Source organism: Melanotaenia boesemani, chromosome 23 (assembly GCF_017639745.1).
Source record: "Melanotaenia boesemani isolate fMelBoe1 chromosome 23, fMelBoe1.pri, whole genome shotgun sequence".
In the NCBI taxonomy this organism is placed as follows: Eukaryota; Metazoa; Chordata; class Actinopteri; order Atheriniformes; family Melanotaeniidae; genus Melanotaenia; species Melanotaenia boesemani.
The window spans coordinates 18,929,484-19,001,360 of record NC_055704.1 but is presented as its reverse complement, the minus strand read 5'-3'; the positions used below and the strand labels follow the sequence as shown (position 1 = coordinate 19,001,360).

The window sequence follows — 71,877 nt, the reverse complement described above, 5'->3', positions numbered from 1 at the left end:
AGGACAATTATGCACAATTAAAGATGGTAAATTCATAAAAAAGACCTGATCAGACATTCTGGAATAAAAGCTCATCTTGTAAACCAGAAGAAAAAAGGAACTTATTAGCAGAACAATGGGCAAACATGAGAAATTATAGTGTGCCTGTACATGTCTGCTTAGAAACCACTTCAAAGAGAACACCAGGTTTACTGAAAGAAGTCAGAACCCATTTCTTTTTGCATTCTTTTGAATTCATAATCTGTACCCACCCTTTACAATCAGAGGGTACAGAAATCCAAACCTCAGGCATTCTTTATAAACTGAGGAGAACAGGTTTACAAAGCTTTTCACTTTTTGTCTCCAGACTAACTGAAACAACGACTTTTCTCGAGCTAGAACTGACCCCCCACAGTCTTCACGCTCTGACATGAATTCACAAAATCCCCCACCCAAACCAGACATGATGACACGTTTATTCTGTGAGGGAGTCAACAAGTTAGCACATGTGTGCTCAGTGAAGGCTTATGAGGGGCAGACGCTGAGATCATGGTAAAGCTATGCAGCTCCAGGGTCAGCTTTTGGCTCTGTTTGAGACCTTTGAACCCTAACTTAGCTGGGGGATGTGCCCGAGAATGCAGCGGCTAAGCAATTCACCAAGCATGCATGCACATAAAAACACATGCAAACATATGTGGATATGCTTTTATTGTAGAGTAACAAATAATTATTAAAATATGCTGTGAAGCAGATTAGGAACGTCAGAGAAATTTACAAAGTTTTACTTAAAAAAAAAAAAAAAAGAAAAAAGAAAAAAGCTTTTATTGTCCCTTTGCTTTGTCCTGCATACTTCCTCATGTTGATGAAGTAGCTTTAATGCTTATATCTTAGTAAGCGCTGTTATGCTGCTGTTTCTGTGTCTGTGTCGGTCTGTGGGGGGCATGGATCTGCTCTTATGCCTGTAATTTGAGTCTGGACACAGTCACCAACAATTTTCTTGTTTCATTACTAATAAATATTCTCTGCAACCATGAATTCCACAAGCTGTAAAGTTTAACTGTGTGCATGTGTGCACAGGCATTTTTCTGTGTGCACAAACTCAATTTAAGATGATAGGACTGAACATTGAACATTGCGTTTTGCATTTGGAAAGGGAAACTTAAAAGAGAAATCATCTCTGAAAACATGCAAACCCTTTGGAAAGTACAACTTGCCACTAAGATGATTTTACTGAGTTTAGTCAATCTTTGCTTTCTTGTACTCATTTCAGGTCCAGTTATGTTTTCTTTTATTTAAAAGTTTTCAGTCTTGTAAACATATCATTAAGGATTGTACTCTGTTTCTCTGCACACTGCTTTTCATCATGGAAGCTGGGCATTGGCATTCTGTTGACAAGCCTATCATGTTTTTACTCACCCTGCTGAAAAACTTGGCCAGGAGCCCTTGAAGTTAGTTTTAACACAATGGCTGCCCTTTAGCGTTATTTTAGACATATAGGGGACTGATCTTCAACCACATCTAATTGTTTGATGTAAGCACAGTGCCTAACCAAGCATTAGTACAAACTCTAAAACTAGACAGAGGTAAATAATAAAGTCTAATTCAAATTAATTTGGTTGAGTTGGAGTACACAAATAGCAGAAAATTGCATGTTTGTATGTAATAGAAGGTTTATTGCCATGTTGCAGTAATGGTAATGCATTTTTACATATATGACCATAAAGCTTACACTGTTTGTAGATCAAGGTGGGAACTTGTCCCACAAATGAAGAGATTAGAGCTCTTTTGTTGGCCTGTAACACCTTAAAGTGATTACTTTAACCTAAATTGTGAGTATGGCAAGATTATGTAGAGGCTGAAAGTTTGTTAAGACTTATGGTAAATTGTAAAAACATTATTAAGTCATACAATGAATATAATTCCAATGCAAATGGACCTGAGAATTGAGAAAATACATACCAGTTGTTTCTTGTGGCTACTCCAAACAGTATCTCATTTGCAGATGTGGAATGTATCATCAATAAGAAGACAGAAAATATATTTCTGACATGCAATAGATTTGAGTGGTGTTTATTCTATTATGAAGAAAGAAAAAAAAAACTTTCATGCTTAATGGGACATATTTGAAATGACAACAAACTTGAAAGCTATGAAATAAAACACCATGATGTCAAAAGAAATACGCATTTTCAGTTCTCTACCATTTAGTTGTCTGTTAACATTGAGGAGAAGACATCAGTAATAATCTTTGAGAAGAAAATGTTGCCCAGAATGGCTCACAAGGGCATTTCCAAACAATTCAGATTGTTATTTTACAGTGACAAACATTGACAAGTGAAAAACAAGACGGAACAGATGTGACTCTTCCCAGGTATACACATCCCAACACAGGAAAAATCTGCAAGTGTCAACAATTACATCTCAACCTCACAGCCCTCAGTCAAAATGTTAAATTTCAAAGTCCATGACAGTACGATTTGAAAAAGACTGATCAAGAATAGCTTGTTTGACAAGATTGTCAGGAAAAAGTTTTCTTTTGAAAAAGAACATGATAGCATGACTTATGTTTGCAAAGTTGCATCTGAATAAACCACAAAATGTCTTAAAACAATGTGTTTTAGGCCAAACAAGTCAAAGTTGGAAATGTCTGTACATAATAAACAGCTTAAGGATTGGCAAAAACCAAACACAACATATCAACCCAAATGCCTCATGCCAACTATCAAGCACAATGTGAAGAGGTGATTATTTGGGCTGGTTTTGATGCCAAGCGCTACCTTGCAGTTATTGAGCTGACCATGAACCCCCTTTCAAAGTCAAATGTGAGGTCATCTGTCTGACAGCTAGCTGTAAATACACATTCAGTAATTCAGATAACTTGTATGCTTTGCTGCATGTAGGTAACTTATGTATATTAGTGTGCATGCTGTGGCTAATAAAAATAGTCAGTCATGTATTTTTGTCAGGAGGCACAACCCATGGTTGATACTCCAAACATCGCAGAGCGCTGTGGCACTTTAACCCTGCAACTTTTTGTCAAATGAATGCTGCACATATTTTATTAAAACCTCAGGAAATAGTGTCGACTTGTCTTTGTCTTTGTATTAGTCCCTTTCCAGGATGTGTCCGGCTTCTTGCACAATAGTAGCTAATATAGGCTCCAGCCTCCCCCACCACGACCCCATTAAAATGACATGGGTATAACAAATGGGTGCAGGGGTGTTCTTTTCAACAACTATGTCTGTCTCACTCTACAACCAGACACATAAGGTAAACCACAATGTTTTTCTCATTCCATCCAATTTTTGTCTGTATCTAATGCCTTCAATATTTAGGCTGAAATGAAATAGTATAGCACGTATTGGTTTTTTTTCATTTTTGTGCCCACACATGCAAAAATTAGGAAAGACCAAAACAGGAAGGGCTGTGTTAGACAAATGTCAAGTTTATATTTTTATATCAACATCATTTTGATGTGTTTGCATTTCAAATGCAGAATCCAGCAAGACAAGTGTAGCACATACAGACATGCAAACATACAATTCTTATAAAGACCTGACGTTTGCAAAGCTGAAAAGCAGATGTTCCAGTGAGTACCTACCCTTAATGATAAGCAATTTTTTGACATGATGAACATATTTTACTCCAACAACACACAGCCAGGCACATGCTATAACCAAGCTTTGTATAAATTACAAGGAGGCATAAAGGAAGCACAAAGACTGTGCTTTTAAAAATTTAAATAAAAAAGGCCCATTTGTTTACTTCACAGTGGAATTATAATTGTATCCAAACTTGTGAACTCTAATTCAGACAATATCTTATTACAGATAGAAATATGATGCCTTTTATTTCAAACTCTTGGATACAAAAGCAATTTAGGAGACTTACTGGCAGGTTATTGGAATTTCTGCACAGAGGAAAATAAAAACACAGTTGGGTATCTATGGCTTTGACAATCTTGCTTACTCAAACTCCTCAGTTCTCTGTGATGAGTTTAGCAATCAGTGGATGTTTGTGCAAGAAAAACAGGTGTCTTAAATCTAGAGTCACACACACTCAAAAACATCTATGTCGACATTCTTTTACAGGATATAAACTATGACCCAGAAGTTAAACTGCAACCCTGGGAGGGTGTAAAAGTACGGATTAGGAGCAAAACAGCAGGACCGTTTGGATATCGAGAGATGGGAGGAAAATAAGGGTTAATGCTGAAAAATTATGTTCAGTATTCAGATTATTGTTTCATAATTTGGATCATTTGTTTCATGAAAATATCAGAAGCAGAAATTTATATTAATTTAACTCAAAATAGTCTGACAACAGTTTACTTATTATTTAATTACTTACTCATTATCATCTATTGAACTGTAAACTTGGACATAATTTTCTTTTATATTTACATAAATAACAATATACTTTCATACCATTTTGCAAAACTCTCATTAAAGAACAGGTAGAAGTTTTTATGTGGATCCAATCCTTCTTACATTTTGTTATGGGAAACTTACGACTTCACTTCCTGTTTGGTTAGGTTAAGGCCATGTAATTAGCATGTGTGGTTCAACTTTACTTTGTGAAAATATGTAAATACTGGAAGAAAAAAATTTGATGTTATAAATAAAAGCTAAAAAAAAAGACAGAAAATTAATCCATGTGCAATGATGGAAATGTTGGATGGAAGTAAAGTGTGAAAGCAGCAATGAAAAGGATGAGCTAAATGAAAGGGCTGGTGATGTATAAAACAAAATGCTTTATGTTTTAAATTAAACGAATGAAGCATCCAGTTTGCATTGGTAGAAACATTTAATACTTCAGTCCTGATCGATTATAAAACTAAAGTTGGTCCCCACTTGCTCTTACTACAGCGATGAATGATTTGTAGATTGTAAAATCCCATAAATAGCCTCCTTTTATGGCTCCTGCTGAGCTTTATTTTTCTCCCCTCAGAAGTACCCACTACGTCCAATGGAAACTATGTCCAATGATCACAATTAATATTTCAAATCTTAACTATCCCAGCTGAGGTGTAGTTAAAGCTAGGCATCTACAACAGTGTGGAAAATGGAAAGATAACTGGGACAGCTGCTGTACACAATGGACAATGTTAATAAATGGCCCACCAAACACATGCAAAAGTCTAGTCAAAGAAAATTGATGCTCAAACAAACATAAACAGTTTACTGGGAAATTAGTGCCAGTGAAGGCAATAAGAATTGTGTCCAATCTTAGATCATTTTAAAAACACCTTATACTTTCATGTAAATAATCTTACATGGATGCTTTGCAATAAAAATCTGTATACTATTGAATAAAAACAGGTACTGAGACTTGCACTGAGGTAGAAATCCCTGAATATTGATTCTAATAACCTTCTATGTCATGCTTTAGGAGATAAAAAAAGAACTGACTCAGTTATCATATATTTTATTATTAAATACATTTAAATATATTTATTCTTTTGAAATCGAAGAAGAAATACAAAATCTTCAAATAAATGTGTGTTACATTTTCAGAGGGTTTTGACTTCTTATATGACATTGGCTTTAAAAAATTGTTTTTGCAGGGCACAGATTTTATTTATTTTTTTTCTAAATGTTTCTGGCTCATAGATGTTAGCAGATTTTAATTAAAACCTGATTAGTAGCTATTCCAGACATAAGTTTTGAGCTACCAGCCTGAACACGAGTGGAAATTTTAAACTGGGTTTCTGCTGCAGCAGCACAGATCTTTCCCAGGTTTCCCCAACAGGAAAAAGTGCCATTTGTGCTTTAGTGGTACATAACATTAATGGCCTCTTCATATCTGGTTGTCATTCATTTGTGATTAGAAGAAAGGGACATTTCTCTTTTTCTGCTGGTCACTCTGAACTTTAAACTACGTGCACTCCAAGGGGTCAAGTTGAAACTTTCTATTATGTGCCTGATCCTAATACAAACTCATTTTATCAGTCCAATGGCAAAAAATCCACTGAAAAGTAAAAAAAATGGCCGAAAGTTTACAAAAAGTTTGGTAAATTGAGCATCACGAAGGTCAGAAGAAAAATCAAGCGATTTTTAATCAAGCGCATGGGGTAAAAATTACAGAAGGCAATGATAGAAACGTCTCTTTCAGCATGTTGATTAAGTTGGGGATTGGTCCTAATTTTTCCAAGGCAAATTTATTTTGCTATAGCTGTTCCTCTCGTTTTATTTAAAGCCCAAAGTTTCCATTAAATGTTGTATTAAAACATGACACAACGCCACAACAAGCAGTTTTGTCTACTTTTTTATACACAAATATGTAGGAGGAAATTAAAGGGAATAATGAAGAGATTATAAGCAATTGCAGTTAATTGTAACTGTAATTATATATAATTTGCGTTTTAATTGTTTTTGGCTTTATCTCTGATGCGGAGAGCCTGTTATAAACAATAGATGATTATACTTTTTATATAACTCCTGGCAAATATGTAGAAGTCACTTTTTTTTTACATGTTCAAATGGTTTATTTCCCACTTTATCTGGACTGCTCTTGTTGCAGGGAGCTCCTATATACTCACAGCTCAACACTCTAAGAAAGAAGCCAACTTTTCCCTGCATACGTTTTTTACATCAATAGTTTTCTGTTTTCTTCTAGACACTGAAAACATTAAGCTTCCTTAAACTAATGTTTGCTTGGCAAAGGAAATTTCCTGTGCTGAAGGATTTTGTCCTGGTGACCTCACTGTGCACTCCCCACAGGAAAAGCATGCATGCATGCTCTGGGCTAATGTGACCCTAAAAGTTTTTTTCTGCTTTATTAAGCATGTCAAGTTTTACTTAAAATACCTGATGGTCAGGTGAGCACAGCTGGAGAAATGTAAGAAAATACTATTGTAGTATTGATGAGTACATTCCCAATGACACTGAGCTTGTTTTTGTTCCTTATAATTTGATCATTTTTAGATACCAAGGGGGAACAGAAATAAGACAGATGAAAGTGTGTTTCTTTGGCTTGTTACTTTGTTATATTTGTGAGAATACATATGAGCACTGTACATCAAAATATGTATTATTTATTTCCATAATAAGGAAAAATTAAGCTTGTGGGAAAACACATTGGATCTTGAGTGCAGTATTTGCTGATATTTAAGTCTCTTGGAGGTATGGGGTACAGAAAACAATGAGGAAAGTGAAAAACAAGGCAAAATTAGCTGACTGATTCCTTGTGAGGAACAAAACCGATGTGTGGAAGACAGAAATTTTCCTAACAGCAACAACAACATAGGAACTCTGACTCTGTAACACACAGCTATAGGAAGAAAGCCAAATATTCTTGAGCATAAACCAATGTAATGTTATACACTCAGCTAGAACAAACTTAACAACTAAAAGACTAAAAAACTCAACTATCCTGTAAATATTGTGTTTATTGCAAGAGATGTAAGGAAATTTGTGTTATGGCTAAAATTTTCTTTGTTGTGACAACATTTCTTAGCAATAAATTGTGTGCCTTTAGAAAGCCTGGTTGTTTCTTTTATAAATGGTGCCACTTTTGTAGGGAAAATGCTAATGCAGAACTAGCAGCAGAGTGGAGTACGTAGGCTGAACCCATGAAAAATTTGCCAAATTTTTCTGCCAATGCCAACAACTTACTCTGCTATTGACTCTTGTTTGGTCTATTCTTTGCTTGGATTAGATTATTAAAGTCTGTGAAAACAAGATATATTGGCAACTTAACAATGTCTTCATACAGCCTCAGCATGTGGTCCAAATTGCAGGCACTAAGTTGGATCTGTTTCTGTTGTCACAGATTCACAATTTTTACAAACCAAATTTCCATGTGCAGCCAAGGTGTTAACGGAGTCCAGTTTAGTGAACTCAGGACCAGGTCTCTGCTTTTAGCAGTAGTCCTGTTTGCTTCAGGCCATGATCTTCAGCTCTCACTGGAACTGTTGGCAGATGAGCTGAGGGTCAGCTTCTCCAAGCCTGAGATCATGGTCCTCAGACTGAAAAAGGGTGGTGTGCTCTCTTTGGGTCCTGAAATTCTGCCCCAAGTGGAGGTGTTCAAGTATCTTGGGGTCTTGTTCACAGGGAAAATGGAGCGGGATGTTTGATGAGCGGGATTTTTCTCAGTAATGTAGCTTTTAGGAAGCGTAAAGTTAAGAACATTTACCAGCAGAAGTAATATTAAATGCGTGTCGATATTTTTCTTTAGTTTTAACTTGCCTATTTTTACATTTAGTAAAAATTAGTATTCATGTTCTATGTTGTATATTGACGTTGAGTGCCATTAAAGAGAGAAAAGGCTGCATAGTATATATATATTTACATTTTTATATATATAACTTTGATAAATGAATATGACAAAAATGCCATTTACTTTTCTTGATTTTCAAAAGCAAACTGCACAAAAAAAATCTTTCATTTACAAGAAACACAGTCATATTTGTGTTATATAACACTAGAGTTATAATATTTCCAAAGGATTTTTTTTATATTAAGCCAGTAATTTAACAATGTTTTGACTCAAAAACATTTTTGCATAATGGACAAGTTATTACATTTTTTGCTTTTTTACTTTAAAAATGCCTAAATTGTTACGTTACTTGCAGGTATTACGTTATTGGCCACTATTACATCATCAGTTGCTACAAGGGATAACCAATTTTCAGTTTGCTGTTCTAGTAAAACTGTGGAAAAACATACTGGGTGAGTAAGGGAATGACAGTTATAGGCCATGAGATAGAGCAGTCCTTGCAGCTTTTTACTCTTAAAGGTGGTCTCTAGTGTGCTTCAAACAGCGACCATCCTGCTGTCATTAAAGACAAGCATTTCCACCAGTAATCATAGATATATAATATATAAGGTTAAAAAAACAGCATGAAACAGGATGTTGTCTATGAACAGATGCATCTTTGGCTCATCTGGTCTACACAACACATTTTTTTTGGAAGAGGCATGCAAAACAAAACTTCCCAAAACAAGTTAACCACACTTCCTGCAAAAACAATGCCTGGTTTGTGTTCAGAAAAGAGGAAGTTCAACATATGTGTGTATTTGATTGCAGTTTGTTGGATGCAACAAATTAATTAAACCCTATACTATCCCTAAATCCTAAAACCTTTTCACAGTTGTGGTAAACTACCACGATGGGACGTTCCCTATATTGTAGGATTAAAGAGAATCCTAATCATCACATATAGTTGATTTATTGTTGATGCACAAAATGACTAAAGCTGCTGAAGGTTTCATTTGCAGACAGTTTCTGACAGCAGTCATCAGTCACCCTTTAAGGATGAAACCACCAGAAAGCTCACTCAGGATTCCTGTAGGGTTAAACCACAGTATGTGTTGGACTGGTTCCAAATCCTTCAACACACTGCCTTGAAGCTATGGTTCAGGGATATATTTGTTTCAAAGGCTTGAAACTAGTACTGTTCTTTCTGTGTAATTGACTTGCAAACAGATAAATTCCAGTGTGTTGCACAATAAAAACATTATGTTTCTAATGATTTGTTTCACTTATCAGTTGTTACTCACAGGATGATGGATTGTGACAGCAGCTGCAGAGACAAATGCCTTCAAATAGTTTGATTTCTACTTCGGTGTTAGCCTTAATGAACACTCTTAGTTACTTCAAACAGTTTCTGCAAAGAGATGTTTGAGTCATTGCAGCACACAAGCAGCAGGCACATATTTAATGTCTATTTTGACACCTATTTAGATGTCTTAATGTTTCTGTCTAATAATTTTTCTCTTTCTAGCTTCCATTAGTCTTTGAAGTTCTTTGTTGTGACATATTAAGACTTTTATTTCTACTGTGGTATCTCAAGGGACTGACAGCCATTTTATTTTGAAACACAACTGAGCCCACATACAAACATGGAATGCATCTTTTTTTAAATATACAAAAAATGTAGATTGCAACACAATCTTCCAGTGTCTTCCATTGCTTCTGGCACTGGAAAGCAGTGAATAAAATTAATGAGTGAGAGGAAAGAAAGAAGTGTGAGAAACAGAAATTATTCAAAACTTCTGCAGTGTGATAGAACGAAATATAACAGTTACAAGATGATTTTAAGAAGAAAAGCTGAGAAAAGAATGATGCGATTCTCAAAGTTCAAGAGAGATTAATGCTTGTTGTCTTTGAACTGACTTATTACCTGCACACTGTGGACTGAGTCAGTGCTTTGCAGTGATAGAGTCTATTGGAAGGGATTCAGCATACAGTCCTTTCACTAAATAGGATTTAAGTTTATAGTTTTACCAGATGAAGATGTGGGGTCATCTGGTTTGTCTAAATAGTTGCATCCATGCTGTGTTTTATGTTCATATGTTTTTTCCAGTCTGTTATGGATTGCGGCTAGGTTGAGAGGCATAGTTTGCAAAGGTATAAAAAGATGCAAAGACCTTAAGGAAGACAAGCAAAGACAAAGACAGACAATTAAAAAGACACAAAGTAAAGTTACTGTGTATCCTACAGCTGACAAGAGAAGCTGTCATTAATTCCCCGAGATGTTTTTCCAGCTCTGAGAACTTTGCAACCATTTGTGGCTTTTTAGTATCTCTATAAGCTAAGTTTTGGTCTCCATCAACTCCAAAGAAAAATTCCCATTCACCAAAATTAATTTAAAATTGAAAATTCAAGTTAAAACAACTTTATTTGCCCCCATGAAGACAATTAAAGACACATACAGCCTTTCTAGATCTCTAGATTGCATCTCTACGGACAGCCATACACTTTTTATTTTGTTGTGGCCATGCCTGAGTGTGTTAACTGCATACACAGATACTTCTCTCTGTACAGTAGATGCCAATATTCTGCAAATAAGGAATACTTTGAAGACAAAATAAAATAAGCGCCTACAGGTTCCTGGTCGAGTTGTCTGTATGTTTATCCCCACCCGAGCATAATCAGGCCCTCGGTCTGTATGCTGCTTGTTGCTGGTCCTGGTAGTGTGCACATATAAAGTTTTAAGCTTCATTTTTAAGTTTCAGCATAAACACTAATTGTTGCTGATTGCAAGTGTGAGAAGAGTTGTGCTGTGGAACAAAAATAATCAGTTAAAAGATGCTCTACATGTCTGTGTTGGGTAATAAGTTGGAATAGCTTTGTCACTGTCAGCAGCTTCTTTAATGTAGCTGTCGGCAGTTGGTTAATTGTTCCTATTAGAATATGAGAAACAGCTGTGTTAGGTGAAACATGGGCATTTTTGATGCAACAACATTACTTAGGTAATTAGCACACACATTTTGGGTTCTGCACTGTGCCTTTAACCACACTTTAATAGTAACAGATAAAGGAGTAAGGAGGAAATAGTTTTATAAAGAGTAAATAGATTTACCCTAATCAGAAAGCTCCTTTTGTGTTTACGTGACTAAAATGTAAACTATCTCAAAAGCAAACAATTTGAATAAATTACAATGGAATTTAAATGGACTTTCTACCTCCCAGAAAGCAACAGCAACGTGCCCTCCAGCCAAACATCAATAGAAGATTTCTAAAGCTATAACATACATAATACATTGTCCACCAACCTGACCATGCTTTTTAAAGATTATATTTGAGAAATTTTAACAACACACCCATCCTTTGTATCCCCTGTGGCAGCACACTTGGCCTGGCACACATACAGGCCCTCTCATCTTTGGCAATGAACCAGCACACTCTTGGGCACAGGTTTCTGCATGCTTTTGCAGACTTCTGTGTACAGTATGTGCATGTGTGTTTACTGCATTTCCACTAACCACGACTAAACATAATGATTAACTGTTGTACTGCCTTTTCAGTAAAATACTCCACAATCTTCTCTCTGGGCTTGACTTGCCTACTGAAAGCAGTTGTTCGGGTATAAGTATTTGGCAGTAAACAATCCCTTAAAGACCCCGCATAGTGGTGGTCCTAATATGGAGCTGTTTAACTCACTGTTGATGTAGTGATGAGAGGAGAAGAAGAGAGACATGTTAATAATCAGGAGAAAACTAAAAAACACAGTGCTCCTTAGTGACTGATTATACTACACTTTCCTTAATGCTTTCATCAAACAGGATAGAGGATTCACTCTTTCACTCTTCAGTTTTTAAACTGCATCATATGTAAACACAAATTTAAGGAAATGTAAAGTGTTCAAACATTACAAAAAAAGCTTTTCAAACATAGTTCAAGCATCTCTTTCAAGTGATTGAATCAGACTAGTGAACAACATGAAATTTTGTTGGCTTTTTTGGAAACACTTTCAGCTAGTAGCTTCATGCTAAACATCTTCCAGCTGCTAGCTTGCTGACATGCATGCTTATATGCTAGCTAATTTGATCTCACTGGATATTGCTAAACAAATAAATAATATGTGAGACTGTATTCTGTTAAAAATCTAATTTACAAGGACTTTATATACCAACACTGAATGTAGCTCACTTAAGAAATTATTATATTTTTACTGTGAAAATCTTCATCTATCAAAACAAATGGGTGTATTGTTTTAGCAGTTGCGGCTCAAATGGGAGGACATTTCTAAATTGTAGATTTAAATCACATACTGTAGGCATCAGCAAACAATAAATTAGCAAACAACTTGAGAGAGCCAATTAAGCTAGCTTCCACATCTCCATTCTCAGCTAACAATTACATGTTAGCTAAGAATGGAGGTTAGTTAAGGTTAATTGGACAGTAAGTTTTATTCACCACATGGCAAAAATGGCTCTTTATTAATGACCTTTGTGGCAACACCAAAAGGAGATTTGTATTGTAAAAGTGTTTATTAATTGTATTGACTCTATCATTTTATAGCGAATCCGTGTTCAGACAACGTCACTGATAATTAAGCTGCATTTTTCTAGAATATTGGTTTCTTACATGTGAATTTCTTTTCAACAAGGAAAATGACATGTTTTTATAATCACTTTGTAGTTTGTGGAACTATTGGTTAAAAGAAATGAAAACAAAGAGAGACAAAATAAATATTTAGTAGCTGTTTGGCAGAACTAGAGTGAGGAAAAAATAGTCATTTTTGACCACGTAAAGTATCATTTACATGGTCTTCCAATCAAAATGTTTAAACAACTTGTTTGTTTATACATGTAAAAATAGCATGTAGTCCAGAAACCATACTTGATTTTATGCTTTCAAAAGTGAGATTTTCATCATAAACAATGTATTCTGGCTGAGTCCTGTCCTTCACTAAATCCAAATTTAAGTTAACAACATATAGCCTTACTTTTTCTTCTTAAAACAGGACCAATGTGTGGTTACTAATGACAATGGCTCTACAAGTTCAAAGCCTGGACCCCAGGTTGGGAACCACTGCTCTAGACTGTTGTGGTTTTATCTTTTGCCTATTTTAAATTGATGCAGTTCTGTTGATTAAAGCTCATGAAACCACAGGTGTTTCCTTTAACCTACATAGTAAGAGCTTCCAAGGCCTAATAACAACACAGATATTCCACTGGAACAGCAATCAGATCAAAGGCAGATGTTGTCAGTAGACCGGGTCTTATTTTGGAACAAGCCTGTGAAGATTCACAGCACACTTCCAGGGTTCTTTTTCAGTCTTTTCTGCTTAATTTGCCTGAAAACCAAACAGACAAGCGGGCACTCGGGTATTTGCAGTGGAGGGTGAGTGATTTGCTTCTGTGGGACCCAGGGGCTCAAGCTCTTTGTGTTTCTTTTAGTCTGTCAGGCTGGCTAGCAACACATCCAGTAATAGGTCCACTGGTAAAACAGAGGCGACCAATGCATGGTTGCAGCCCTCCCACACATATGTGTGTAATGTTAAACCAGATGCAGCCTTGCGGCTCCTATGAGGATCAGTTTTACTCTCGCTCTGTCTCTCTCTCCCCGTCTCTGTCTTCACACTCTCAGTGTGATCCAGCTGAGTGGGTGAAAAGGAAGGGAGGGAGAGAGTGCGAGGGAAGAAGCAGCCACTCTTCATCCCTCACTCGAGGCTCTCAGGCAGCCAGGCAGATATTCTTGGCTTGGATGCAGTGCTCATGACAGGATTAAGAGTCAGGGACACAGGACTAACCGGAGATCAGCAGGTTCTAGCGGACGAACCCGAGCCAGATTCTCACCCTGCACGGGTAGGACTAAACTTTAATATGATATATAAGGGTTGTAGTTGTAAATACATGCTATTATGCAGCTGAAACTACATCTAATTATAAATTCTGGCTCAGGTATTATTCAATATGCATAAAAAATCTGGCTGCTTGCACATTACAGTTTTTATGGGAGTACAACAAACAAATCAACATATGTTCATAAAACAAACTTGAAGTGAAATGAATTGCAGAATGCATGTTATGATTCAATTAAACCACATTTTAAAGTTTTTTTTTCAGACATGACACTATTTTTGTTTCCTTTCATTCTAAGATATTTTAAGCATAGACTGAGTCTTTGTATATACAAAGATGTCGTACATCTGGGTCATGTTTAGTCATGTTTAAACATTTTATGAGGAAAGCATCAAAAGTTTCAGTTGCAGACTGAAACTGCTTCACCTTCGATGTCTTCTGCACAAACACAATGATAGCAGCCTACAAATGTGAATATATGTATGGGCAGAGCAGATTACTTCACCATGTCATTAATTCACTTCATTTTTTTCCTTTTACACCTGACAGAAGGTTGCAAAAATGTGAATAATTAGATCGCAAGCTCTCTTTATCGGGTAGATTTCACAACTTTAAACTTAACACTGTATTGTTAGAGTTGCTTAATGTTACAAGGGATCAAACATACAGTACTTAAATTCATCCTAATATCCTTGCAAAAGCAGACAATTTCTGTTAGTAAATGAAAAAAGATGCTTCCATAAAATCTTTGTTATGTAACTGACTGCTGGTCCCAATCCCACTCCGACAGATAGGGTAAAGCACCACTTTTGTCAGAGTGAGGGGTTAATTTCTGCATTTGGAACCTCTTTGTACTGTAAGGAAGGAATTCTGAGTAGAAACCCCCACCAGATGATTCATTCAATGCACAGCCAGTTCACAGGATCTTGTTTAGAAGCTGTTTGTTAATTTTATGTTTTTACTGCACACTGTATGTCTTTGCAGCAAACTTGCAGCAGGATATATGTAGACTAACTACATAAAGTGACATGCTTCTACGTAGTAACATGTAGTGCAGAGCTGGAGCAACATGTGGTCACTCTGGAATTCTGCACTGAAAGAAAGGGGGTGGGTGGGGAAAGAAAATTGCCTGACTTGCAAGTTTACTCTGATTTCAAACTGCACAAGCCCCTTTCATTGAATATTCTGCTGGTTCAGCTCGCTGCAGTTACATTTGAGTAATGTGCTTTGCTGTGTTTGTGTGCGTTTACCATGCAGATGTGAATGGCACTGATCCAAAGCAGTCGATGCAGCTGGGTAGTGGGGGAAGACGTGTGTGTGTGAGAGAGTTTGAGCTCGGTTTAACATCACTTGGCAAACTTTTCAACTCCCTGATTCTAATAAGGCAGCTTGCAGACTCTCTGGCTTGTTGATAAAAATAATAAACTGAAGTAGATAAGTAGGATTTATTGGTTTCGGAAAGGAATGAATGAAACGAGAGCTGCAGCTCTTTTTTTTTTTTTTTGCATGTTTAGACTTTAGGCAGTAACAGAAATCATAATCTTATAAGGATGCTTACTGCATTACCTTTATGTATGCACCTACAAAAAAAAAAAAAAAAAGTTGTGTCATTTTCTGTCTCTAAACTTCCTTTTAGAGCCCATTTTGCCTGTGCAGCAGAGGTGAACTTGTCTGGTTTCAATTAGGCTCTCAGGCTACATGAAGGTCCTCGCCTTCATACTTTTACATAAAGAAAATCCTCTGGTTTACAATTAGAGATTAGAAAGTTCTCCTTCTCTTTTCTTTTTTAAAGAAATCTTTACTGCTACTTTTCCTTTGTTTCCCTCTGTGTTTCTTTCTTGCTGACAAGACAGACTTTCAGGCACACACAGGGAACTTATCCCAAAGGAAACAAAGTAAGGTGAGCCGCTGGCAAATTAAATTTACCTTCACCCTCACACATTGCTCCTGCTCTCCAGATTTCTGTCTGTTTTTCTGTAATTAACTGCCTGACTGACCGATTCACGGCTTAACTTTTCATGCAGCTTGGATGAAACCTTTTCATTTTTTTCATTAGGTAGAAAAAGCTAATTTTTGTTTTCATAGCCTCCCCCACTTGTCCTCACTCTCTCTTTGTAACACAGTGACCCTTGTATTTTTGAACTGTTTCCTCTGGATGCCTGAACTCTTTCCATCCCTGGAGGCTTGTCCAGTGTTACTGAAGCATGAACATCTTCAGTTGGCAGCCAAAGCAGGTAGAAACTGCACAGACTCACTGCTTTCAGGGTGTGGGACTGTACTAAACATAGATGCCACTTTTATAGTTGATACCTCCTTAGCTTGAAAGTTGTATTTGAAACATTTTCTTCATTTTGATTTGAGCATGGTACGCTGAAAATACTTACATTTTTCACTTATTGTGTAATGGCCCACCAGTAATGGGGAAAAGTTAGAGGAGGTCATTACCAACACTATTATGTTCTTGATCATTATGTAGCATTTATACAGCATCACCTGGCCAACTTCAGAGACCAGAGCTAAAACAGAGATGTTCAGACAAAAGGTGTAAGAGCTGTTGCTGTAATGTAGACAATGAGAAAAATAATATATTATACAAACAGCTACTAGAACCCCATCAAATTATAAACTTGTTAATGAAATATGAGCGCTTTAATCATGGTCTCGTTTCCTCTCTCACTCCCTGTTGCCGATGTAGGTGGTACTGTATGTGATGGTGTTAGAGACCAACCTGTCTGTCCTCTGGTCTGGTGAAGCCAAATGACGCATTTGAGCCCACACAGACGACTCAGGAATTGCACAGACACCCAAAGAAAGACCACCTTTTAGTCTTTGCTTCTTTTTTCATCCTTTTGCTATCTTTGTTTTGATTTCCTGCAGTATGATTTTCTTCACAATCACACATAAATACTGTAATATACCCTACAGAATCTGTGTGGGTTTCCAGGGCAACATTCACAAATGTGCATATTTTTTTATTTTTAGTGTACAGTATAACTATCTCATGTCCTGGGTAATGTAACCTCACCTCCTGTCAAACTATCTGGTAGAATTACTAAACTTTCCACTTAATTATCCAATCCTCACAAGTAGGCATTACGGTTGTGTGATGTAAGAAGTGTGAGGATAAATGACTTTCTCTCTTCTCTTTGGCTCTTCTTAAAAAGAAGGGCCAAAAGAATGAGCCAAAATATACAGATTTAAAGAATGCACTTAGTGTGTACTGTTCCCAGAAATGAGTTTCTTAGACTGAAACAGAGCAACCTCAAAAATGTATTCAGTGGCTTTTTGTGATTGAGAGTTTATTTGTGCTATTTACTGCCCTTCATGTCTTTAGACTGACTTGGTAAAACAAGGAGTTATGCAAATCATTACAATCTTTCCATTCGCTCAACTCTTTTATACGCAACAAAGAAATTGGCATCAGTGCACTCTGGTATCAGTAATGAAATGATGCTTACTTTTACAAAATCCATTTCTTTAAGTAGGTTTATTGGCAGTGCTATGTGACTGTGGTCTCTTCATCCAGCTGAACGGGAACTGTTGGCAGTAAAATGTCTGAAACAATTCATCACAACAGTGTGAGCTCATGCTATTTAAACTAAAGAATAAAATGAGTTCTTTTTTGATGCACGAGTTAAACTTTTTTTTGTTCAGTTTATGGGTCTGTTTCACAAAGACCTCGTATTCTTCCCGCAAGTTTATTTTTACACGTTTCCAACTGAGAAACGTCTGTCACATTTTATGTCCAGACCAAACTTGAGTCTTAATGGCAGCAACACAGTCTACATGTTGGTTTCTGAGGGAATATAGGACTGTAACCATGAGGGCTTTTTGCAAAATGTTTACAGAAGAGAGGAGACAGTTTTTATTTTGACACTGCTTTTGGTTGGCAGAAGCTGACCAGTGGGTTCGTAATACTGGACTGAGAGGGCTAATTTGGGCTTGGTATGGCCACTGGGTGAACCTCAGGGATGGGTTTGGCCTGAGTGGATTTGTTACGGTCACAGCTGGAATATGTGTTTGGATACTTCAGGCTGATTGTGGTATAATTCTCAAGAGGGACTGTACATTTCAGGATGAGCAGCTGTGATGTGAAAAAGGGCTGAGCAGGCTCAGCAGTGGTCCAAATGATTTAGTGATGCTTCACTGGTTATAGAAGCATGTGAATAATTTTTTTCCCCTTTTCTTTTGGTAAATGGTCACATTTGTCAGTTTAAAACTTGACACCTGAAGATCAAAGTAACAATGATGACATGTGCTGCATCTTTCCCATGCTTTAATGGAAAGAGATGGATGAGAAATCAATACAACCATACATGATCATCGTAAGGCTACAGACAACAGCCAGTTAGCTTAGCATAGCACAAAAAAGTCTGGTTTGGAAATCTAATCATAGAAGCATGTTACTTAATGAGTAAAGAAGCTAATAAAATATAGGTGCACAAAGATCTTATTAATTTGCAACCACTATTTCACCTGTAATGGCATTATAAACTATACTGTGAATGTTAAGTGGTGCTGTAGTCATGTTTACATGATGGACTACAACAATGTAAAGATTAATGGAAGGAGCAAACATTAAACAAAAATAAACCCTACTGAGGTCATAAGATCATAAGTACATGGGTGTTTGTGCATGTATCTGACCTGTAATGACAGCAAAACCAGTATACTGTGAAGATTTAGCAGGACTTTATGTTAAAAGTACAGTCTGACTGAACGCACTTCTTCTGATTACAGCATCAGTCACAGACATTAGGCTGCTGCTGGTGGACACTAATACAACTACACGAACCTCAACCAAAATCCGGTCAGTCTACTATAATAGAAAACAAATTAAACTCAATTATGAAAACAACCCTGACTCCTGAAATGTCTCTGCTGCCATCATAAAAATCTCATAACTCCTTTTACAGATTCGTCCAAGTGGGCTCTGGTTGGGATTTTGGGTTAGATTTTTATAGGGCTAAATTTTATTTATGGTAAGACTTGTTTTTTGTCCTTCTTTCGACCAGATAAAACTACATCAAAGTGCCACAAAACACAAGTTTGCTTAATTATTTTCTTCAGTTGATGGTTAAAAGAAACCATGCTTTCCACATTAGTAGTGCAATAAAGTGCCATGTGACTTGAACAAGTACACAGTTTTTAAGCTTTTGTGCCTCATTTCCACATGCCTGTAAGCGAGTCAAAAGGAGCTTATTCACTCCTATAAGAATCCTCTAATTGCTGTCAATTGGAAAACTAAGTATTTGTTTCCCCTGTAATTTTTTTCATTGTATTTCGTAAATAGACTCTACTCTGTGGCAGGAAGTTGGACATACAAAGTGCTGAACAGGCAAACAAAACTATTAGCTAGACATTTATACTGATTTGAACACAAATTCAAAGGGTCAACTGCATTGAGTTAACATTGGTATTAAAAGCTGTGGTATTAACTAGTGTATATGCATAGCTGTAACATCTTCCACCAAATTTTTTCATTCCTTTAATGAAGTTTTCCTCCATCCAATAAGAAGTGCATTTGTTAACCTTAAAATCTAAGAGGCATAGACCATATATCAGACAAGAACTGAGATGTTAGAGCAGCCATGCAGTTTATGGGTACTTTTTTCCTTTCTTAAGAATGTTGGCACACACACTGGTTTGTTGTGTGCCTTGGCATTTAGTCATGCCTTGGCACACCACAAACAAAAAGATCAAACCCCTTTTTTCACTATTTCTGATCATTCAGCTGATCAGTCAGAGCAAGCTGGATGTTTTGGAAGGGTGGCCTTGATGAGACAGGTACTAAAATGCTGCGTTTTAGACACAATATGAGAAAAGTGTTTTATGAGCATCAAAGTAAATTAACCATCATGAATAGCCCCTATAATAGAAAAGAAATTAGATGAAAAATACTTTATTAATCCCAGAGGGAAAATTCCAATCCTTATTTAATAATAATAAGCCAATCAGTAATGACCATTATATGACTCTTTAATGTTGCATAAATGTTTAAATTAGCAATATGGGACCAACGAGCCGCCTACAGGACATCATCCTGGTGGAAATATAATGGAACTTTTACCTGTAACACACTGATTTGACAGCCTTGATGGCAGAACGTATCCTTTACCCTTTCAATATCAGTGGTATAGGACTGAGTACACAGAAGAAATAGATCAATAGCAATATTATTGTAGAAAGTGTGCAACTGTGAAAACAACAGTCTAATATTTTTTCTTATTGTACATGTAAATGTTTGGAGAAAATAAACTCACTTCTCTCTCTATTTAATCTCTTATGAACATCTCACTATAGAGTATTTTTTTAAGATGCTTTCTTGACAGTTAAATGCTCACTGGTTTGACTGTACTGTACTACTGTTACTAGGCAACCAGTGGATATTGGCACAGCCGTAATACCACAACTTCTCATGTTACAGTTCAGCTTTTAAATGGTGACCCACAGCTGGCTACATGCACAAGCATGTGCCTCATAAATCAGTAAACAAGTCTACAATTTCAGGTTGGGGCAATGTAAGTAGTACAATATGATGTGCCTGTCTCCAAGTGATCCAGGTTAGACTCCAAAGTGAGACCAGAGTTTTTTCACTTAGTTTTGGCTCAGTAGCTTTGGCTAGTTTGTTGTATTATTTATTTATTTATTTATTTATGTATTACTCTGGCAACCATAATCAATCCATCCATCCAACTATTAACAAAAAAAGGAAATTCTCTCTCTCTCTCTTTTTTTTTTTCTTTTAAGAAATGATTGCATTGCCCTTATTAAAACGATGATGTAGCCTACAAACTTAGCTGGATTTACAGCAATTAATATCTCTTACATAAACCACCTGATTTTAAACTAAAATAAATTCAAATTAAACACTTAAAAAGAGATGGGATGTATTTGGATCTACTCTAGACCTCTGCACAAGCTCTCTTGTTAAGTCTGGTCTGAGTTTGTACTGGCATAACTCTCACCTTATGCCAAAACACATCCATCGTCATCTTCTTGATCATGCAGCAGATGCAAGAACATGTGTTCTGATGTTGAGGTACATTATCCAGGCATATGATGAGACACTTTCACATAAATACAGAGAAAGATGAAAGAAGTGGACTGGTAGCAAAAAAGATCAATTCATGAAGTTCCTGTCGGGTTTGGAGAAACGGCTCACTAGAAGTTCATTGTTGCATGTAATGGTTTCAGCAAAAGAAACTGAACTTTGTAGCTTGCTTCATTTGAGGTGATTGATCTAGTTGGGCAGAGAAAGAATTCTCTGTGAAATGGAAAGTGCATCCAGAAACATTCTCAGCTGTTTCTGTCTCTAGCAAGCTAACATTCCCAGTCTATTATTTACAATGGAACCACATTGTCAGCATTGACAGGCTTCTTCCACTGTGAGACTGGCAGACAGAGGACTGCGGTTTGGTACAAATGGACTGAGTCATAGTGCAAATGTGTTTCTGTGTCTGTCTAGTGATAGAATTGATCCTTGATAGAATTGTGGGTCTCAATATTTTGTTTCTGGTCACACAGGAATCCTGTGACTCACTTAATTTGCCAGACACTCTAACCTGCCCATCATATTCACATATTCACATTGTCAGCAGGGCAACTGCCATTATTAACAGGGAGCACATCAGCAATGACCACCCAGAGTACAGAACAGAGTAGAATTAATGATGAAAGGCATTACAATTATTAAGTCAGACACAGTTCATAAAATAAGAGCTGGATTAGAGGGTTGGTACAAACTGGCTTGGAGAGTGGTGACAAAGGAAAGCCAGGATGAGCAATTAATAGAGATAACATCATTTTACTCCCTTATATGTACTGTTTTCAGTCTGTATTAGTAGCTGCAACTGGCCATCTTGCCAAATGGATCCATATACACTCCTAAGTTCACCAGTTAAAGAACCATAACTCATTTGTTTAATCCATAAAAGACATGTAAAAATGTCAACTGGTGGTTTTACGGGGGTTGTAATATGCAGGACTGTTTCATGGTCAGTTGCTGGAACTTCTCCATTTGTTCTCTGGCAACCTAACACTGATTATTCTTTCAGTGTACTGTTGAACTATTAATATAGGACATCATTTCCAACTGCTTACAGCAACTGTGCTGGAAAGGAAAGGTCTTGTCTGACTTTAGATAGAAGCATAAGCTAATTCTGAAACATTTTATGTGTCAAGTGCAATATACTGCATGACAACAAGCAATCTGTGGGAAGTTAATTAGTCCAAAACACCCTGTATGTATAAGTTTAGAGTTGTTTTGCAAACTCCATTCAAGAACAGTCTCCTTTTCTCCTCTTTTTTTTTCTTCATACATACAGCTGTGACCGGCCTCCTGTGTCCCTCCACAGTCATCCAAAATCCTTCCAAGCTTGACCCGAATACCTAGAGCCCTTACTTCCTCTCCTCTCTTCTCCAGTCACCATGCGTCTCCTCACCATCCTCCTCCTCTTGCTCGTCATCCGGTCAGCTGAACCCTGGCGAGGCCCTCGGTCAAAGGCCGCACAGAGGGGCACCAGGGGCCGTGTGCGGGGCAAAGGTAGGCCCGGAGTTATGAGGCGTCAAACTCAGCAGTGTAAGGAATACACAGAAGCGGGTGAGAAGTACCTGGACTGTCAGGACAGGCAGCTGACCACAGTGATGCAGGACTGGAGCAAAGACATTCATCATCTGCTGCTGGCAAGAAATAAGATTCAGGTATTTGCAGCCAGATCTCAAGTCGCTACTTTACATCTGGGCCAAGTTTAGCTTATTGGAGGAATATAGGCAAGGCAAGGCAGTTTATTTGTATAGCACATTTCATGTACAGGACAATTCAAAGTGCTTTACATAAAACAAAGACATTACAAATATTTAGAATAGTAAAAGGCATCAACACATAATCAACACATAATCACAATAAAATAATAAATTACATTAAAATGATTAAAAGCAAGATAAGTTAAAAAAGTTAGCGTGCAGATTTCATGCATAGGCGCATGAGAAAAGAAATGTTTTTAACCTGGATTTAAAAATGTCTACATTTGAGGAAGGTTTAATCTCCACTGGCAGTTTGTTCCATTTGTTTGCAGCATAACAGCTAAATGCTGCTTCTCCATGTTTAGTCTGGACTCTGGTCTGGACTAGTTGACCAGAGTCTTGGGACCTAAGAGCTCTGCTAGGTTTATATTCTCTGAACATATCACAGATGTATTCTGGGCCTAAACCATTCTGGGATTTGTAAACAATCAGAAGGGTTTTAAAATCTATTCTGTGACTGACTGGAAGCCAGTGTAAAGATTTCAAAACTGGTGTGATGTGTTCAGATCTCTTAGTCCTGGTTAAAACTCTAGCAGCAGCGTTCTGGATGAGCTGCAGATGTTTAATGCTCTTTTTAGGAAGTCCTGTTAAAAGACCATTACAGTAATCCAGTCTACTGGAGATGAATGCATGGATGAGTTTCTCCTGGTCTTTCTGGGAAACTAAACTTTTAATTCTGTTGATGTTTCTGAGCTGGTAAAAAGCTGTCTTAGTGACAGCTTTGATGTGGCTGCTGAAAGTCAGATCTGAGTCTATCAACACTCCAAGGTTACGAACTTGGTTGGTGATTTTAAGAGCCCGAGTCTCCAGTTGTTTACCAATGCTGACCCTCTCAAACAGAATAATCTCAGTTTTGTCTTCATTTAATTGTAGGAAATTCTCCCTCATCCAGGTGTTTATTTGCTCCAGACACTGACACATTAAGTCTATTGGACTGCAGTCATCTGGTGACAGAGACACATAAAGTTGTGTATCATCTGCATAACTTTGATAACTAATGCTATAGTTCTGTAATATAGAGTGAGGATTGGCCTGACGCACATACACATACAACCCTCTTCAGGTACATTAACACAGTAGGAGTGCTGTGGATGTTTACTACAAAATTATGTGTAACAAATGAGGCTCAGTTTTCTCAGGGTTAAGTACTTTACTCTGAATATAAACCCAGCTAACTTGTTGATACCTTCAACATCTGTGCATTGTTTATTTAGTGCTCAGATCAAAGACACACTTTAGTCTTGAGTATGTAGTTTTTTGTTGGTTTGAGTGAGAACACGAGATGTGTTTGTCAGATTGTGACAGGATCTAAACAAAAAACAATAAGTTAACTAATAAAGACAAATGAGTTGAAGATATTGATCAGTGTAGTAAACAGTGAGTACATTTGAAAGAGGAGGAAGGATGGAAAAACCAAAACAAAATGGACTTGCTTAGACATTGGATGATTTCATACTCCATTATGTTGCATTTTTAATACATTAATTAAAGCAGCTATTAATTAAAGTACTAAAATCCTGCAGAATCAAATGTATTCTACTGATAAGCAACAATATCAGTCAGACAAGTTGCCAGATGGTAAATAATCGAACAATGAATGAGCTGAATAGTGCATAAGTTAATATGAAGAGCTAAAGATTCTGATTGCATTTGGGATAATATGTGCACATGCAACAGTACCTTACTTCTCTATTTGGCATAATGAGGTTTCACAAAACTGGGAAAGAGCTCAACCAGGTTTCTGAAATTGTGCCTGCAGACAACATATCCCAAACAAAAACTTTGTACCTCAAAACCATGATCATAGTCAAAATACACAACCTCATTTAGATCTGCCTACTACTGGGATTATGCTCATCAGATAGTCAGAAAAACAACTTCAAGCTAGTCCTGTTGTTAGCTATATTAACTTCAATAAATATTTTGCTAGTGCCAGTGCAAACTAGCCTTCATTGGCCAATACAGAAGCTATTTAAAACTCTTGAAACAGGCTTTACCAATCAGTTAATCTCACCTGTAAATCTCATGCTGTTATGTCTGAAAATGATCCTATTCAACCATATGACTGGCACCTATTCTCATTTTGGAAGCATACACTGCCTTTTTTTTCTTTCTTTCTTTTTTTTTTTTTTTTTTTTACAAAATGGCCTGAGAACATTATTAATAAGGTTTAATTGTCAATTGCACAGTTTAGCAAAATTCCAACTAATGTTTCTGGTTAATTTCATAAGATGCAACAGTCATGTCTCCCTCCAGGTTCTGAGGGACAACATGTTTGCCCAGTTCACCCAGCTGAAGAGCTTGGATCTCCAGCAGAATGCCATCTCCATGGTAGAGGATGATGCATTCAGCGGCCTCTCTCAGCTCACCACCCTGCTCCTCCAACACAACGACCTGAAAACAGCCTCAGAGGACATACTGCTTCCTCTGCCCCTCCTCACCTACCTCCGTCTCTATGACAACCCCTGGAGCTGCCACTGTGGATTGGACAGCCTGGTCAGGACCCTGCAGGTGCCTAGCAACCGCAATCTTGGCAACTTTGCCAAGTGTGCAGAGCCTCTTTCACTGAAGGGCCAGAAACTGAAAAAGCTGAAGGTGGACTTGTGTGAGGAAGATCAAAGTCTGGAGGCCAGAGAGGTGCTGCAACCAGGGCCTTCAGTAGTGAAAGAGAAGTCAGAGGCCACATCTATGTGTCGCACATACATGTTTCCCAAACCTCTGCTGGACTGTAGCAACAAAGGTGAGAACATGTCCAGTAATTTATTTGCAATCTCCTTATAACTAATTAAATTCTTGAAATTAAAGGAAGAGAATTCATAATTTGGGCTCCACTACAACATAACTGATTATCAGACACATTATAAAGTCAGCATACAATTAAGCCTCCAACATTTTGATGGATTACCGTGACAATTTATACAGATATTCATCAAATACAACAAAATAAACTGGACTAAATGAATGAAGCTTGGCTATTTCTGTCATGACCATGCAACAAAATCTCTGAAACAAAACAATGGCCTTGACTGAGGCATTTTTAAAGCTATATTCGTTAAAGTTGCTCAAAACTCACAACACAGTTAACTTGTTCAGTAAAATTAGGAATGAAAGTTAGATTTGCCAGAAGGTAACCAGAATTGTTTGTTTTTATTAACTTGGCTTCCTGAGGTGTGCTAGCCTAACTAGAGGGGAGGCTATCCATGCTATGTCCTTGGTTCAGCTTTCAGCACTTGATCCCAGCTAAACTGAACTAAAAAGTTGCGGAAATAATTCCTAAACAGGCACGGATGGAATATTTTGTTCTCTCATTTACTCTCTTTTGTTGTCCGTTAAATGTAACCCCCTGTACAACACACAACACTTTAAGATCCTGTCTATAATTCCAAATTCATCCATAAATGAAAATAGCATGCCCTTTAGTGGGAGAAGTCTTTCACAGAGCATCAACAAGCCAAAACCGCACAATGCAGTGTCTGTGCTGTATAAATGCTTGAGGAAGCTTTTTGCATATTTTCCAGATTTTTTTTTCCTCAATGGGGAGACTTTTGAATTACTTCTTTATCTTAACCACTATATGGTTTCGCTCAAATCGGGATTAGCTCATCAGTCTCCACAAAGCATTCCTCTTTTGATGCCCAATAATAACTCTCTCCTCCATGCCTGTTCCTAAACCAAGCCACACCATATAAACTATATGATGTGTGAATATTGCTTAATATACTACAGACGCTATGCATGACATCCAGTAAATGGTTTCTGTGCCTTCAACTTTCAGGAAGTTGTTACCAGATTTCTTTGCTCTAGTTCTCATCAGTCACAGTGGTTATATTACATCTAACAACTTTGGCATGTCATGATGTGATATAGCCTTGAAAACTTTGGGTTAAGGTAAAATAGTTCAAGTATGTGACCCATCATCTGGCATTCAATTACGTATTATATGGAGCCACATGACTTTGTGTTGAGTAAAGAGTCATGTTTAGAAAGTCAGAGTATCACTATGTCCATGTTGAAACATGCAATGTCAACCTGTACTTACGGTGCTCTGTGGATAATTTAGTTGTTTGGTTTCTAATGTTACCTCCTGTGATTTTATACATAACCTTTTGCCCTCAAGACAAAGCCGTGTCTCATGCTAAACTGTACAAGAGGAATAAAACAACAATCACATACAGCATCCACTTCTTTCTTTTTCTTTCTTTCTTTCTTTCTTTCTTTCTTTCTTTTTAACATGCGATTTAAGTAGGTGTTGCTTTAGCAGTATGCTAAGAGTCAGAGTTTTGCTGCAAGGTGAGCTTCTCTCAAATCTCTGTAAGAGTGAAACAGGTTTTCTATCCATGTACATTGTATAATTCACAATTCCTTCAATTCGGACCAGTTTACCAGTTCCTTCTGATGAAAAACATCACCACAGCATGATGCAGCCACCCCCATGCTTTACTGTGGGATGGTGTTCTTGGGGTGATTAGAAGTGTTGAGTTTGCACCAGACATAGTTTTTATTTTATAAAAGTTAATTTTCTGATGAGATGACATTCTTTCATATGTATTGCAAGTCTCCCAAAGGCCTTTTATTGTTGTTGTTTTATTTTTTTTTCCTCTTATTTTTTTTTTTTTTTTTTTTTTTTGTTTCTTTGCCATAAAGCTCCCAGCTCTGTGGAGTGTGCAGCTTGTAGCAGTCTTACGGATGGACACACCAGTTAATTGGGGATCCGTGAGACTATCAAGGTTTTAGATTTTATTTATCCAACTCTGACTTTTAGATCTCCACAACTTTTCCCTTATTTGGTTGGAGAGCTGCTTGGTCTTTGTTGTGTTGCTCACTCGGTATTGACTCTTGATTGGTGGTATTGCAGATTCTAAGATCTTTCAGAACAGATGTACATTGACATTATGTGCAATGTGTAAACAAGTTGACCTTGTAGAACAAATTATGTGACTTCTGAAAGTTATTTGTGGCATCAGAGATGATTAAAGGATGAATACATGTCGAAATCTATTGAAGATTCAAACAAGTAACTTTTGGTTGGTTTTGGGGTTCTTTTGTGTGTGTATCAAAATTTCCCAAGACTTCTAGAATTGGGATTTGAATATAAAAATGAATAAATTTCTGGCAAGGAATTTTAACTTTTTCTTATTGCTGAACTTGTTTTTGCAATTAATAAAATTAGCAAAACCAGCATACATGTACAGAAGCTGAGGCTTATAATCAGGGTTGTGGTTTTGGATTACAACTGATTAATTGGTAGCACAGCCCTGCATTTAATATGAATACCACAATAATGATTAAACATATGGGGACTTCAAATGAATCAGCCGCTGTCAGAGTCTGGGAGGACTGTTTTATTTTTAACAATTTAACAACTAACATAAAAGAAAACAGAAACTTTTGTGAAATTTGTGTGAAACCAGTTTATTTGAAAGTTTAGTGTTTGACTTTTCTATTTTTTCATTTAAGTATATATATATATCTTTCTTAAACTCTTCCTTTCCCTTCTAAAACTATTTCTTTTGTCAGTTTTTTCCCCCCTTTTTTTCATGTCTCCTTTCTCCTGGTTTGGATGCTGTTTCTTTGAGGCGAGCCACAGCTTTCTCATAGTTTTCGCTGGAGATCAAAGCTGAGCGGTTGGAGTAAATAAGGGTGGATTCAAAGATGTGACTTAGACTTAGAGTTACTTTCTAACATCTAAATCTGCTTCAAGATCATTTGTCTTTAATTTCCTCTATAGTAGACATATAACTGAGTTCATTCTGACAAATAAATGCAAAAAAACCACAGTTTATAAACTTGAAACTAAGCTCTACAGGTAGTTAGACACCAGATTATCACAAGCACATGTTTCCCTTTATTGTGACGTTGGGCAGAAAACTAATCAAATTACATTTTCCATGTATGTTACATAACAACATAACCAATACAACATTGCTCAGAAACCCATCTATAGAGTTCTACTTTGCTTCATAGACTGAGCTTTCAAGACTGACCTCACAAGGCCAATAAATCATAGATTTATGAAGTAACATAAGTCTTGTGTAAAAACTTCAGGTCATTTGATTGGGCAGCAGTGGAGTGAGTCATGTATATGATCAGTTGAGACACCCACACACATGTTATGTTATATCGTTCTTTCCTAAGACTTCCTGGATCACACAGATACAGTCATGGTAAAAATATAAAATCATCTGCTCCTCACAAGGCATTTAATGAGGTAGATACAACCTCAAAATAATGAAAACATAAGTGTTTATTGTAGTTTCAGCATTTCATCAGTAACATGTTGTCTATTGTTGTTCATGTTTTTGTTTTTTGTTTTTTTTTTTGCATGAATTATAGAGAATAAAAAGTTACTAGAACCTTCACAGGAAGGTGGAAGGACTTAGCTTATGGCAGTGAATTGCTCACTGTAATAAATATAATATGTATAATCTATAAACAGAGCAGTCATAATGTTTGGAAAAAGCTTCTAATTTGCGTCTCTGAGCGATGGAAGGGCGTGAGGTTCATTACCCAAAGCCAAACATACCTTGCATGAAATTTCCAGATGCTAAGAGCACACGCTAAACTTATAGAGGATATTAACACGTTATGTCACCTTGTTTATTTATCTTTAATGATGTTTAAAAAAAAGGCTTCACCTATTAGCCTGAGGTGTTAAGTTAAACTTTCCTGTATACATTTCCTCTGACAACTTTAAACCTCTCAGCATGTTTCATAACTGTACAGTATACAGTTTTACATTAAATATGCTAATTAGGAAGATCATGAGCTGCTTTACTTTCAACTTGCAGCACATATACTAAAGTGAATCAGAAAATCAAAGATTACAGTCAAGTCTCTCTTGCACAGTTTTGTACAGTTGACCCCAAATGAATTGTGTCAGCTCTGTAAAAAAAATAACTACTTCCTTCTCTGCTGTCTAAAACAGCATAAAAATTTATTGCAACACCTGTTCCAAAGTAGATGTGTGTTTCAGTTTTTGCAAAAGTGATAATGATGAAACCTCTCAGAGATATTTTATGAAAATATGTCGTGAGGAACAGTTGAAAGAAGACTCCATATGTCTCTGTAAATCATCAACAGTTCCAGCGTCTTCCCTCCCCATATAAAAGTTCAGATTAATAGGCTTTGCTGTTAAATCATGTACATAGCAGAGTTCAGTCTGTTTATTTTAACCATGTTACAACTGCTTTACATTTACAGCAAATGCACGCTGCATATGTTAGAAGCATGACCTGTAGATGGGTGTTCTGCTAACACAATGGCTACAGTAAGTTCATCAAACCATGTGCTTTGATATGATACAGGTTATATAATTTAATGTGCAAATAAATATAAAATTCAATGATATTATGCAAATAGGTTGAATTAAGAGCAGACTTTTTATACTATGAAGCAACTCCACAATAGATGTTTTTAAGCCATAATAAAACATGGACTTTTAGAGGAACAGATGTTTTCAGAGTAATGACTCAAGCAGGTTCAGCAAAAGCCCAATCCAACCCCAAGTATAACTAACTGACTTTTCCTTTTCCAGACATGTTATTTCTCTTCCTCTCATATGGTCATTCATTCACTCACTCAGCCATCAGATTGATATAGGTGTATGTTAACAGATGTTAAAGTAGTAACAAGCTTAACACTTTATCAAAGATTTTTGCAAAAACTAAAGATCACAAGATTCCAGAGAGATTTCCTGAAAGCACGTTTAGCTGCAGGAATTAATGCTAACATTGCTACATGAGATTACATGCAAGATATGGGGTGTCCAGGTTTGGCTCAACTTTTCTAGTCTTAGACTTTTGTCCCTGCTGAATACACAAGATGGAGAATTATTCTAATTCATTGCAAACATAGAAGACTGCAGCTGTATCTATGCAGGAAAGAGAACATTTCTTTTTGGCCCACAAAGTGCAAGTCTGTCAAAAAAAGCCTGAGAAATGGAAGTATTATCTTGCTTTTTCTTTTAAAACTTTGGGTAAAGTTGCAAACAGATGTTCATCTAAAGGCAAACTGGGAATCCCTTTGGACTTGAAAATGGAGCCAAAAGAGCTTCCAAAGTGTGTTCCTGCTTTTGTGCATGTCTCTCCCTGCTGTACATTCATCAGCATAATAAAACAATAATCTTTACATTTCCTGAGTGTACTGGCTGCATGTGTGTGCATGCTGAATGCACGTGTGCTGTGTGTGTAATTATGTTCTCTTAGAAATGATTTATGGCACATGATAGCTGGCTGTAACATCTGTGGCAGTAAAGCGGGTGCATAAAGGCTGCAACATCTGCTCTATAAAAGTGTCTGAACACATTCCTTTAAACAAAGTATACAGTCAGAGTAAATAAAAACATGCAGGAAATTAGAATGAATCATTTACCACTCACACACAATACACAGTAAATTGGTTATTTTTTTAAGTTAACTATAAAAAGTATATTTTGATCTTGTCTGATGTGGAACCTGCTGTTTAAACAGACTTGCCTTCCCTCTCATCTGCAACCATTTGGTTTTGCAGAGACAAATGATGATACAGGTTGCAGAGGCCGCCCACTCTGTTGTAAATAGAGTGATATGACTGCAGATAAAACCTCCAAGTTGCACTCACTGACAGATTAAACAGGCCTAATGACTTCAGGAAACACAAAACCAGTTTATAATCTATTAAAATACATTTTTATTTTATTTTGTTGTGCCAGGGATTTTATTATTTTGAGTTGAACCTGATGCCTGAAATATTCATTGTGAGCTGTCTGTAGCTCTGTGTTACCAGTGCTGACTCTATCAACAGACATAAACCATAAAAAGAAGACAGACATATAATTTTATCAGAATATGTTGGCATCTCTGTTTCATTCATTAACGTTTTTAAAGATAAATGTGAGCGCTTGAGACTGGAAGAGAGTGGAAAGCAAAACCTCCCTGTAGATGCATAAGTCATATATTGTTGAAAACGCTGTCGCCCTTGGCTCCATCTTGAAAATGTAAAATGTTACACACACAACCCATAAAACATCTTGAAAACATATAAGATCCAGACAGATTGAATTTCCATCTCGTCTGTTGATTGTCTTCTCAGTCTCTATTTAGATCTCATGTGTCTAGCACAGCTGCATCAGAACTGTAAATCTATCAGCAGGTAGACATGAGCGCGTCTTTATGTTAATATTTTCCTAAATATATATTTTCTGTTCAGGCAGATATTAAGTTTGACCTAATAACGCAGAAAGTTTTATCCACCACACTTTTTTTCCTTTTAGATTTAAGCACTCAGCATTCCTCTTTCTGTCTACAGATCTGACTCGCATCCCATCTGAGCTGCCATCTGACATAGTAAAGATGGATCTGTCTTTTAACAACATCAAACATCTCAGGCCCAAACAGTTCCTGCTGTCCAAAGATCTCAAGCTGCTCAACCTTAGCAGCAACAACCTGCAACTTATAGACACAGGTAAGACTAGTGATCCTGCACTCATATACACGCACCTGAGCTTGTCTCCATCTATAGTGCTGTACCACATACAGGAGCTTGGAAAATAGGCTGTATTTGATGTACTGCATAGATGGGAAATTGGGACTTCAAATTATGTCATTTTGTACTTTAAAAAAAAGGTTTCCTCTACATTTGCTTTAATGCTTTTCAGCAAATAATAAAGAGGAGATGTATTTTCCATCAAGACACAGAAGAGCCAAAGAGGTGCAAAACGCATCTTTGTTTTATAGTTTTATTTTACCATAAAACAAAGTTATTGAGTTTCACATTGAAGCTGTTTTTTTGCAGGATTATGGTAAATGTGGGGTAGGAAGTCCATCCTCCAGGAGCATTTTTTTGGAGGAGTTTGGAAAACAAAAGTTTGGAAACTCTGAGTTTCTGGTTGCAATGGAATACAGCAGCAGACCCAGAGACAGACTGTTGATGCTGCAGTTGATTTATGTAGGAAGTGGAGAGTCAGAATATAGAATTATCTCGTTGAAATAATTAGAATAAATAAAGATGCATATGGAGACACTTCAGTAGAGGTATTTTCTATTTTTTAAATAATGTTATCAAAGCCATCAAAAGGTTTGCTTTTTGATGGCTTTGGACAATTTTCACGGCAAGCAGTTAAGTCAAAGCTGAAATCAAGTTTAAGTCAGTAGGAAAAAGTCCAAAACTGGTGATAATGTTGCATATAATGTATCTCAGGAACGTAAAGTCAATCTATATCTGCTGTTAGCTTTGCTTTGTCACTTCTACTAAAACTTGTCACCAGACACTTCTTTTAACCCAAGAAGAAAAAGGGAAAAAGCTATTTCTTTGTTTGTTTGTTTTTTAGATCAATAATCAGAAACGATCCACTGTTACATTATAAATTACCATTTTGGGGGCTGAAACGGCCCCCCACAAAAAAGGACAAGACTAGTTAGAAATCATGTGGGAATCTCAGCGTTCCCAGAGTTCATCAAGGGAAACAATATATTGGATGCTGGTGATACAGAGTAAGGAATCAAGCAACCAAAACAAATGGACAAATGTCAAAACTGTGACATTGTCCAAAAAAGATTTGCTCCTGAGTATTTATAAAATTATTCAACGAATTTAATCAGTTTTAAACATGTTTCTGTTAAGGAAACTGCTGTTTCATTGCAAGAGGGACTCATCTGTGGGTTTAGTTTAAAGAAAAAGGAGGGGAAAGAAAAAGCTAAATGAGAAATGTGGATTGGAAATTATATACAGAGGATAGCCTTTAAAGGAGAGACTCACTACAGGTAAAAAAAAAAAAAAAAAAAAAAAAAAAAAGTCTATGTGATGCAATTTGGAACACAATCAGCTGCAGCAGCAAGAGCCTCAGACAGGGTTTTTATCCACATTTTCACAGTGTAGGTCAGCCTTACAAGCTTCTGCACAGTATTAGAAAATAAAATGTTCTCAGTGAGGGTATCACAACTGAAGATAGGTAAAAGAAAATGAGCATGCACACATCCTGAGAGCTGCAACTCTGCAAAAACACCACAACACCACCACTACAAAAGAGAGGAAGAGATGAATGAATGCAGAGGGAAGTCATTATATATGTCAGGAGTATCAATGAGGACACTTTCAGACATAATCTGCTTCATCCATTAAAAAATAAACAACTGAACTTAAACTTGGTGGTGCTGGAAATGCAGGCCAGACTTGTATATGGAAGGAACTAAACAACCACTTCACAATATATAATGAAACACAGGAAAATCAGCTCCACAGGTCCAGACTCACCAGTCCTTTTACATCTTCAGGAATAAAGCCAGATAAAATTGAAAGAAGGCATCTTTGTCCAACTGAATAAGCAAACTCTGGATATACACTCTGCCTCAGAAGTAAATAAATTCCACAAAAAAAGAAAGTGCTCATTCATTACACTCAACAGGCTAATGATATCTGGCTCAACGTCTTCCTGCCCAGGAAGGAAATCCCTCACAAAAGCTTGTAGTTTTCTTCATTATCCATCAACACATGTAAACAATCTACTGCAGCTTGCCCTAGTGTGTCTAAAACTATTTTCAAACTGAGAAATACATTTTGTGTAATTCGAAAGGCTTGTGATACCCAGGGACATGTGGTCCCAATCCTTGCTACTTCTAATTATGTTCACATTTGGAGTGAATTAAAAAAAAGGCTCTTTATTCATGCCTTTCATGTGGAGGATGACCAAAGAAGGGGAAAAAGCATTTGGATTTTTACAAACAGACTCATACTTATTTTTAAAATAATTAATATACAATGAGTGATATTTTGACTAAATCTTGTGCCAGACCGTTGTGGTTTTCAGATAAAATAATCACTTACACAGTCACAGTATAGTTTATCTAAAAGTTAATTTTCTCCTCTTTTCTTTGGCTGATAACTTCACAGCCAGTTTGAGGGCCCACCCATCAGGACCTCAAAAACAAACATCCACAAGACTGAATTAATTTGGGGCAAGCTCTTTTTACTAAAGGATCACTGAGAAATAGGTTGGTATTTTGGGACACATATTATTCAATTACAAGCAGGAAGTTAGATGATGGGATTAACTCATTTAAGCGCCTGGGAAAATACCATGAGAGCAGAACAAAATGGGCTGCTTGTGGCAATGGTGGCTTCAAAAACCCAAAAGAATAGCAGTTTGAGAAAACCAGTCTCATGAATCAAGAGATAAGACTATTACAGTTGTTTCTATTAGCTTTGTCTGTAGGTCTGTTACAACATTCAAAATGAACACAGGAGGGATCTAAGCCCCCTTTTGCTGTTTTTCATCTGTCTTGTCATTCCAGTGACCTCCACATCCTTTCCGTAGCTATTTACCTCTAAATACCCAACGTACTCTTTCTCTGCTCCCACTTTCTTCCTCTTCCTCTCTTCCGCTCTGTAAAGATCAAAGCTTGGCCGGAGGCTGGCGGACAGCGAGAAGCAGTCTCTGCTGTCCAATTACTCCCCTGAAACACATGCATATTTGTGTCTATGCATGCATTAGAAAAAGCAGAGCAATGACACATCTGGAAGCTTTCAAAGACTTTATTAGCCCGTCTCAAAGTCACTGTTGTTGTTCATCTGTCAATGCCAGCTGGTCTTGTGGTTTGGGTGTTAATAGTTTACTGAGAAAGTGCAAGTGCACTTTGGTCTGTCTAAAGGCATCAAGATGCATGCTGGTGAGGTGGTTAGCAGTGTCGTCAAATAACAATAAAGGATTCAGGATTAAATCTTGGCTGGTGTGGAGTTTACATGTTTTCTTCATGCATGTGCTGGTTTTCTACAGATACAGACCAAAAACACACAATAGGTTAATTGGTGTGTATGGGTGTTTTCTCTATGCCCTGGCAAACCATCTAGGGTTCCCCGGGTATAAGAGTAAAACTGTTTGTTGGCTCTTTGAAAAACTGGCAAGAATGAAAACTTTGATTTGACCTTTATTTCCTCCCAGGTGCTTTTGCAGGTCAGCTGTACCTCCGTGAGCTTGACCTATCCAACAACAGCCTCCATTACTTCCAGTATGGCGTACTGGAGGACCTCTACTTCCTAAGAAAGCTCTTGCTGGAGAACAACCCTTGGATCTGCGACTACAGCATCCACTACCTAATTTACTGGCTCAAGCATCATCCAGGCATCTCCTATACTGGCCTAATCTGCTCCGAACCGCAGGAATTCAGGGGCTGGCGTGTTGAAGATTATGTCAAAACCTACAACGGAGAATGTCCCAAGGATAAACAAACACAGGGGATGGATACAGGACAGGGAGCACAAGGAGGGTCAGACAATGAGGCACAGGAGGTGATGGCGGAGACGGGTGACAGACAGGCTGAACGTCTTCCACAGCCTCTGAAAGAGAAATCACCTGACAAGTTTGAGGTCATCAGGCTGAGTTAGGATGGAGAAGAATCGATGGAGTTTTGTGGTTTAATTAAGGGAGAAATCTTTGCAAGAAGATTGAAACAGATCTCTGAGGCCAGTAATGGATTATTAAAGGTAGACTTAGTGATTTGATGTAAAAAAGAAAAAAATTAATGTGAAGTTCATTTTCAGGATTAAAGCAATTGGGTTAAAGGAGCTCTAATAATTTTTTGTCCTGTAAAGGTAATAGAAAAACTCATGTAGAAAGATGAACTTTTTCTTGAAAGTGTATTTCCTGAAGTGTCATATTACTAAGTTTACCTTTAAGTAAAAAACACAGAGATTTGAGCTTTTCTTTTATCTTTTTCTTCGACATCCCCTGCCCGGTCTGTTTGGTAATATCTACAATTTCCCCTCAGCCTTTTCATTTCCCATGCAGCAAACTGCAGATGGTCTCTTATATGTCCTTTTTCAGTTTTTTTTAAATTGCTAAATAGTTTTTGGTCTCGTTTATATTAATGTATGACAACGTCTGTTTGTTTTCTGGAAATAAATCTGGGTTTATTTTTTCCTGACTATCTGTTTTACTAGGTGAGAGGCAGACATGATTAATAATAAACCTTTTTAAACATCCTGATGTAGTTGGTACAGGGTTGCCACACAGGTATGACAAATGACAGAAAGCAAATGTACACAGTGAGTCACCAGTTTAATGAAGACTTAACATTTCCAAATATTTTGCTGAGATTCTTCCATAAGCACCCCGACCAGGGCTGATCAGCAAAGCGTACCAATTTAAATGAGCTGATATAAGAGAGTGATAATTATAGAAACACTGAATAAACAATGTATGTTCTGTTTGGCTTCTGAGTCCACTTACTTCATCTTAGTTCTTTCATTTTCTGTTGTCAGTGAATTAATAAATAGTTACATGCAGGGATTAAGAGGAATATACTGTATTAATTATTAATGGCTTGTTAAATGAAGCAGTTTTGCTAAAGGACCAGACTGCACCTGGATCTTTCCTCCATACTGAGAAGCCAATGTAAACTGCTGCAGTTTTGCTGGATCTTTCAGAAAGAAGCAGTCAGTCTGGACTCAGCTACAAGGCTTCAAGGTTGGTGTTTCAGTGTGGTTTGCCAAGTTGGCATGAGGCCTTAAAGAAAGATAACATCCTGGACATGGGCCTCATCAGCTCAGTCTGCAGAAAGTGGTGTTAGCATTGACCCATCTTAAAGCTGATTAGACTTTTTAATGTGTCATACAAGTCAGTCAACTTATTTTAAGCGTTAGCACAAGTTTTTCTTTATTATGTAACACAATGAGGACTTGAGCTTCACTTACAGGTTATGTGTGGTAACACAGTGCCATCTAGTGTTTGAAAGGAGTGTAGACGTGTTCAGCTAGCATTTACCACACTTCAAACCTCGTTTGAGCTTTAAAAAAACATGATTAATAGTTAAAACAATATGAATTCTTTAAATCTCTCAACAGTGCATTAAAGCAACTCTAATATTTTTAAGCCCCTTCTTGTGTCTCTAATTTGTGTGTGACCTCATCCAAAGCATCTTGTTTTTCATCAGTCAGACTTAAAAGACTTTATAAACAGGCATTTGCAACTAAAAAAAAGACATAGTCTTGACAGCTGAACAATTAACAGAGACATAAAATGTATAATTCACAGTGTTTTGGCTTGCAGCAGGTTCCAGGACACTTTCATCCACAGCAGAGCAGAAGAGGATCAAAGCTCGTCATAGAGGCACCACAAGGGTGAAATACTCAAGAGTCTTTAAACAGCATCTAACAGTCTTTTCAAAAAGTAAGAAGACCTTGCTTTCTCCAAAATCTACACGTCGTGCCAATGAGAAAACACTCAACAGATGTGGAACTGTTTTGAGATTTTCTTTTAGTCAGTACAGCACAGTCTAAGCCAATAAGTATTGAGTGTGCACAGGTTACAGGCTGACATATCTTGGCCTTTTTTTATTATTATTATTCAGAATTTGATTAGTTTTAAAAGCACAAACATAAAATCAAGAATTTGTAACAGTTCCCACAGCATCTATTTAGATAGTAGGGCATCAGCTGAGAGTCAAAACGGTCCATGTTACTGTAACTTTCCCAAAACACTGATCACATACCTTAAGAGTAAACATGCTTTGCTAAGTGTTCTGTCAGGTTAGGTAAGTAAGGTAAGATTTCCCAATACTTTCCAATAACTTCCTAGAACAGATTTTCAGTTATTGAGGCCGTTCTGATGCCAGTTCACGTCCATTTGGTTTAATTTCCTCTTGCATTCCTCCTCATCAACATTCATTAAAATTAAAGTGTCCTTCACCCCCTTACTCGTCCTCAGTCAACATTTAATTTCCACCATCAGCCATCCTTTATATCAGCAGCATGACTTCTTCTCTGGTGGCCCATAAGCGGCTAAATTACCATCGACTGGTCGAGAGTTGGCTCGGAGGAGAACTTGAGGTGTGCTGTTGCTCTCTGTGTCCCCCTGCTGGACACAGAGGCCATTGCGAGACATCAGCTCTCTTGCCATCATCATAAAGGCTTCTTCGACATTTTGACTCTCCTAAATAGATAAAAAAAAAAAGAGCTTGAAATGACAATTTCAACTATATTCAAATATATTAAAATGTCATAGCTGTTCACTCTTTTAAATATGTTTGTGCGTTACCTTTGCAGATGTTTCTAATGCAGCGAGGATGCCTCTCTCTTCTGCCAGGTTGCAAGCTTCTGCAAACTGAACCTGCCTTTCCTCTTCCAGGTCACATTTGTTACCTAAATGGAGAAAGTCAGGGAATTTAGGGATGTGTGCATACACAATATCTTAAAATCCATCTCTAAATCATCACCACCATTAATATTTAAACATGTAAGTGTAGATACAGAACTGCAAGGAGTGATAAAACAAATAACATTTGACATTTAAAGTGAAATACCAAAATATATGTATTTTAAATGATTTTGTATAGAACAGATCTAGTGAATTAATTTGCTCGAAGTGTTTACCACCCAACCACTGCAGCAGTAACAAATGCTGCTTTGAAAATGTTGTGTTCCTGTGCTCCAGGACTCTAGAGGTACCTGAGATAACATTTGAATGATGTTAACTTCAGTTCAACTAAACATTTAGAGAGAACGTTGAAAAATGTATGTATGCATGAGCAAGCCAGAGTAAATTGTTAAATTGTGTATTTTTATCCAAAGGTTAAGTGTGATATCCAAGCATCATTACCACAAAAAGAATAAAACTGTATTACCAAAGCTCAGAAGGGCTAGAGCTAAGTGGCTGAAGCATTTATGGGGTAATGGACAGATTAAAATCCTACTCACAGTGCTTTTTATAATCCCATTTTTATTTAATTTACCAAAAATCACAAAGCACTTCACTTTTTAAAGGAGAAGCATTTGTAATGTGGCATTATTCCATTGTATTTACCTCTAACAGCATTCGCAAATGTTCCTGTTATTTTGACCACCTCCCTGCACACATACTGTCCATCTATTCTGAACCCACCTATTAGTGCAAGGACTATATTTGCTGCTCCGTAGAGCTCCACCTCTTTGATCCAGTGTGCCACAGAGTTAAAAGTTGAGTGCCTTGTGATGTCATAGGCAATCATGGCGCCGTGAGCGCTGCGGTAGTAGCTTTGGGTGATAGTGCGAAACCTCTCCTGACCTGCCGTGTCCCACACCTGCATCTGGGATAGCAACAAATCAGCCTGATCAGACACAAATGTTAAGAAAAGATGATTGAAGAACAAAGGAAAGAATGAACAGATCAACATGTTGGATTTTAGATCCAACAAGGTTTTATACTCTGGAATATAATGTGTGCATGTGTCTTTGGTACGTGGAAATTCTGTCGATGAACTTTACACATAAGAACAAGTGAAATGATCAACATGATTACAGGGTAGAGCAAAATATACACTTGACAAAATGAGAGCAAACCCCTCAGCATCCCTGTGGAGATACCGATTCTCCTCTGAGAATAATCCCTAAAGACCTAATAGACCTTTCTGGTATCATAGCAACCGGCTCAGATTCATCTTCCCATCCTGTTTGTTTTCATTGTTTACAGGACAGAATCACGTTTTCTTAAACAGCTAATCATTTACACTCTGCTCTACAAGTTTTTTTTCTTGTTTTTTCACTTTATGTACAAGTTGTACAAATCAATGATAAATTCAAAATATCTGCTCTGCTATATTGATCCTGAACACACTCTAATTTAAACAGTATCTGAAATCATTTGCAGCGCTGGTTTATGAATGTGAGTGAGTTTTAGCAGTGTGTTGTCATAGAATAAGAACCAATAACTGAATTCAAATTATGGCCAAAAGGTTAAATGACTCAAACGGAGAGTGTAAATGGAGAATCCAAGAGGAATATTATCACTGTGCAGGATGAATAGGGTGTAAGAAGCAGGACTATATCCACTACTGAATTCCAAGTGTCTCACTAGTGTAGCCTCAGGCATGAAGCACTTGTTGGGGTTGAGTGAAAACACTGAAACGTGAGCTGTCATTTTTGTGACTTGTTTGAACGGCCTGATCTTTTGCGTTCCAGAGTAACTTAAATCATGACAGCCTCAAGGTAAACTTTTTGTTACATAAAAACATAAAATGCTTACAGTTGATTGAATGCAGCTAAACGTCTATCCAGTGTTTATAATATTCAGTGTCGTCAAAATTCAAGAACGGTTCCCAGGGAAACCAAACTATTCTATTCAGCTGCTGACACTACTGTTGTATTTACTATTAAATCATCAGTATGTATGATGGACAGAAACGGAATTTTTCCTTCTTATTTTAAGTACGAAATCATGCATGGATCTATTATTTGTTTGTGCTGACTATATTTCTCTTTGGCTATGACAGAAGAAGCTACTGTAATGAGATATGTAAACACAGAAGAATTTTTTTTAAAAAAAGTAAAACACTCAGGGATCTCATTTTTCCTGTCTGGCATATCAGTTTTATGATCAGAGGTCATTTGGAGTTCTATTTTTGTCCACACAAGAGTTTGTGTGGAGAAACCTGAACAACAGGTTCGTCATGCGACCAGCCTGTCGGACTTGTTTTGGTCTGAGACCAACCCAATTACTGTAACCATAGGACGCTTCACCATAGCGTCACATAGGATCCCAAACTGAGAGTCCCTCACTTTAAAAAAAAAAAAAAAAAAAAGCCATGGAGTCAATCCATTTAGGAAAATTTGAACTTTTAGTTGTCTGATTTTTTTTCCTACACTTTATTTTTTAAAGCTATTTTCTAAAAGGCTAGTATGAGTGTCAGAGCCAGATGACTCCCCAACGACCAGGATAAGGATCATTTAGCAGGGAACACCAGAGCAGTATTTCTGCTAGGCTTAAGACCATACCCATATTAAAGGTATTTGTAGTGTCTTTGTCACAGTCATTACGGCCAAATACTTCCTAAAAGTATAAAAAAGCTCTTTCTAAACTAAACCACTGTGATTTGGACCCATGATAAGTCACATGTAATGAATGGATTGAATGAATAAAGCTGATAAGGAAATAAACACCTCCCCATTGCTGCAATTAAACATGCAAAACCCATACACACACACACACACAAACACACACGAGTGTTAAATGTACTTCCCACTTGTTTGCAAATTACAGTAGACATTATTCCTGTTTTTTCTTGGTCCACTATGCACATACATATTAAGAGCACATCATATAAAGCACCAACCTTCACTTTTTTCCCTTCGATGTCGACCGTTCGCACAGTGAAATCCACCCCAATGGTGTTCTGTTGTTTCTCCGAGAAAATCCCTGACTTGAAATTCTGGACCACGCAGGTCTTCCCCACATTAGAGTCTCCAATAAGGATGATCTTAAACAAAAAATCAAAGGAGTCATCATGCTCAGGTCCTGGTGCCTGCATTGTTGAGGCTTAGAAGAGAGTGTGTCTTTCTCTGTGCCAATGGAGGAAATGATTCCTATGGCTGCACCGTAGATCAGATGGAATGTTTGACCTTTGAGGCCAAGAGATACTGAGTTATCCGTAAGGTTGAAGAAAGACTGAGAAAACTTCATCAAACAACTAAAAATGTTGCTCCACAGCTGATTCATCCAGTAAACGCTGCAGTTACTCAGCAGGTTGTGTATCCAGTATTAGAATATATTTAGATTATCCCACACATAGCCTGTAAAACCAGTTTAGAGCTGAGAGGAACTTTGTTAGGGTGCAAAAAGGAAGTTTTTTAAGGTTAGAGAGGATTAGAAACTTAAAATACTCTTTTAAAATATCACAGAATTAGTCTGAGATATTTAATATCTACAGTGCATCTAATGTAAAATACTGAAAATCAAATGTTTCTATATTTAATAGCTAAAAACTGAATGTATTTTCTTTCTATTTCTGCATTCCTACTGTCTGGTGTACCCGTATTCAGTCCGCCCCTCTTTTGCTCTTTAAGCAGGACAAAACTGCTTCAGTTCAGCTTCTCTTTTCAGCTCCTTCTCAGGTGTTGACCCACTTCATAGCCCGCAAAAGACAGCATGAATGCATATCCCATCCTTTCAGTTCCCAAGCACCAGTTCTGCTCATCATAAAAGAAAAAAAGACATGGAAACATGAAGCCCGTCCATAATCCAGGCTGCTGTTGGAGGCACCTGCTACTCCCTCAAGTTTCTCTCCTCACATCAGTTTTCCTATCCTTACTGAGTCGAGTCTCTCGCTCAAAACAGCACCTGCAGTAACAAGAGAAACCTGCCCCACCTGTTCTTGGGAGGTAGCTCAGTCGCATAACTGCTGTTGGATTCTGGGAAATGCAGTCAGTTTGCCAAGGACTCGTAACCTCCTCAAACTCCACAATGCCTTTATTTCAAGTCAAACAATAACCTTAAACACATTTCTTCCCCCAAATACGTTTAAATATGTTCTATTTAAAGCAAACTTAAGTATAAATAACATGCTTACCATTCATGGAAAACAGCAGTTCTCAAAATACTTCATAAAATCCCAGCTCCTCATAGTTAGTTCTTCAATCTGATAATTTGTTATCAGATAGATGACAGCTTCTCCTCTGCTGGTGCTTTGTTATGAGGGCCGATGTGTACGTGAACAGTAGAGTATCAGTGGTGGAAGTAAAAACATTAACACACTGTACTTAAAGTACTTGAGCCACATAAAACTTCCCATGTCTACCCTACCACAAACAGGAAGTTAACACAACTTCCTTTCTTTCTACTTTAGACTTTAGTTACTAGTTATATAGAGTCATGTGACAGAGGTAACCTCTGTCAATTCTCATGTTTTATCCATACAAGCTCAGATGAACAACATGTTACATTTTGCCATTTATTTTACAAAAACAAAGTCAAAAAGCAGATGCATTTTGTGTGAAAAATTGGACACATTCCGTGATTCAATAGCTAGTACCGATTACTTTTTGTATAATCTTATCTGCCTCTCACATCATTGTAATAGAATTTTTGTCTAAATTCCTTCACAATGTTGCCTCATTTCATTGAGGTTTGCAGGCATTTGTTTATGCACAGGAATCTTAAAACTACACCACAACACTAAAACTGTGAAACACCTGGCTGAAACATGACCCAGTTTCAGCCTTATTTTACCTGTCAGACAGATGGCCTGACATTTGACTCTGAAATACTTTGGTACACAGAGGAGATCATGGCCACTTCAGTGACTGTAAGGTATCCTGGTCCTGTGGCTGCAAAATAAGCCAAAATCATAATCTCCCTACCTACAGATGGTTAGAGGTACTGGTGCAAACACATGTGTTGTGCAGACCTTTTTAAGTCAGCCCAAGCTGGCTGCTCCAGGTCCCTTCCTTTGTCATCCAGGGCCTCAGAATACTACTGCAGATAAACTCAGAATGATTACCAACAAGCTGCATCTGTGTCAATCGCTCACCTGCCACATCTCCTTCAACCACAGCTTCAGTGACTCAGCTTTCTCAGAGCATTGCAACGTCTGACCTCAGGATGAACTAAATGTGACGTAACCTCCTGGGAATACTGGCAACTATCTTGAATGGTTTCTACTAGTGAATAATCTATAACTGATGGATATAAATTGCTTCGAAATAGCCTTATGACCATTTCTCGATTGATGGGCGATATCAGTTACATCCCTTAGATCGTTGCTGCTATCTTTCTTCATTAGAAATGTGTTAAAGAAACACCTGAACGAGCCAAACCATCAAACTGCTTTATAGAGACACTCCCACTTGTTGGAGATCAAGCTTAGTGTTAGTTTAGTGAAATAGTTCATGAAACAGTCTAGTCATGAATTATTATTCATCTAGGAAATTTAAACTACTAGGAATGACTTGATTTTATTTTATTTTTTTTATTTTGCAATGATGCATAAAACTTTAGAATTGACTGATTTCCTTTGTTTTTATTTCACGCAGCTATGTAAAGTTTGATCATGTCTAATAAAGTTATATTTTGAAAAGTTTTAGATTTGGATTATTGTATGAAACATACCTGTATGTAAAGTGGAAACTTTTTTATTTGAATCTCGTATTATAACAGAGAAATAAAGAGAGAAATAATGTGGGATTTCAGAGAATAAACAAATTAACCCTTTAAGTAAATAATCATGAGACTGACTTCCTGCTAAAACTAGGTTAAAATGAGCTCCACCTCATTAATAATTAAAACTTGCTTTTAAAGTAATATATATATATATATATATATATATATATATATATATATAATTTTTACTTTTAATCTCTTAAATTAAGTGAAGTTTCTGGGCAGACAGCAGAAGAGGAACTGGACCATTGTGCTTCTATTATTATCTCATTGTAAAAACATGTTGAAGAATTTTCACTAAACACAGGGACACTTAATTTAAGATTAAAACCAATATGGCTGCATCATAACAATTGATATAAAGACACATGTTGGACCTTTCACTTCTTTAGGATGACTGGCAGTCTGAGCAATGCTACAGAAAACAGTCAAGAGAGGTTCTGCAGGGCACGCTCATGGAATAGCAAGTGTTGTTGGATTATGACTCATATGTCAGCAGATGCTAGGTTTGAATGTGAAAACACAGGGGGGCTGTAAAAATATTAAAGTGGAAGGCCCTACCAAAACTGATGTTCAGCTGAGGAAATAGTTTCAGAATCTGCTAAAGAGATGCATAAGATGTGGAAGACATGAAGGATTGTATATTAAAGGCTATATGAAGATAATGTTCCCTTTTTTTTCCTTTTATAAATTTTGCACACATTTGGGTAGTTTTTGTTCTGCACTTAAAGGTCCTCAAAGTGCTTTTACCCCCTCCCTTAAATTGAACATGTCAGCATGTTTATACAAATGAAGAGCATCACAGACCATTAGTTAAATTATGCCTTTAAGGATTATAGCTCTAAAAGCAGTGTGTGTTTCAGTCCCTCTTTTTCTATAATCCTTCCCATAGCCTTGCTCGTGCATATTCCACCCGCCTCTTTCTCGCGGCAAAGCCAAGCGTCACCCTTGTGCATCTCAATTCCAATCTTTCTGCATGTACCTGAATGCGTCACGGACCCCACATCCAGCACATCACGGTGACGTCCTGTGCGGATCCAGTCTCCAGATGCCCTTACTGCTTCAACCGCAGGTTCACAGCTTTCTTATTTTCTCCATGTAAAGGGCGTTTTAAAGTCTAGAAGATCATTAGCGGCGACGACATGCAGAAGAGCGCGGTGGTCGTGGTGGCGGATAAAACGAGCCTGAAAAGGCCGTTCATTTTTGCAAACGCCGTTCATATGGTAGGTTCATCCCTATCTTCTAATGCAGTTTAATCGAAGAGGCCAGTCTAATTTGTGATTAACTGTTTGATTTGCGTCCGATATCCTCACATCTCCCATTCAGTCTTTAATTAGCCCAAATTAGTCATTAAGACTAATTTGACTATACTCTAATTAAGCTATTATTATTATTATTAATAAATTTGTTTTAACCAATATGTTTAAACGCTGCATATAAAGAAGTGACTTTTCTGTTGGATAGATAAGCTATAGATATCTTTTATTGTTCATCTAAAGAATATAAAAAAAATCTATGAGTGATTCTATTGGTATGTTTCTCAGATGTGTCTATAGGCCTTGTTTTGTTTTGACTGATAATGCGCTGTTTAAAAATGCGTGTTACTGCCTTCCATTCATTCTTAAACGAACCTCTGCTCCTTTAAGAAGTGACACCAATGGGTTACAAAATACTAAATATTCGAGATTTGACATTTCCAGCCTGAAATACAACGCTAAGCCAGAAGAAGCTGGGGCAGTATGGACAAAGAGGAGGGGTCTCATAAGCCTTTGACTTTTGTTTGAATGAGTGTGATGTCTTGTCTGGTCAGTTTAATTTTCTTTGTTAATGCACAACTAAATGTTCTTTTCAGTACCTTATGAACGGGGACAGTTGAACTCTTTTATCACCACTTATAAAAGATTTTGTTCTTATTGAAGATACCAAAGGATGCATCATATGATATGTTACTCTGTTCCATTCTTCCTGCAAAAGCATCTTAAGAGGCATAATATTATAGGTCACTATCACATTGTTGCTATCTCCACACAGCCTTGGGGACAGCAGACAAGCCAGTCCAGCACCTGCACTCTCTTTTTCCTTAATGTCTTTGTAATGTGTGCAGAATACTTATTTTATTGACTTGTCGAAAAATATGTTAATCCCTTTGGAAAGGTGTCATCTTGAAGGCAGAATATGTTGCTTTGAAAGCTTAGTGTAAGGATGATGATTATGATTAGCATTTTTAAGTGCATTAATACAACTTCCAACAACAAACTGTCACAGAATCTTTAATCTTTGGTCCAGACCATACGGCACCAGTTTCTTCTAAAAATTATCATGAATTCCTATTCTTGTGAACACAAACTGTATCTCAATCATGTGTTTTTCCATCTCAGATGCCTCAGAGCCCAAAAAATACAATGCCTACTCTGAATAAAGTTAACCTAAGTGTTGTGTAGTAAACTTTTTATTGTATTGTTGTGCTTGCTAACGGTAGCCCACAGTAATTCCTTGTCTATGTGGTTATATGATTTATGAAACTTAAGGGAGTGCCATTTGAGGGACTGGACACGATAGGGCCCTTGGAAATCACTTTCTTTCTTTAATGTGAATCCCAGCATTTTATGTTGTGTGATTGTATAATAAAGTGCATAAAATGTTTAAATATTTCAATAATGCAAAGTGTACAATTTGTTAACTTAAACAATGCTTTGTTCTTTTCTTTACAGGCGTTGTGCTTCTTCATGCTGAGAATGACGGTAATTTGGCACAGGGACCTTATCCAAACGGGCAAAGTAAGTCTGAGTACTTATATGCACACACATATATATTTTGACTGGATAGACATAGTTCAGCGGTAAATGAAATATTTGTTGAGGAAAAAATAAGAGTTATCAAGCTTCACAGAAGACAGCTGAAGAATTATTTATGCTCACATCCATCAATATTGTCTAAATGTGCCACAGCAGCAGATTTTTATGCCGTCTTTCTCTGGGAGAGGTGCATTTGGTAGCATGTGCCTCTTGAAGTGTCCTTGAGCAAGTGAGTTATCTTCGTTCATGAGGTTCTGCATCAGAGAGTGACCTCTGAGATCTTTGCAGCCATGCTGCTGTGGCACAAAATAAAAACAACTGGATTTCGTTAGTTTAGTGCATACTTTTAATACTAGTGTAAACTTGCTCTTTAGATGGTGTCCAGCGTTTCTGTGGCGATGATGTACGTCATAGAGGTTGGCTGCCTGCTGCTTTCAGTACTCGGTGTTTTCGGAGCCTGCAAAGGAAAGAGATGGTGTTTGATCCTGGTAACAAACCTGCTTTATGTTTTTGAACTACTGCTCATTGTATGTGTTCTTGTGTCTCTGTTGAAATATGTGTTTTAAAGTGACTATTGCAAACTTGTGTTTCTCTGTGTGTACATTTAGTATGCAGCTGGGATGGCAGCAGCAAGTCAAACAATCATTGTACGAACAGCACTAAGTTACCAAGATGTTTATGAGGTACGACACTGGAATGCCTTCCTTTTTCAAATTGCCGTGTGTTGCTGTAGAAAATTGGATCTCATTATTCTTACTTTCTCCTTAGAAACGTGTTGTTCGTGAGGAGTCCAAGCTGCTGGCCATGATGCCACTCAGTGGAACAAGCAAAGCTAACAGGACTCTACTGTATAGCATTCAAGAGGAAGTAAGAAGCTTATTTATGATTTAATCTCTTCTTTATCATTTTACATGAAATTGGATTGGACCTAGAAGCCAAATTACTCAAATTAACACCTCAGACACCCTCTAAAAACAGGAACCATCATCATGTGTTGATGGGTTAAAATCTAACTATTTATTTTAATAACAAAGCTGTTGTTTTCTCTGCAAGTTGCCCCAAGTTGTGGTGATTCATTACATAAAATGCTTTGGATATATAAGGAAGAACTACAGTGTCATACTGCTGAGCAGGCTCTTATTACTGCAAAAGATTTCCACATAGGAAACACCTATCTGAGCTCTACCAGAAGCTTCTCTTCTGCTGGTGCTTTTAGAGAATCGGTGAATGATTACTGGATTCCTGGAGGAGTGGGGACATCAGGAAGCATAAGTTAGCAATGAAAAGCACCTTATTTGGTATTGCCTCATCTGCTCTCTCTTCCTGCCTGTGACCTGACAATTTATCATCTTGAAGTATGACTCAACTTCTAAAATGAACCTTGAAGAGAGGAGAGACTTGGCAGAGGATACACAGGTCCATCTTTTACAGAGGTCTTTTAATCACTTAAGAAACATGAAAAAAAAGAGAAGGTCATGTTGTAAACAGTGTGGCATGAACACTGTTAATGCTCATCTGACTGCTATGAAATAAAACTAAAGGCTGTAAAATAACCAATGGAGAGCTGATGCAGATGTGTCACATGTTAAACTGAATTGACACTGGTTTAAAATGATGGCTCTGAAACAAGGATGTCAGCTTGCTGTATCTGTTCTTGTGTCTCTTTCTCGCCTCGGTACCCATGAGCGGCTGTTTTCTAAGAAAGCTACTTTTTTTTGTCCAAATGGGGCAGAGAGATGTTGACTCCGACACTTTGGGGTTGGGCAGAAAAAAGCCTAAACAAAGCAAAGATATAAGAATAGAAAGTCAATTCCTTTTATTCCACACACTTATACTGTCCACAGTCTTTTAAAGAAACCAACAGTGAAACATAAACAGCATATGGAACTTGATGTTTTGTGTAGGTTAAATGTTAACTGGTTAAACACTAACTTGAACCAGATGTGAGATGATGACATATTTCTTCACAATGAGGAAACATGAAATGGTATTAAAAAAAATGTAAGGTAAGGCTAGGGGTGAATAGTCAAAAAAGAGTTAATTTGATTAATTTGGTCTTTTCCTACCTCTTGTCATTGACCTTGTTGGAAAACATGATGGCGTTATGAAAAGGTGGTAGGAGAAGTTTGTAAAGACAGGAAAAGACAACATGCTGGAAATCTGACCTCCCACTAGGCTGTGATACTGGTCTGTAGCACTTAAACTATGTTCAATACAGATTCCACAACAAGTGCTTCAAATACTTTGTCTAATTCGGTCTTATCTTAATATTTATATTTTGTTGCAAAGATTTGTAGTTAAGAAAGAAGAGAAAAGTGTACCAAAGTTAATCATGTTGTTGCACCTGACAATAGCACAGCTGGCATCATATTATAGATGAAAATTATTAAACATTGCATCAAAAAGTTGCAGCTGTAAGGAATCATTATCTACAGTCTTTCATAAATGATGGTCTAGCAAATTCTGTACTAAAGAAGATATTAAAGGAAACATCACATCTCCTTTCCTTAGCATTTGAGGAATGCTAACACTCCTAAGCAAACTAGGCTATTCATTCAAACACGAGATCTTTCTGTAGTATAACGCCTGTGGTTTTCATATCGGAGCAAAATTACAGAATCAACACCAGCATCAGCTCAAGCAGTGGTATCTTACGCCTCAAGGTGTCTCATGGTATGTTATAGTGCCCCCTTGTGGCAGGTTGATTTTTGCAAAGCTTCAAACGGCCTCAGAGTAATGGAGGCAGAATTACTAGTTCTGATGTCACAAACCCAAAACTTTATTTGCCTGTAGAGAAATGGCCTGTATGTACAATAAAAAGGCAAATTTTTTAATAATAATCATGTATTTCTGGGTAAAGCGTTACAGAATCATTCCCACCTACAAATTCAGTCAGGATGCTGAAAAATCTGACTTTACCTCAAATTTGAGGAACGATGGTAAAGATTAGAAATAAGCTTTATGACCTGTGCTGGTGACACAGTGGTGTGTGTGTGTTTCACCTCTAGTTTGAATGCTGTGGTCTTATTGAAGGCTACAAGGACTGGGGCTCTACCATCCCTCCTTCCTGTAACTGTCAATATCCAGGAAAATGTGTAAGTTTCTTATTTTATATTTACAATATAAGCATTGCTGTGAGGATTGCCGATTATGAAGTGTCAATTCACATTGTTTCTCAGTCATAGAGACACTTTAGGGTGTTTTTCTTTTATCATTTTCAGCATTACTTTCATTGCTTTGGTTGACACAATCAATTTAATGCAAAATAATCAATGGCATGAATAACCTGATTAAGTTATTACATGGGATGTAAAAAATGAAAACAGAGCGTAACCAGACATCCACATACCGAGCAGGACATTTATGCATGTTTCAAAGTATTGTAAGAGGGATGAAAAAAATAAAATGGGTACAGCTAAAAATAAAAATTTCCATACGCAAACAAGTGGACTGAAATGTAATCTGGCTTTATCTGAGAGCAATGGCCGACAGTTTGGCCTATAAATAACACAAAAACAAAAGAACAAATGAATTAGGTGTTAACAATGTGGCTGCAGATTTCAAGTAATATAATAATAAGTACTTAATTATGATTAACTGTTATTGGAATTTATTTTCATGTTGTTTGTCTTATGTTTTTATTCTTCTCAGATTCGACTAAGGGGGAGCGCCACACTTGGGGCTCCAAAGAACCAGTATGTTTATCGAGAGGTAAACTGATCTTAATACTGTTAAATAATAAAAAACTACATGTTTTTATGAGATTCTATGTTTTGAATAACAGTGATGTAGTGTCTGCTTGAGGGAAATCAATCGTTTTATCAGTTACACCTTGCAAAGACTTTGTTTTGACCCCTACGACTTCCCAGATGCTTTAACACTTTGTATAAAGTCTAACATTTGAGATGATGTGGGTGGTGTGTTATTCTGCTGAAAGTAGTCTTTCAAATATGGGTGAGCTGTGGTGTAAACTACCTACAAACACTAGTATACCAACACATCCAGTCTGATATGTTAATACACAGAAGGTTGCTGCTTTGCTTTAATCGTGTTTACATTAAATTCTGACTGTGTCATCTGAATGTTGGAGCTGAAATGACTGATCAGACTGAACAAATTTGAATTAATTTTCCATTTTACAGTGTGAAAAGAAAAGACAGGCTATTTTCCATGTTTTAACTCTGAAAAGTTAATACCTACATTTCTGAAAGTGAATTCATCAATTAAAAAGCATGATGCTTTCACATACAATTCTATGTACAAGATGGGTGTAGACACCTTGGGGCCAGTTGTTTAAAAGATTTAATCTGGATAAAAATCCCGTTTTCACGTAATCCATCTTACTTTTATCCCGGTTGTTCAAAGCAGCATTGGATTGAATCACCCTGATCCAGAATCACGGTTTTCAGGATTACCAAATCCAGATTACCGGAACTAAAACAATGTGGACTGCCAGCTTTGAAATCATAAACATCCTCTTTTGAATTTTATGACTTCTCATATGAGCCTAATTAACAACTACATTGTGGATATTTTGGCAACGTCTTAAAAAAGCTCGATGTCCCTCTCTGTGACGATGTTAATGATGTACCTGAGCTCCATGTTGAGGAACCAGACCAACATCTGGCTTCCTGTCAGAATGAGGGATGGACTGGACGTGTATTAAGGGATGCAGTTGTTAGAAATTATTTTTGACAGGTTCTTCTCTGATTATGCAGCGATGAATGAAGGAAAACAGATTATTTAGTTTGTGTTTGCTAATGAAATTTGTTTGGTTTATTTCATGAGTACAAGATGATGTTAGGATTTTATTTTCTGCTGTACTGTAACAGGTAGCCTATGCCTACTTTATCTAAGTTATCACTGTAGCAGTTGAACAAGTCAAGTGCAACATATAAATAGAAGCATATGAACTGACTAAAAAGATGCTATTATTTGATCAAATTTGAGGTTTTACCACATTTTCTTCGTGAAATCCTACCCCCCTGTTGGATCAGGATAATCCTGTTTTCTTGGATCAAAGTTTTCAAGATTTGATCCAAAATCCGATCAGGCCCTGGATGATACCTCTTGGTTAATCTTCCATTTTGTCATCTTAAGTTTAACATTTTAACCACCACCATCTTGGTTTTGAGAATGCACATTTTAAGTTACTGAGCCCATGGACACTATGCAGACCCATACAACTGTACAGACACCATGAATGGACTCTGCTCAGGTGGTTGAACTGGTTTTCTGCTTGTCAGAATGCACATAGTAGCTGCATGTGAATGGATGAAAGAGAAACCCATTGTATAGTACCAGGTGGATCTTTACTATATGTAAGGTAGTCTGGCTCAAATGGTCAAAAAGATGTGAAGAAGGCAGACTCAGCAGCCCAGGAACTTCTTTAAGGTGAACATTTTATTTTCCATCCTTTGTCCATGGTACAAACTAGTAAATATTAGCCTGTAAACCTGTCACACATGTCACCTCTTTTCCTCCCCTCCCAAGCTCCAAAAACTGACTACCTGTAATAACAATTGAAAACACACCTGATCTGATTTAGACTATACCATTTATTAAAAATCCATATACCCAGAAAACTTATTTTACATAAACATTAATAAACTAATCAAACTCATAAACAAACCTAAAATACAAGAAAAGGATACCAGTCCTAATGCATTACTCCAAAATAATTCACGCATACAAATAAAGAAACTACAAAAAAGAAAAGCCTGCACTTGGTTTTACCCAGTGATCTAATCTGTGAGGTCACCCACACCTGTAGTTAGGAAGTGCAGGGTTGGCCACTCCCAAACATCTACCCTGCAAGGTGGGGCCAAACAAAGAACAATGTTAAATATGAACATAATCACAACTGACACACAAACAATCCGGGGTAGTTGTGTTTGTCGAAAATGGCATCAAGGTGATTAAGAACATAAATGTAGGGAAATTACTACAATCTGCCAACTTCTTTTACTCCCAGAGGTTTCCATGTCCTGTCCATGTAACAGGATTCTTATGTAGTCTTAAAAAGTATAAAAAGTAGAGAATTTCTATTTAGTGTTTTCCAGGTCTCACCAGCCAGTTAATTAGATCCATTTATTCAATTACTTGTTAACACAAATAGCAAAGTAACCAATTACATGGCAGCAACTCAAGTTTAGGTATGTAGACTTTGGATGTGGGATGGTTGTTGGTGCCAGACTGGCTGGCTCAGAAAATGCTGATCTACAGGGACAAAAAGATAAAAAAGTCAAATATCCAGTGAGTGGCAGTTGAAATGAAAATGCCTTGTTGATGTCAGAGGAGCAGAGTAATTTGAGAACATAAAAAGGCAACAATGACTTAAATACCCACTTATTACAACCAAAGTATGCAGGACACCTTCTCTGAATGCACATGGACTACAGCGCCAGAAGACCACACGAGGTGCCCCTCTTGTCAGCTTTGAAAAGTAAAACAGTTCGCACACTCAAAAATTGGACAATAGAATACTAGAAATGTGTTTCTTGGTCAGATGACTCTCAATTTCAGCTGCAACATTCAGATGGTAGGTTCAGAATTTGGCACAAACATGAAAGCATGGATCCATCCTGTCTTGTATCAAAGATGTTGATGTAATGGTGTGGGGAATATTTTCTGGTCATACTTTGACCCCTTTGTATTAATTGAGCATCATTTAAAACATCACAGCCGACCTGAGTATTATTGCTGACCATGTCCATCCCTTTATGACCACAGTGTAGCATCTTCTGATGGCTACATCCAGCAGGATAACGCACCACATCGAAAGGCTCAGATCATCACACTTTGGTTGTAACAAGTTATTCAGGAGCAAATCCGGACGTTCTTCTCTCACAATGCTGTGTTTGCTCAGAAAACCAGCTCTCTGGCTGTTCACTCTTTGCTGTAACAAGCAGTTGAAGAGGTGTAACTAATAAAGTGGCCACTATGTGCATTCCTGTAGGTGTAATCTGACACAGAGGAAAACAAAATGAACTACACCTCTAAATCAATTACCTGTTCAAACCTTTAAACTGTCTACTCTGTTTTTCCGCAGCCTTGCCTACCGATTTATGTTTCCGAGCTGAAGCTGGCATTCTCCTTAGTAATGGCTATACAGTTTGGAAGTGGAGTGTTTTGGGTACGTGTTTGGTCTTTTATTTCCACATGTATATGTTTAATCATATTTTATATTTTATCAATTCTATCTTTCATGGTGTTTAAAAAAAAAAAAGATTTATGCATCAACTTATTTGTCATATTCTAACCTCTGCTTCCATTTTCAGATTGTTTTACTTGTCATGAGTGTCAAGCTGATGGGCCAGATAAAGAGGAAGCAGGAGTTCCTGGCTCTTCTCCAGTCCAACAGATATGTTCCTGGTGCTTTCTAGTATTGCAATACAGTATGTTTTAATACACACTTGAAATTACTATCAAGCATACCTGGTTTGAATTTGCACACTAATGCTGTATACCATAATCTGGCTATTTTGTGCTATAGCAATATATGTTATGATTTTCTACATGATAATGCATGTAACTGATGTTTAAAAGTAATCTACATGCATAGAGCCACATCATATTAGTGTTTTGAGCTTTACTGCTGTAAAGAAAAAGAAGCAATTTATTGACAATGACCCAACTTTCAATAATAATCACACTTTACATGCTTTTGTCACAATTGAAATTGTGTTTTCATACATATTTAGCTAAAAAACTTTTGTTTTCTTTAAGCATCTGTTGCTTTTTTCTCAGATTGTGTTATTGGGGACCAAGCAGGTAGGCTGCTTCATGTGTCTTTCTCTTCTTATACTTTCTTTTTTTGACTTCAAAGTCTTTTAAAGCTCCTAAAGCTGAATATTTTTAGAGAAAAAGGAATGATTCATTACATGATGTCTGCAACTCTAGGATCCTAGTGCCGCCAGTGGGTCAAGATTTGAGGTGCATTAAATCGTATGCTCAGTTTTTAAAAGGTTGGCAAATAAAAAAAGTGAACAAAAAGCTACAAAAGTGAAAGATGTCACAGGTTGCTGATCTATTCTGCTCATGCTGATTTCCCTGTTTTCATATTTATTTACTCAAATCTTACTTGTTGGGAATGTATAGAAATGATCTAGTGGAGCCCTAAATGTTTTGGCTGCAAGGAATTGTGGATTTTCTTTCCTTTCATGTGTTTTCTTCCCATAAAGGAGACACGTAAAAGGAGGCATTGAAAGCCCCTTTCCTCAGCATTTGGAGACTTTGGCCAGCTCTAACTTTGGCTGTCACATTTAACTTAGTCCAAAAGGAAGGTGAAAAAAACCAAAAACCAAAAACACTGTTTAACAAGACTAATGAACCAATGCAAGCATAAGTATATTCTACATTATTTGACCACTAGGGGGGACTGTATTAAGCAAACACTATTTTTTCCAAATAACTGCTGATTTGGCTTCTTTCAACATGAAGTTACACAATACAGTGTTTAAAGGCTACCACAAGTCAAGCTGACAGTGATTTTATTAAAAAGTTCAAAGCCCCACTGTCGTTATCACATTAGATTATGCATCTTTTATGCATATATTCCAATATATATTCCAATATAGCCAATTAAAATTGCCACCAAACTGGCTGCCAAAAGCTGCATATGCAGACTCCAAAATGTGTGGCATGGATAGCAATGTTTTCCATTTGTCAGGGCGAATCTCTTCTATAAATCTCTTGGCCCTCTCTTGCTGCTTTCAGTTTTTGTTTTTATCTCTGTAACTAAGAGATGTGAGTCTCTGTAAAGAGACGTACAATTTGATCCATTTCAATTTGAGAGCCCAGCCGCTGTAGTTTATTGACCAGGTCTCTGAGGGACAACAGCCATTATTTCTGGACATCTGGTGTTTGCTGCAGATATCTGGATAACTGGGTGCAGATACATTTTAAAGCACGTCATACAGATCAGTATCAAAGCTTAGACTCATTTTTGGCTCTTTACATGTTTACACAGAAAGAACCACAGTCAGCTCAAACCTGTTCTAACATCTTGTACTTGTATCCTTCCATAAGGAAATATCTGTTGCCATAGATTCGATTGACTTTAATTAAAGTAACCAAACACACAAAGCACTTTTTTTTTTTTGTCTTTTTGGTTTTGCTGGACCATCTACAGAAAAATTCCTAATTTAATTAATTTACAGGTTTTAGCTTAATGGGTCATCTCAACTTTTTTCCTAAGCACACGCTGAATTTTCAGCATTAGAGCTACCAATAACCTTTAAAAATGCTAATTATTAATATTAATAACATTTATGTAACACCTTTCTTAAACTGTGTTTACAAAGTGCTTCTCTTGTGATATAATTGTTTATTAAGCAAAGTATGTTCTTGAATAAATAATCAGGTTAGACAAAGGAATGAGTCACATGTCTTACTGTGACAAGAGAATGTCTTTATTCCTTGTTATGCACATTGTATATATTTAAAAAGTCATGCATTTGGTTTTTCTTGAAGCACACATATCGAGTGACAGATATGCATTCATTTCCACTCGATGGAGGAGAGGAGGGTTGTTTTTTTTTGTTGCACATGCAGTAGACATGCAGTAAAGACCATCACTTGTTTTAAATGTCAAGGTTTGGGACAGCATTGGGTAAAAGCAGTGCAGAGAGGTCGGAAAAGTCTCTTGTGGGGAAAATGAGTCATCAATATTCCTGCAGAGACTGCAGTGCTTCCGCTGATGCCACTCTCACCGAAGAAGCCTTTATGCCACATCACTTCTATTATGACTTGCTGCATGAACTGCCTGCTGTTGAACTCTCTCCTTGACTATATAACATCGAATGAATTTCATCTGAAACAGTGTCTACCTGTGCACTTTAACCATTAATGCCTGATATGCTGTATGTTTTTGCAAAGTATGGTATTTTAATTTCTGTCATACACTTTATTTATTTATGGGGTGAACTTGATGTAATATTTTGTAAATAGCAGGAATAAAAATGTGATTCTTGTTTCTTGTCTTTATTTCATTTTGAAGTTGTTACAGTGTAGAAACTATAAACATATAGTATAAAGTATAAGTAAGAAAAGTATAAACACTACATTTTAGTTCATATTTTCATAAGGCAAGAAAAGAAAGCTTTTTCAGGTCTTTTGAGCAGGTAGTGGAGACAATGAGACTAATTACAATTCAGTAGTTTGCTATCCTCAGAGCCCAAGATCATTCATGTTAATAGTTGTGGTAAATTTTTTATTAAACACAAAATGAACAAAAGACAGGTTTGACACTTAGAAGCAGTTATTTGAGGAAGTGTTAGCTTATATTTTACATGTTACAGTAGTATATTTTTTACCATGATGAATCCGTCTGTTTTAAAAGATTAATAACAGTCTCATGTTCTGCACTTTCACTTGTCCCTGAGTTTGTGCCTTTCACAACCTTAACCTTTCATTTACATCAGTAGATCAGTCATAATGTTAAGACAAGTGCCAAGTAAAAAAAAACTGCTTATTTTGTTACTAGATGTTCTTTTGGGAAATCCTGCATCCTGGCAAGCCCTCCCCCTACAGTGGTTGCTTCCTCCAACCTCAGAGTTCACAAGATCTAAAAGACTAATAGAAATAACCTTGGCATATCCTCAGATGTTCTCTGAGCCGACTGCCCAGAGCTCTTTTGGCAGCATGGGGAGGACCTGTTTGTAGTCAAGGTTATGCAGGTGGTTGTAAGTTATGACCAATTCATATTTGTACTTTTGACTGCTAACTACTTTCTAGATAAAATATTATTGTCGTGTCCATTTTTTAAAGATTAAAGTGCCAAATCCTAAACAAATTAACTAATTATTGACCAGATAGCGGTTCAAATATAAAGTTCCCAGTAATAATAATAATTCACTAAAATATACTTGCATTCAAATTCTAAGAAGCACAGATGATTTAATGAACATTTGTTTAAAAAAGTTGCTTAGTCTTAAGTGGCTTTAATATTTATTCATATTTCATTAGGTAATTGATACATATGCATTAAAGTGTGGTGTGTGGTATTTCATTGCAGTTTTACTGTCACACGTTTGCTCTATTGCCCTCTAAGCTATTTGAAGAAAAATAGCCCAAATATTTTCATTAAAGACTTGCTTTTTTGTTTATTTCTTTAGATTGCAATCGATTTTAATCGTAAACCATTAACCAGTAATTGTTGGTTTAAAGTGAACACCGATGAAATAAAGAAGAAAGAAAAATCTCAAATGTATTTCTGCAAAAAATACTGTACAGTGTGTCACCCATAAACTGCAGGATTACTAATAATATCAAATGTGCAAACAAAAATGTGCTGTTTCAAATGCATTTCCTAAATTTATTGTCAAATTATTGGGGGACTTTATTGTTAGAAAGAAAAGCTCAGTTTACAGAGGCAGAAGATATAATCTCAAAACTGGAAAGTCACTGATGGCACTGATGAAAAATCAGTTGCTTTTTTCTATAGACAAAAATGACAAAAAAACAAAGAACCAAATGAAAAAACATATAACACACACATACACACACAAACATATATATGTATATATAACATGGCAAATGTAATGAGACCATTTTTACCTGAAGAAATCTGGATTTTACTACTTGCATAGTTGCGGATGATACTGGTTTTAAATACAAATGTGAAGCAATCATTATAACTATAATAATAGTATTATAATTATAACTGAGAGTAACAAAAATGCTAAAGACATAATTCCAAAGTTGGAGGAAAAAAAGTTTTAAAAAAGAAAATATATTTTAAAAGAAACAACAGCAGGCACTTAGACCCATTAAAGCTCTAGGACAGCCATAATCTTTAACAATTCTTTTCTATTTGGAAACCTTAAACCCATTAAAATCTTATTCAATTCATTCAATCCATTAACATGTTTTTTTTTAAAAATAGACTGTTGTATTGTCAGCGTATACAATATCAATATCACAGAGATATTTGAACATGAAATAGGATGACCCCTGTGTATTTATGAGGGCTGCATTCCACCTAGTGTGAGTTCTGCTCTTGTGTATGTATGCATGTTAAAAAGACCCACTTCTCTGCAGAAATAAACATGTTTAAAGTCTGGTAAAAAAAATTCATTTTAGGATTAATAGGTCAAGTGTATCTTCATGACAACTGTGAAGTGGGCGATTTTTTTTGTAACGCCGTTTGGATGTTATTTAATCTTGAAATTCGGCATAATTAGGGCCATGTCCTTTTGATTGACAGGTATCCAATATCTGCGGCAAGAAGGGAGGGTGCAGCAACTGCGTTTTTTAGCTGGCTAACAGCGCGCCTTAGCTCGGTTAGCTTTTAGCTACAGGCTGCCTGGAGTTTGATGGGTGTCAATCATCCACCCCCACCTTCACAGTCTCCCTCTCAGCTCCACCTCTTTGCTCACTTTTGGATTTGACGGGAATGACGACACACGTGACGCTACCAAGATGGCGACAGTGGGAACCGCCCAATGAGTTTCAATTCAGCTCTTCAGAAACCTACGAGTGACGTCACAGAGGCTCCGCCCATCTACAGCCTATGGTACTCCAGCTAACTAGCATGCTCAGGTGCAGCTGTACAATGAAGCCCTTGTCAATACACCTGAAATTTGTGCCACATTTTGAAACATTTGTCCTCTCATTATCACAATATTCAGCAACAATACTGAATAGTTTTATATTTTGCAACTCTAATTCAATTCATTTGCATTCATGATCCCAACTTCCTGTTTGTCATTAGCAAAAGATGCCGAATTACAAAACAATCCTGAGATGAAAATACCACTAGAGTTCAAATTTGTTAATAGATGCACTTCATCATTTTCTGATACCCACTGAATACAGCAGAAATAAATATGATCATCACAATTTAATAGAATTAGCTAATTCCATATTTATGCAACTAAAATGATAAAGCTTATTCTAGCATGGAAGGCTTCCGGGTTTAAAGGGCTCACTCACAATTAGTTTTACAGATTTATGTAGCTTTGTGTTAGAATGTTTAAAAAATTAAAAACTTGGAAGACTTTGTTAAAAGACAAAATTGCACTGGCATCACAATCCTCAACACTGTGAGCAGCAGCAACATAGATAAAACAAGAAAACATACAAACAAATCAGGTACAGTGTGCATCTGAGCCCTCCACAAGATTACAATAGTTTCCTGCTTTCGCCTCTTTACTGTAGACCACTGTAGGGGTCTCCGTCTTCCGATTCATTTGACACAAGATGATAATACACAGCACTACCGACAACACCTACAAACAGAAACAGACAGTCCTTCATTATTGTGAGAACTTTTAAAATCCACTTGTATGACTTAATGCAACTACAAATGGCAGAAAAAAAGTTACAGATAAAATATCAAACAGTACAATGTTTGTGTTTTGTGTATCAGTTTTATGATTGGAAAAGTACAAATGACAGTGATGTAAGTGTACAGACATAAGGCAGACATCCGGAAGGCTATAACTAGAGATGCACCGATTGCAAAATTCTTGGCCGATACCGATTTCCGGTTTTTGAGGGGGTCTGACCTGCCAAAACCGGTTTTACCGATACCGATTTTCTATCTAAGAAATCATTATAATCATACAATAGACACCATATTTACTTGGCTTGAGAATAAAACATCAAAAATAAGATATAGTGAGTTTCAACAGTGCCCCCTGAGCAGATTTATTTAGAACACTGACCATAACATTCAGTCCAGTTTACAGGTCAATATAGGAAAAAAACTTTGGTTCAGTTTTGAGCTGTCCGCGTTGAGCTGCTGCGCATGCGTGTCAGCGTGACCGGCCAAAAACCGGAAATGACGACAGTGACCGGCCGGTCACCGATTGGGCTGATTGGATAGAAAACCGGCCTTTTTGATCGGCGGCCGATTGACCGGTGCATCTCTAGCTATAACTATAAGGATACAGATAGTACATACCCACAACAGTGTGATTCCAAGCATTGTGCCTAATGTGATTTGTATGTAACTCATATCATGCTCGACGAGGTACTGAATGCATGGCTGAAATGGGAGAATAGTTCAGTCAGGGCAACTTTTCATGTAGCATTATTACCACAAAACATTTAATACATAAGACATGAAGACTTGTGAGGATAATTACCTTAGAATAGATCATGACTGGCTGGTCATCTTTCCTGCCTTTAAACAACTTACTGTTTCTAGGAGCAGCCACCTAGAACACAGAACACAGAGACATGGATCATTTGTAACAGACGAAACTCTATCAGTAAATTTGAATAAACTAGTAATAGGGTCCTACAATTACTATTTACTATTTATTTATTTATAGCCTACAGTCACAATCAAGACAAAGCAGTAAAACATAAGTGGCCATTAACTTTCCCACCATTGCCGACATTTGTGGTTGTTGTTTTCTATCTTTTGTATCTTTGTCTCCTTTCTCTTCTCTTCACTCTCCCAATTCTTTGTTCTTCCTGTCAGATTCAGCATTAATATTTAATCTATAAATAAAGAAATATTTTTAAAAGTAGTCAAACATCAGGAGGAACTTTATATCTATAAAGTCTCCTCAGCAAAACACATATATTCAGCTCAACGTGGCACTTAGATCATCACTCTGCTGGACAGGAAAGGGAGATATATAAAGAAATACTCACAACACAACTAAGTATATGGTGCACATGGAGTATTCAAACTGAGACAGAGCATGAGTACAATGATGCCATCAAACAGGTTCGTATAGAAACTAAATGGTAAGCTCAGAAGCACCACATGAACACTGACTTCATATGTAGCAGTTAGTTCCTCATAAGGTTAGTTTTCTCAAAGCATTAGCTTCACTGTTTACATGACTTAGCCTGTTGCAATTAAAATATATGGTATAATAAGAATGTGAAAATAACAATGCAATGGAATCAGCTACAATAAGAAGAGATAAAGGTGGGTTTGGTGCTCAGGTTGTTTTTAAAGTCATTCAGATTTTTATAAACTAAACAAAAACGAAACCAGGGTCTGCAACATTTATGAATAAAGAAACATTTTTACCACCTGTCCCACTAAATTAACACAGTTTAGAGCCGCAATGTGACTCTTAAAAGTAACCTAAAATAAACAAGCGTTAACATTTTATTGTTTTTAAAAGAAATTACCGAACCTGCGCATCATCATAGTTTATATAGCTCCACAACAATGCTATCTAATCAGTGATCAATGTCTACACTGCTGAACTCATCACAGGTGAGTGAGTCTGCTGGTGCCGAATCATTTTGCTGAGTCATGATGTTTGTTGTCATTTCAATGGCCCTGTCCTTGTTGGATTTTGCTGAGAGAAACATATGTCTAATTTTCTTAACTTTTTTTTCTGTGAAAGGCTTTCTGTGCCTTATTATCGCTTATGTTGTTGCAAAACCCGCAGGAGTAGCTAAGTTTAGGAACTTGATCCACTTCTTTCAAGTATGAAACTGATCAGCTTTCCACAGAAATTTTGAAATTGCTTTTTGTCTTCTTGTACTCTCCTGTCAATGAACAAATGTATCTGTCCATGTAGGATTACACTGTTTTCTTTTAGAGCAAGAGAGGGCTCAAGGCATGTGGCACAAGAGCTGCAGATTCCAGAACTCTGTCTAAACTTTAGACTTATTTGTTTTTCAGTTAAAATAATTTTCACCTCAGGAGTTGTGGGCATGAGCTGATCAAATGATACACCCACCATATAAGTCCATTTTAATTCCAACAAATACCAAAGGGTGTAAATACTTTTTCCAAGCCAACCCTTTAAATTCCAGCAAAGGATGCCATAGTATCTTTCAGTGAGTACACAACTTTATGAAAAGCTCACACTCACACATGGATTAGTGGACTCTTCAGCACACAGACAGGATTCTGGGATATTGTAACCCCAGTCCAAGTAGCCCTGATCCATTCCACAACACTGAAACTGAGAAGAAAGTAAGAAGCAAATATTAAAATACACAATGTCAACTGAGAGAAACAGCCAAACTAATCTTGAGGTGTGATCAGGATTAGTTTTAACACAGGGGTCACTTACGTGTATTTGTGTTTCATCGAAGTCTTCTAACTCACTGATGGTGGCATTAACTAGTGGCATGATGCTGAGGTAATTTCTCGTCAGCTCTTTTGCCATCTACAAAACAAAGATATTTTCAGTTTTGCAGCTATTAGCACATCTTTGCATAACTTTAGTTTAAAAAATGTGCACAAACAAAAGAGTCCATAAAGATTAAAAAGTTAAAAAATATTAATATTATTATTAAATAAATAAATAAATAAATAAAGGTCTTACTGCTGCTTTAGTAGCAAGTCCAAGAATTTCAATGACAAGCATGAACAAACAGCCCAGGGTGATTCCTACTGCAAACTAACACACACACACACACACATATAGAATGATCAGATAATCTGTTCAACTCAGTCACTTTGTTTGTAACCAGCAACTCAGATGTGTGTGTGCTTGTTTATTTTTTTTAACATACCACTATTAGAGCCCACGTCTTCTGTTTCTGGATGCCAAACAAACCCAACATGACAAAGACCAGAATTACAGCAGAAATGCCATACAAGAAATGCAGGCCAGTGGTAGTTTCATCTGTCTGGAGAGAAAAAATGTCAGAAAAAAGGTCAGTTATTTGTGAAGAGGGGTGACTTTATACAGTTTTACATGTAACAAAAAAAAAAAAAAAAAGGAAATGTGAGAAGAAAACTAAACGCTGCCTCAGCAAGTTTACTTCTGACTTTGGGAACAGAAACTGACATGATCAGAGGGATCTGATTGGTTCATAACAAACCAGACTATCCAAACTGTATTTTGGCCCTAAACCATTCAGTGTTTTGTAACCTAGCAGCAGCATATTGAGGTCAACTCTTTGACACACAGGAAGCCAGTGTAAAGGTCTGAGGACTGGAGTTATATGATACACTTTCTTGATCTTAGTGAGGACTCGAGCAGCAGCGTTCTGGACTGATTACACCTGTCTGATGGACTTTAGGGAGAACTGTAAGGACAGCCCTGCAGTAGTCTAGTCTACAAATGCATGGACAAGTTTTTTTTTTGTTTTGTTTTCTTTTTTAATCCTGCTGAGACATCAGTCTTTAAACCTCAATATGTGGCTGCTGAAGTCCAAGATTACCCCATGGTTTCTGTGACAAATGACAAATTTCTGTTAGGCTGTTGCTAACAATGGTGTTAGAAAAACTTACAGATACACGGTTAAGTGAGCCGTGGTTAGCTACGCACTGAACCATGGTGAGAAAAGTTGGTCTGTAAGATGCACATGACAGCAGCAGCCAACAATCTCTCACTAACAGACATCCTGTATCAGAGCAAACATTTTTAATGCGTACCTAAGATAGGGCTCAGTAGACAGAAAGAATGTGGTTACGATGCATATTGCTTAGGATACGGTGTCTACACAGTGGAAAACGTCAACTTTCTTCATGTCAGTCACAAGCTGTTTTGTAAACAAGGGACAAGTTTAGCCTACATTTAAAAAATAGTATTATGAAACTTGTTTGAATTATACAATAGCCAATGGTATAATTGGCATGAAATGTTAAATTTCTTTTCATAAGTACTTTGTAAAAATACACCAAAATATTTTTTTTTTTTTTTTTTTTTTTTTGCCGAGAAGGCACTTTTATTAATTTTTAAGTTCAGTCACAGTGTGAGCTGAAGCATTTTCTAAGATATATTCCCAAAACTTACAATTAGCTTCCTTGTAAAGGGGATATTATAGCTGGTAGTTATACATATTTCCAATTTCCCTTTGAGATAAATAAAGTTTATTTAATTTAATTTAATTTTGTGGCAAAGTCATAGTTCTCGTTAAGAATAACATACCAAAAACAGTTTTGTTTTACAAGCACATTAGTGTTTAGTTTCACTTTAAATTTAGGTAAACTTCTGAAAGGGATGAGCAAATTAAAAGCAAAATTTTTAGTTTGTATTTTAATTTTTGATATATATATATATATATATATATATATATATATATATATCTACATTGCCCCTGAACAGGAGTGGGTTTGACTTTTTTAGTTCCGTTCAACGAATTGGTTCTTAGAGCCAGCTCGTTCCCGAATGACACATCATTAATATGTGGCTAATTTATGTCAACAACATAAAAAGCTGCTCACTTGTTTTGAATCAGTTTGTAAATAGATGTCTTGGAAAAAATGTCATATCTTCACCTCCAGATATACATGCCTTACCAAGCCATCCTTGTATTCGTGTCCATGGCCAAACAGGGTAAATCCCAGCAGCAGGAGACTGAGGATCTACATCAGCAGCAAAACACAGCATCACATAGTATTAGAGTACAAAAACCAAGACCCCACAGAAAACAAGTGTTAATGACCCTTATCTGATTAGAAATATCTGATAAAAACAGTATTTTATTCTCAACATTGACTTACATATGAAGTTGTGTAGGAAAATAATTAGATATTCCTAAAAGAATAAGAAATGGAGCTGTTTAAACCATGTATTAAGGTCTTGCGTAATGAACGTTCATTGTTCTGGAAGTGTGTTTTGCTGTGCAGAGACTGGTAACTATGACCATCTGGCATGTTGGAATTCTTTGAAAACCCAGGGAATTTTAAAGAAGAATGTCATGCAATGTGTGCATAAACTGTAGCTCATTAATCACCAAAGTTTCCAACAATGGAAAAATCCAGACAATGATTACAAGCGTATGTCCAAGTCCACTAAAACCTGCTTCCTTTCTGGAATGTTTTCGAGATGATCTTAATCCATGACTTTGAGAACAATTAAAAACCCTTTTGTGAGACTTAGTGAAGTGATTGTGTGGAAAGTGGAAGTGGAACACATTGCATCTGAGGAAGGAGCTCTTATCCCAAAAGATTTGTGTCAGATGCTTGCGAGAAAAGAAGATGGCAATGTACTGAAAATGTTCAGCATTGATTGGGCATTACATTTAAATGACAGGAAATACAGCTCATAGAGAGATTGTGTGACTGTGTGTAGTTTTAAACCCTAAACATAAAGCTATAAGAAAGCAATCCCAGTGTTAACAGTGTTACAAAGGATCATTACAAGGTCTGTACATGTTCTCAGAGCCAAAACATTGTAGTATACACACAGCTAAGAAGGTCTGTCACAAACAGGCAAGTGAGCATCAGATTTGTAAAAAGATTTGCAGTTTAAGATATCTGGAGCCACATATCCTGCCTAAGTAAGCTGAGCCACATGTTGCATAACATGTTCCATCTATCTAGCTATTGTATGAGGAAAAAAGATGAGGGAAGGGGATAAAAAAAAAATAAATAGTTGAAATTAGAAATAAACTGAGTAAGCAACTCATGCAAGCAAGATCTAGCCCAGATGTTGAAAGAAGTTCAACCTGCTGGCATCACCTCTGGCTTTTGCAACATGATATCTGCCAATCATGGATGAAGAATAGCCTAATATTTAATGATGACAAAAGAAACACACATATTTATGAGAAATGTAAGCATATGTGCAGATTAGGAAAAAAATATATAAAGTCCTAAAACATCAAAGCCATATTTATCCCTTGGAAGCATTTATACTTTCTGTAACAAGCAGGCAGCTAGATTAAATATCCTTTAGGTTTGAGGAAATAGTGACTAGTGACACATTAGTTATTTAAGACAACTTAGGCCCAAAACACATCCAACTTCCAGTTTAAAACAAATAAATGGTATCAACAGGGAGATCTGCAACTGAAGCATATTAAACCTTTAAAATTACATAAAATACTTCTAAGATATTTTTGTCCATTTCCTATCAACCCATCAGGGATTCATTTTAGAGTTTATTCCAACTAGTTGCTGTTCCTCCAATAAGCTAAATAAAAAGAAAAAGCAGAGTCAATAAGGTGTATCATTTCCACTATATATGACTGTACTGAGCTGAACCACAAGTTAAAAATGTATTTCTTATGGATTAAACAAAAACTAATCTTAACATCTGCAGTAATTCTCTGAGCCAGGCTATGGTCCGTTTTATTAGATTATCCTGGAGAGTAACAACAAAAGAGAAAATACTTACCCCCATGACACTTAGCAAGCAAATGTAACTCCGTTTCAACCACACGTTCACTTTCCCCATTTTCTTTCGTTTGGATCCAACACCAAATAACTATTGACGCTTTATGTTTACAGAGACAGGCGCTGGATTGTACGGACAGATTGTTCTGGTGCAAGAAATGTTGTCCCGATGGGTGGAGACTGAGAGAAAGACATTTGTATTATTGGTAAAGCATCCTCCCATCTAAAAGGAGAGTGTGTATGCCAAGCCGTTTAAACATTTAACAAGCTAAACTTCACCATCCGGAATTAACATTATAGAAATCAATAATTTCATTTTGACTAGTCGTAATTATATTATAACTAGTAAGAATTTTTATTAAGGATATCTACAGTTTCATGCTGATATTTTTAATACAGGTATTTAAAATTCATTTTTGACTGGTCGCAAAAGAATTGCAGATATCAGAAATGACGTCACTTTAACCGACACACCCTAAATGACAAGATATCTAATTCAGTTTTGACTAGGCGAAATTAAAGTTAAAGGTATCTCAAACGTAATCATGACTAATCAGAATTAGTCGTTGCTCATGCTAGGCTCATTACTATGTCAAGCTTTCTATCGGACACTGGCTCATTAAACAAAACATTTGAATTGTTAGTGTTAAGTGCAAGTGAGGAAAAAAAGGCAGAAGATAGCTTGGTTGAATAATCTGTTTTACAGTGGTCGATGGTTGGAATGGGATTGATCAACAATCAATAACATAGATCATTACGACCCCACAGCTAAGGAATGGAGCTACATCGCTACCTTCAACCTCATCGCTGGACATAACAAGCTACCTCGTTTATGGTATCAGTGCTTACAGGTATTAAGTGTTCAGAAACTACAAATCTCTGGAAGCTCACAAACATTTCAGGGATGGCTGGGTGCAGGATCTGTTCACATTTCCACCGCAGGACTGCACAACACAGCTGTCACTGCAAAGGTAAGCTAACCTGCTTACCGCGGTGAAGTTGGTTTTAGGTTGGATATTCGACAGACATTCATCATTTCGTGTTCAATAGCTTCCGTTTCACGCGACCAAAACACGCAATTCCTGACCTGTATTATAGCACAAGATGAGACAAACAAGACACACCCCTTTTGATTCATTTTGAAAGCTCCTTCTGTTTTTTATAATTTTTTTACAGTAAAAATATCAATATTTCTTCAATAGCTTCCACATCATGAGACCGAGGGGCCCCAAACTTCAACTAAATTATTCTACTAAGACACACAAACAAGACACACCCCTTTTGATTCATTTTAAAAGCTCCTTCTGTTTTTTATAATTTTTTTACAGTAAAAATATCAATATTTCTTCAATAGCTTCCACATCATGTGACCGAGGGGCCCCAAACCTCAACTAAAATATTCTACTAAGACACACAAACAAGACACACCCCTTTTGATTCATTTTGAAAGCTCCTTCTGTTTTTTATAATTTTTTTACAGTAAAAATATCAATATTTCTTCAATAGCTTCCACATCATGAGACCGAGGGGCCCCAAACCTCAACTAAAATATTCTACTGAGACACACAAACAAGACACACCCCTTTTGATTCATTTTGAAAGCTCCTTCTGTTTTTTATAATTTTTTTACAGTAAAAATATCAATATTTCTTCAATAGCTTCCACAAATTGTGACCGAGGGGCCCCAAACCTCAACTAAAAGATTCTACTGAGACACACAAACAAGACACACCCCTTTTGATTCATTTTGAAAGCTCCTTCTGTTTTTTATAATTTTTTTACAGTAAAAATATCAATATTTCTTCAATAGCTTCCACATCATGAGACCGAGGGGCCCCAAACCTCAACTAAAATATTCTACTGAGACACACAAACAAGACACACCCCTTTTGATTCATTTTGAAAGCTCCTTCTGTTTTTTTATAATTTTTTTACAGTAAAAATATCAATATTTCTTCAATAGCTTCCACAAATTGTGACCGAGGGGCCCCAAACCTCAACTAAATTATTCTACTAAGACACACAAACAAGACACACCCCTTTTGATTCATTTTGAAAGCTCCTTCTGTTTTTTATAATTTTTTTACAGTAAAAATATCAATATTTCTTCAATAGCTTCCACATCATGAGACCGAGGGGCCCCAAACCTCAACTAAAATATTCTACTGAGACACACAAACAAGACACACCCCTTTTGATTCATTTTGAAAGCTCCTTCTGTTTTTTTATAATTTTTTTACAGTAAAAATATCAATATTTCTTCAATAGCTTCCACAAATTGTGACCGAGGGGCCCCAAACCTCAACTAAATTATTCTACTAAGACACACCCCTTTTGATTCATTTTGAAAGCTCCTTCTGTTTTTTATAATTTTTTTACAGTAAAAATATCAATATTTCTTCAATAGCTTCTTCAATAGCTTCCACATCATGTGACCCCCTCCAAGCAAATATGTCAGTCTGGCTGTAGCAGCCTGTAAACCAGAAACTATTAATATAGACGTCGTTATAAATTAAGCAAAATATAGCAAACAGCTGAACAGCTGAACACTGTTTACTTCCTGCTTTGCTGCCGTGCGGACGCTTCCTGCTTTGCTCTCCTTTCTGCTTGCATTTTTCTTCTTTTTTTCTTCTTTTTTCTTATCTTTACCGGCAAGAAATTTAGGAACAAGGACTCCTGGTCACTTATAAATCACTGGAAGGAATATATTTTTGATAAATTTAGTTAAATTGCCATCGGAGAACTAGTGGAATGATGTCTCCTAACCCTGCAGTATCAGTGAGCTGCACTGAGTGTGAGCAACTTTCTTTGAGGATAACACAGCTGGAGAAGAGAATTGAAACACTGCAAGACATTCGTGTGAATGAAGAATTTATTGACTCTGTAGTAGCTTCTGTACATGCTACTGAGTTGTCAAATGGATTGAGTCACATCTTCATACGCGAAGGCATGTCGAATGTGGAGCCTCCCGCGACAGACCTGGCTGATACACTTCCCTGGATGTGTTCAAATGACATTGGAATAGCTGAGGAAAATCCCAAACCGGACCATCAGACTGATCTCTCCTTCTGGAACACTGTTGGTGCCAGACCAAAGTCCTCAACCCCGGCCAGAACCTGGTCTGATGTTGTTCGTCGCAGAGGTAAATCCAACAGGAAATTTAAAGCTCCAGCACTCACTCCACCATCTGAAGTCTCACTGCATAATAAATATGATGTGTTGAGTCATATTAAAATGAATGATGATGAATGTAATGCAAGGATTTATCAAAATTCAAGAAATAGCCCTAAAACTCAGCCCAGGGCTAACCAGACCAGGAGGAGAGGCCAAAATCCCACAAACAGGAGGACTAGAGAAGCTATCGGCGCCTCCACACAAAAACAAATAGACACAATTCTGATTGGGGACTCTATAACACAGCATGTGAGGATGGCAAAGACGGAAAATTTAACACTTTTTGATACATCAGTCAGGGAACTGACAGAGATGTTGCCGACCATTCTGTCTTCACATCCAGATGGTATGAAGATTATTGTCCACACAGGGTCTTTTGATATTCTGAGGAGGAAAATTGGCTCTGAGATCCTTAAAAAAGACTTTTCTCTGCTGTTGGAGAGACTGTGTCAGTTGGGAGCACACCATGTTTACATTTCAGGACCCATTCCTACAGCGGGTAAAGGAATTGAACTTTTCAGTAGACTTCTTGGCCTGAACACATGGTTATCAAACGCATGTATCACCCATGGGATAAAGTTCATTGATAACTTCAATATCTTTTGGAACTGTAAGGAGCGATTCAGACCTGATGGTGTGCATCCAAATCTAACTGGATGCAGATTACTGGGTGCACACTTGCGTCATGCTGTTGGGACGGCAAACCCAAACATGAGTGTACAGATAAGAGCGAAGGACACAGCAGAGAAGCGATCAACTGCCAGCTCTCCCCCCTCACCAGACCCTCTGCTCCACATCACTCAAGGTCTTAAAAGGATGTCTCTATCCAGGTCTGAACCCCAGCGACCACCATCTACCAAGAAATACAGGGCTCCCCCTCCTCCCCCTCCTCATCCTCCTATTAGATCATCTGTCCTGACCGAGCAGGGCATGGGAGGAGGTTCCCAGAGCAGCAGAATTCACAACAAAGATAACATGCCATGATGCGTTCAGGGTCCTTGCTGTAGTTTTGCTACTACTGACAGCTGTTCTGAGATCAAGCCTGGACCCAGTAGGATTCCTGTGTTAGTTAGTAAAATAAGGAATCGAACACGGTCAGCTTGTGGGGTGAATCGATCTAATCTGTTAACTGTACCTTGTATAACTCAGAATACAACAGAGACCAGTGTAAACTTCATAAAGCTAGCTGTACTAAATGTTAGATCTCTG

General features: G+C 37.0%; 4 protein-coding genes across 6 annotated transcripts; 2 read left to right on the top strand and 2 right to left on the bottom strand.

Moving 5' to 3' along the window:
• Positions 1–13,790: 13,790 nt before the first annotated feature.
• Positions 13,791–36,295, top strand: lrrc17 (leucine rich repeat containing 17). 2 transcript variants are annotated; one of them, XM_041977118.1, is made up of 5 exons: positions 13,791–14,018; positions 22,441–22,718; positions 25,077–25,560; positions 32,106–32,261; positions 35,734–36,295. In XM_041977118.1, the coding sequence occupies exons 2-5, from the start codon at positions 22,446–22,448 to the stop codon at positions 36,174–36,176; spliced, it is 1,356 nt and encodes a 451-aa protein (XP_041833052.1). In that variant the 5' UTR covers positions 13,791–14,018; positions 22,441–22,445; the 3' UTR covers positions 36,177–36,295. The 2 variants fall into 2 exon arrangements, with proteins under 2 accessions (XP_041833052.1, XP_041833051.1); XM_041977117.1 differs by having other exon boundaries at positions 22,343–22,718.
• A 535-nt stretch (positions 36,296–36,830) lies between these two features.
• On the bottom strand, positions 36,831–43,261 carry LOC121634475 (ras-related protein Rab-19-like). Of its 2 annotated transcripts, XM_041977122.1 has the most exons (5): positions 43,109–43,261; positions 41,876–42,019; positions 39,670–39,853; positions 38,827–38,930; positions 36,831–38,721 (listed from the first exon to the last, which is right to left on the bottom strand). In XM_041977122.1, the coding sequence occupies exons 1-5, from the start codon at positions 43,109–43,111 to the stop codon at positions 38,533–38,535; spliced, it is 624 nt and encodes a 207-aa protein (XP_041833056.1). In that variant the 5' UTR covers positions 43,112–43,261; the 3' UTR covers positions 36,831–38,532. The 2 variants fall into 2 exon arrangements, with proteins under 2 accessions (XP_041833056.1, XP_041833055.1); XM_041977121.1 differs by lacking the exon at positions 43,109–43,261 and having other exon boundaries at positions 41,876–42,860.
• A 2,423-nt stretch (positions 43,262–45,684) lies between these two features.
• On the top strand, positions 45,685–55,800 carry LOC121634474 (tetraspanin-8-like). The gene is made up of 9 exons (XM_041977120.1): positions 45,685–45,920; positions 47,409–47,474; positions 47,867–47,980; positions 48,101–48,175; positions 48,261–48,359; positions 50,501–50,587; positions 51,144–51,203; positions 54,544–54,627; positions 54,773–55,800. Exons 1-9 carry the CDS (start codon positions 45,840–45,842, stop codon positions 54,875–54,877), a joined length of 771 nt encoding a protein of 256 aa, XP_041833054.1. The 5' UTR covers positions 45,685–45,839; the 3' UTR covers positions 54,878–55,800.
• Positions 55,801–59,877: 4,077 nt separating this feature from the next.
• Positions 59,878–67,691, bottom strand: LOC121634472 (tetraspanin-8-like). Its single transcript, XM_041977119.1, has 9 exons — positions 67,496–67,691; positions 65,674–65,739; positions 63,939–64,055; positions 63,749–63,823; positions 63,494–63,589; positions 63,290–63,382; positions 61,586–61,657; positions 61,402–61,485; positions 59,878–60,724 (listed from the first exon to the last, which is right to left on the bottom strand). The coding sequence occupies exons 1-9, from the start codon at positions 67,553–67,555 to the stop codon at positions 60,584–60,586; spliced, it is 804 nt and encodes a 267-aa protein (XP_041833053.1). The 5' UTR covers positions 67,556–67,691; the 3' UTR covers positions 59,878–60,583.
• Positions 67,692–71,877: the final 4,186 nt, after the last annotated feature.

Excerpts from the sequence above, each read along its gene's own strand:
- lrrc17 (XM_041977118.1), top strand. The coding sequence starts at position 22,446 with ATGCGTCTCCTCACCATCCTCCTCCTCTTGCTCGTCATCCGGTCAGCT. Across the intron at positions 25,561-32,105 it reads GCTGGACTGTAGCAACAAAG|ATCTGACTCGCATCCCATCT; the intron begins GTGAGAACATGT and ends TTCTGTCTACAG. Across the intron at positions 32,262-35,733 it reads CCTGCAACTTATAGACACAG|GTGCTTTTGCAGGTCAGCTG; the intron begins GTAAGACTAGTG and ends ATTTCCTCCCAG.
- LOC121634475 (XM_041977121.1), bottom strand. The coding sequence starts at position 42,070 with ATGCAGGCACCAGGACCTGAGCATGATGACTCCTTTGATTTTTTGTTT. Across the intron at positions 39,854-41,875 it reads TCGAAGGGAAAAAAGTGAAG|ATGCAGGTGTGGGACACGGC; the intron begins GTTGGTGCTTTA and ends TTGCTATCCCAG. Across the intron at positions 38,722-38,826 it reads CATTAGAAACATCTGCAAAG|GAGAGTCAAAATGTCGAAGA; the intron begins GTAACGCACAAA and ends TTATCTATTTAG.
- LOC121634474 (XM_041977120.1), top strand. The coding sequence starts at position 45,840 with ATGCAGAAGAGCGCGGTGGTCGTGGTGGCGGATAAAACGAGCCTGAAA. Across the intron at positions 48,176-48,260 it reads GTTACCAAGATGTTTATGAG|AAACGTGTTGTTCGTGAGGA; the intron begins GTACGACACTGG and ends CTTTCTCCTTAG. Across the intron at positions 48,360-50,500 it reads TGTATAGCATTCAAGAGGAA|TTTGAATGCTGTGGTCTTAT; the intron begins GTAAGAAGCTTA and ends TTTCACCTCTAG.
- LOC121634472 (XM_041977119.1), bottom strand. The coding sequence starts at position 67,555 with ATGGGGAAAGTGAACGTGTGGTTGAAACGGAGTTACATTTGCTTGCTA. Across the intron at positions 63,383-63,493 it reads TCGATGAAACACAAATACAC|TTTCAGTGTTGTGGAATGGA; the intron begins GTAAGTGACCCC and ends CTTTCTTCTCAG. Across the intron at positions 61,486-61,585 it reads CAGTCATGATCTATTCTAAG|CCATGCATTCAGTACCTCGT; the intron begins GTAATTATCCTC and ends CTCCCATTTCAG.